Here is a 72,089-nt window from a genome sequence, read left to right on the forward strand (position 1 = left end):
TGTGCACGATGTTACTGATTTTACTGTAAGGATTACTCACTGGGCATCCCATTGTAAACAATGTTGTGAATAGATCTTATCATCCATCACAATCCAGGCAAAACATGTTTACAGTGTGGTTATCCAGTAAATGAAGTGTTTTGTGTTCAGTTTGCACCATACTAATGAACACTTAACATGGTGCAAATTAAAGGTATGAAACTCCTGCAGAACTAAAATCTCCGATGCAGCAGAACTGCTGTGCCAGACAGGATGGTGTCAGTGCTTAAAGGAAGGCAGCTATAGGGCAGTCTTTAAGACTTTATTATTCCCCAACATAATGATTGGAGCTTGTACTGAAGTTGTTCTATCCCCTCATATGTTGCTCTATCCCCAAAGTTGCTCTATCCCCAAATGTTGTCTTCCTTACCTTCCTGCAGGTTACTGGGGGGGCTTTTGCACAAACATGTCCATTGAGCAAACTGAAATGAAAATGTGCGTTTGCCACGAGTGCTCTGGCAGCTCACAGCTAAGTGGGAAGCAAGTTTTTCACTCCCAAATGCAAACTGGGTGCAGAACACTTTAGTATATTTGGAGACCTTAATGGTCTATACTTAAAACATAAATTTGCCATATTCTCCACTGGTGTAAATCAACATTCACCCATTAAGTGCAGCATAATTTTATGCCAACATGACGATCTACTTTGAAACTCATAAAAAAGCACATCCCATCAGCACATAAAAGAGGACTTGTTCTTCTGTGGGCACAACACAGGTTTCATAAATGGAGTGATTTCTGTGAGCCTAAATTTCCAAAATGTCCATCTGTAAGCAGAGACAGATGCAGCCCAGATGTGAGCTGGACATTTGAATATCGTTCCTGCCTTCCTTGCCCCAAGTCGCTGCGGCTCACGTGCCCGGGAGACAGATCCTCCTCGCCATCCTGACCTGGGCCAGCAAAGGGGCTGCACCTTACACGGACCCAGCTGTGGCTCAGCCCGCAGAGAGCCCTGTCGCACCACCACCACAGGATGGGTCTCCAGGCTTCCCTGGTAGCTCCCGCATCCCACTACTTTCCCAGAGACCTGGCCCTATTCACAGTCTTGCTCCCACTCCCAGGTCTGTGCTGGTGACTGAATTCTCCTCGAAATACAAAGTGTAATTGTCACTAGTGTGTTTTTTCTGCAAAAGGGCAGTTTCCAAGCTTTCAGCTTGTGATTCCTGTTCCTGGCTTGTGTGCCCGTTTCCTTTGGCGCTTCCAGGTCGTGAACTCAGCTGAGTCACAAGCTCATCTTTGGGAACTGACGATTTAACATATCATCGTATCATCGTAACTCCACTGCCAAGCTCCAGTGAAGTGCTGTGATTAGCAGGATTTATTTTTCTTTTCTAATAATACATTTGTTATGGAAAGAACTGAAGTTGATCTTCCATTCCTTAGGAAACAAAGATGCAGTGTTCCTTTTGTAATGAGATGGCCTCAAGGAACAAGTAATAGGGAAAAAAAAAGAAAAAAAAAAAGCAGACATGCACTTTTTAAGACATTAAACACTAAATTAGGCTGTACAGAAAATCTTTTAACAGCCCCTGCTATGCTTGTTCCATCTCCATGATGGGCCATATTGTTGCTCCAAGGAAATCTATAGAAAACTTCCATTAGAAAGTTGCTTTAGTGCTGCTGAAGGGCACATGCTGTACCTATATGTGTTATGTTTTGAACCATTCTTTCTCCGTGGCTTGAAAAAAAGCATCACTGCTTCCACATGTAAAATATGAACTCCCAGTGATACTCTTCCCAAATGCTAATGCACAGCTGTGGAGTTTGGATATTCCAGAGCTGACTCATTCTGCAACACAGCAGATTCACAGAGATGAAGTGGAGGAGGGGCCGTGCAAAATAGCTCTTTCAGGAATTAAAAGAACTCCTAAACCCCAAAGTATTACTATTCCATTACAGTATTTCTTTCATTGAAAAGTTTGGGTTTTAATGACCCCTAATTGATTTTTTTTTTTTTTGGCTTTGCTTTGTTTCAACATAAAATCTATGTCACTCCAGCTCAGCCTGCCAGTCTTTTGTCTGATGTTACAAACAAATCCAGCCAAACATTAAGATTCATAAGGGGGATGGGGGGGAAGCACAGCTTCTTAAAGCCACATCAAGTATGTTAGAGACAAAACATTTAATTTAAATGGTAGAAACTAACACAAAACAGCTTCAAACCTAGTAAGCAGAGTTAGCTAAGTAGAAACACATGTTCTTTTGACATTTGTTTTCATGACAATTAGAAGGAACTAGTTTTCAGCTAAGATTCTTGTTTGTCCCTTTGAGGCTTTGGCTAATACATTAATTCAGAATTACTGCAGAACAGGTGCCGATTGGAACAGTATAGGTAATTACATGCAACTTCGTAGTATGTAAGGCAAATAAGCCAAGTCTGGTTCAGGCACGTACATAACCATATATTCAATGAGTCAAGCAAATGAGGAACACAAAACGCTTTCATTTTTATGTTGCTTTGACCTCAGTGTATGTTTTGTTCTAATGTGTTTTGCATGCTCTGATCATCCTGATCACATGCATGTGTCTCATTCACTTGCAGAGCATATAGTTTCTTCCCCCCATTTGAAGACAAAGCCCTGTGACAGCTTGCAAAGACAAGAACAGGTTTTTAACTTGGTGCCATTAGTTGGTTGGGTTTGGTTGCAACAGTTTTAATGTCAGCCCAGAGCCACTGAGAGGATTAACTTGTCAATAGGCTCTTCCTACCTATTTTTTTTTTAATTTTCTCTTAGCCAAGAAGCGAATCCTCGCTTTATTGACATCAGTGGAAGATTCAAGACTGATTTCAACAGGGACAAGATTTCACATGCAGTTAGAGACACAGCTGAGGTTTTAAAAGGGCGGAGGGGTCTGACATACCCTGCTGACTGCATGGAGGTGATGGAGGGGACAGGGACTGTGCCCTCGCCTGTAAATCGGTAGGTAACTATCAGGCTTGTGTTCTGGGATAACTGTGAAAGTCCAAATGAGCCAAAATTACCTCAAAGCTGTTCAGCAACATAGGCTATCCTGAAATCTGTTGCTCCAGGAACACAGGAGCACAGTTTGGCCAAGGCCAGGCCACTTTTCTCACAAATAAGGGTGGAACTGGTTTGAGGAGACAAGGGGAGAGCCATGAATGATTTGGCTTGCTATTCCTGAGTGCCTAAAACAGGTAGCAATGACACTGCCAGCAGAAATGTCAACACATTCACACCCCAGTCCCTCCTGGGGTGGGGCAGTGCCTTCCCTTTGCTCTGACACAGGTGCAATCCTACAGACTATTTTCCCTGTTTTGCATCCCATTCCTTCCTATCGCCTTTGGCAACAGCATGCCTTACCAATGCCTGCTATCAGTCCTAAGCGAGTCACTTGGTAAGGGTCTAACAGAGAGAGAAGTAGCAGGTTATGTCCCAGAACACAAGGAACAGGGAGACATCACTGGGAACATTAATAGAAGTTGAATTAGCACCTCTGAATCCAATTTTCAGATGAGCTACAAGAACTAGAAGCACACACTGCTGTTGCTATCAAGGGATTTGTGCTAGCAAGTGAGACTTTCAAGAAATCCAAGTGACCTGCTATTGTTAGCCAATTAATAATTGTTTTCTTTTTGTTTGTTTAAAGAGGTTTACCATGCTACTGAAAGACAGGAGTAATCTTAAAACTCTTGCTAATGAGTTAGGAAATGCAGAAACACCACACCCTGCACTTGATTAATTTCAGTCGAACAATGGATTTGTATGTGATGAAGAATGCAGATGGTGTAATATGACAAACCCTGTATGGATCTAGCCTGCATTAAATGGATATATATGTGACCTTGGCCTTCATGAAAGACCAACAAAAAGCTTGGTTTATTATTCTGAAATGTTCAAAATACCATTTCAGCATCTACATATGCTCTTGGCTTACACGCATCTGTATATGCAGAGCTGGGTTTTCTCCCATATAGCACAAAAACATTACAGCAGGATGGCACAGTCTCCCCAGTACTGCTGTCGGTATGGCAGGGCTCCTGCTAGCGCAGCAGATGGGTGAGGAACGCATCCCTCCTCGATTCTCACTGATGCCATTGCAAACCCAGGCAAACCAGGTTGTGTCAGCCACTGCTGTGCCTCCACGTTAGAGGTGTGCATTTGCAGTGGTGTGCATAAATTTTAATACTCATGCAGATTTAATATAACTACCTTAAGGAATTTTACTTCATGTAATAAAATAGGTAAAACCTTACTAGAAGGATAGGATTGAACTACAGTGTCATAAATTGATTTAGTGCAAGCATGGTTTCACAGGCAGTGAAGGTTCTCCTCTTCAGTCAGTATTGGGACTTCAGCCATTGCTCACCTTCCAACCTGATCGACTCTCACCCATTGTTAAAATGTTTTTATTTTTCTTTCTTTGTTCTCATTTCTCCACAATAATGCATATACATATACATGATATATATTATATATTTAAATACAGCAGTACTTTTTCACTGCTAGGAGAAGAAAAGAGTGTGGTACCCCCCAGACAAGCCGTATCTATCTCAGGAGGGGTTTGCTGCTATAACTGGCACAGTATAGCGACATGGCAGGCTATTTCTCTGTACTACGGGCTTGGTCTGAGGTGTGGCAGGAAGCATAAGTAGTTCAGCGGGTGGCTCCTGCCCCAGCTGCATCGAGCAGCGTACAGCACGCTCTTGGGGACAAAATGCTGTCATTGCCATGAAACATAAAGCTGATCCTACCCCACTCTGCTCATCAGAGTCCCAGCAACAGTTCTTGCAACAGCAGGATGTTCATATCAAAATCAGATTATTTTACTTTGATGACCTTTACCTCCTATTGGGCCTGGCCTGGTATAATCTCACTAGGAGCATTGGTGAGACCAGCAGAGAAGCTGTCCCTTAATTCCAGTTTGCTAAACACTTCAGAATCAGCCAGGGTGAATGTTGGTATATATAAATGCTAGTATTATCATGCTGTTAAATCATGCTTTTTATCTGATGATCCCAAGCGGTTTATTAACAATGAATGATGTCCTCACAACATCACTGTGAATCTTGTAAATAACTGAGATAAGGTAATGCAAAAGAACAGAAGGAGCTTTATACCAACTCTGTGCTTTTTAACTAGCTGTAATAAATTGTGTATCACAGGGTGCAAAAACACTATACAAATGCCTCTTCTTTGCCAATGCTATATTTTGTGCATAGGATTTTGATTTAATCTCACTTATTTCCGAAGTCTATTGAACCAATTGTCTTAATCTCACTTATTCTGCAGCGTATTTGCTCTATGTAGCAACAGTATTAATAAAAATCCCTCCATAAACACACACCAGCTGGAGCAAGCACCACAAGAACTTAGAAGGGTGACCCACATATGCAGCATTACCTATATTCTTTTTATTAGAGATGATAAACATTTTGTCTGGTCCTTCTCAGGAATGCCTTCTCCTGGATGCCCAGCTCTCTCCTCCTGCCCCACAGAGAGCCAGCAGCTGCAGTAGATCAGGCAGTTTTCATCAGACTCCCCACCCCATGGGGAAGTGGAAATTTCTCTTCCCCTCCCCTTTTCTCTCTGTTCAGCCTGAGGTGATAATCCCCTCGGAATGCAGCATTTAGCACTTGTCAGGTATATGGTAATTGCTACATTCCCAGGGGATTAAATCCGTGGAATCTAATTACAGTGGACTGAAACCTCCCTATAAGAGAGGAGTTCTGCTGTATAAGAGGAGTGAAAGTCTATGTCAGAGTAGTAGGGGACTGAGGGAAGGTGAGGCCTTTGCCTCTTCCTTACCCAACACAAGCAATATGGTGGTCCTTCTGTCTGCTCTTTTTGGGGTGAGGATGGGCACTGCTATTGCCGACTGTGAGAGGGGACCAGCCTACGGGAAAGGCTGTGGGTAGTGCTAAGCTCTGGCTGCCATTCCTGTAAAGGTCTGGAAGTCCCTGGGCAGGGGAGACTCATATCAGAGTCTGAAAGACCCTATAAATCAGGGCTTCATCTTATGGCTGTAGCAATGCTTGAAGTATAGAGGAAAAGGTTCTTTCTGCCCTAGGTAGGAACACAGGGCCAGGCTGGTGCCAAGCAGCCAGGAGCGGGATGAGGTGCAGGGGCAGCATCAGCCCTTCAGCAGCAGGACACGCTTCAGGCAAGTTAAACAGCAGCAGAGTCTCACCCTGATATGGTCACTTCACCACTTCCCTTGGAAGGGTATTCCAGGTGGCCCTAGTGGCTACAAACTTTATTTCTCTTTAAATATATCTTTCACCATGATTTTTATCTCCACTTGTTCTCATAACAACTCTGGATTGTGCTTAAATAAGCTTGTGCTTAATTGTATGCCCTCTTGGATGTGTTTACTCTTGCATTTAAGGTGGGCAGTAGCTCTTAGGTTTGGCCTTGCTAGTGAGGTTTTTCTTTCCTTGAATGATGTGGATGTAATCCAAACCCCACTGAAGTAAATTGGAATTTTACAATCGATTCATAGGCCTCGATCAAACATGATTTTACTAAATCAGATTGCAGTGTATATCCACAAACATACTTGTATACACTCATCCATGTATGTCCATAAAAATTGTATTATGGCTAATCTAAAACAGCCTCAGTTGCTACTAATGTGTCACCTAGAAGCAATTTAGTCCATTTCAATTTGAAGCCAGCAGAGCACGTTGCAGAGAAGGAAAAGAAAATTCAAAAGTATGTAATACAAATATGCTGATTTATAGATGATACCAGAAGAAAATGTAGGAGACAGGAAGAGGTTTGTTTGTATATGCAGTGAGATCTTTCCTCTTATAAAGATGAAGTGTGTTATGTCAAGATACCAAGTAAGATTCTTGCTCTGTTCTATTTAGATCAAAAAAGAACAGATGTGCTGCAACCTCATCTATACAAGCTATTTTGTTGCATTCAGTTTTCCAGTAGATAATTATATTTGGAGAGTGAAAAAATATATATAACACCTCGAAACCCCAAATCAAAGCCCTTTGCAATTGTATGTCTGCCTGTGCTAAGGAATTGGCTCTGTCTTTGATTATCCAGCCTAACATTCTGAAAACATCAGTTTCAAGGAGGTGAGTTTCTCCTCTGTTAAAATCTACACCTGCTGACTCTGTAACTGACAAAACACAAGTGGGAAGATTTTAAAATGTTACTGCCTATCTGCATTATTTGTATAATACTACCAAGACTGTGTTGCCAAACAGCAGTACTAGAAATAAAGTCAGAGGACTGACTTTCCATGCCTTAAGTTTTAAAAATAGTCACCATTTTATTTGTTTGTGATTTTTGAGACTTTATGTATTCTCAGTTCATATTTTCAAGCTTCTGTTTTCATTCAGAAAGACTAAAAGAAATAAAGAAATTACTTTGAGAAAGTACTTACTGTTCTCATGGAAACACACGAGTACATTTCTGCCTCCCAGAACTGAATCTTAAAAAAACCCAATATTGTAAGGCTTAGTGACGTTGCTAGAGTTAACACACTATGCAAAACATCACCTCTGTTATCTCTGAATTATTATTTATAAAATAGAGATGTACAAACAGTTCTCCAATGAAAATATTAACAAAATTCTGTACAAAATGTTTAAAATTTTATACAGGAAAACTTTCACTGAGAATTAGGAGACCTGGCTCCATTACTAGCTCAGCCACTGGATTTCCATATGACTCAATTTCATCAGTTTTTTGCATCATCACTTTCTGCATATATGAAGTTGACTTGTAATCCTTAATAAATGAATCTTTAAGATGTGCTCTGAAATTCTTGAGTGGAGGTCCTACACATGTGTAGAGTATTCATCCGTATGACTAATGCTGTGCCTAAGAAGCAAGCACAATTAGAATTTGGAGACGTAACTGGGCGGTGTGTATACAGCCTATTATAGACACCTCCCCAGCAGGGAAATTATTTCTAACTCTGCCACTGATTTATTTTCTCATTCGGGGTGAATTACTCTGATGCTTGATAGTTTGCTCAAAAATAAATAGGGAGTACTAATTCCTCCTATGCTTTCTGCAAATGCTTTTCTTCTGATTTGGGAAATGTTGAGTGTTTGTAACCATAGTTAAACATTACTATCAATAAAATATTAATATGAGAAATGGACTCATAAAATAATTCTTTATTCACTTATTCATAAATCACAAAAAAAGATTGACCCTGGCATATCTATCAGCTAAATAGCACAAGTAATTTCATATCTATTTGCTCCATCCTGGTTTTGCAGTTTTGTTCTTTCTTCATTTTGCCTGTGTATATTTGCAACAACATTTTGATATGCAATAGAGTCCTTTTGTGGTTTCTTTTTTCATATTTTCCCTTTTGTACTTTCCTGTGGTCACCTTCTATTACTGTGTACAATAATTTTAGACAAGAGGATGCACGCAAAACAAAGGTGCTCATTCAAACACAGGTAGAAAAGCAAGAGCGTGTTACAACCCAACCTCCATTAGTCCACAAGTGACAAATTACATTGCAGTCACCTAAAATTTCCTCTGCTATTGCACTGAATTTTTGCATGTTATTTACGAGCTGTTGCATTCGACTCCAGAAGCGGCTGCACTTCCCTCAATGAAAAATTCACCGTACAGTTTTGAAAACTCATTAAGTTAGTTCATGTTTAATTTAATCTTTGCTCAGAGTTTGACTGGGTGTAAAAAACAAGTGAGGAGTTGAAGAGCTAGCTCAATATCTGCAGAGAGTAAAGTGTTGCTTTGTCAAGAAAAATGCCTGTGTAAACAGAGAAGAGGCTCTTTGTGGTGATGCCTGTCGGTTAATATAAAATCATGTGTCCTAGAGAGCTGGCTGGGGGGGGACTGTTAAACGTGGCTGGCACAGGGGGAACATGCGGCAGGTGAGCAGAACAATCTGATCGGCTGAATGAAGAGTCCAGAGGTGTTTCTGTTTGCTGATGGAGCACTGTGCTGGCAGGAGGCACATCAGCTGCTGCGGTACCCCTGTGCAAGGAGCCAGGAGGGCAGGAGATGGCCAGCATGGCCGGGAGGGAGCCAGGCGGTGGCTGGTGGCATCACTGGAGGTTTCTGAGGAAGGTGGCGATATGAAAAGACATATGCCACTTTCTTTCCATCAGCCTGTTTCTGTTCTGCAGGCCAAATCTTCCCCCTCACCTGGCTATAAAGTTGTAGTGCATCATCAATATGCCCCGTGCTTGCTTATAGGCCAAGCGCAGCTCCAGCCTGGGCCTCTCCGTGTTGCCCAGGTTCAGGCTGGGCGTGCTGCTCTCTGCCTTGCCAGCCACCCGTCCCCGTCCCGGAGGGTCACGGTGCTTATTGCTGCTGTTCTGCTCTATGGACCCGTTCCTCCCACAGTTACCGACATGACCCGCTCTGCTGCCCAGGGAAGAGATTTGGTGTTCTCAGTTCCATGCACAAAAAACCCTATTTCATATTGCTCTTCTGTCAGAAGCCACAGATTTTATATACTGATTTTGGGCCCTTCAAAATATAGTAAAACTCCCAGTGAAACAGGCACTGAAACCCACTCTTACTATTGACACCATGTTCAACCTGTATCCTTACCCGTGTTACCTCTGTAGGGGTTAAATCAGAGCACTGAGTAGCTTTTCTATATGTTTCTATGAACCTGCACAATTTTTTTTTTCTACTACTTGGAATTTATTGTAAGGAAGATTAATACCTAGTAACTATTTTTTTTCAGTAGTCACACAGCTATTAAAACCAGTTATTTTTTCAGCCAAATAATATGGGAAAATAATGTTCTGAGAAATTATCATACGACCTTTTCATAAAACTTTTTTCCAAGTATCCTTATATTCTTAGTTTTACTAACTACTAAGCTATTGAATGTCATATTTGATTTTTTTTCTTTAAATCTGAGTCATAACATTTATGCAATAACAACAACACACTGTACTAGTGAAAAACAACTGCATGTGAATCCAACTCAGATTAATTTTGATTGAAAATTGTCACCTATTGATGAAATTGGCCTATTAATTTAGTGGCTCCAGCTGCACAAGTCTCTACACCTGAAAGCCATCGGTGTGGCTGGCAGTATGAGCGCCTGGTGAGTGAATCTCAGGGAGGGGATCCAGGAGGATACGGTGATTCAATCTCTCTTACCTCCAGAGATGTTGTTTTCAGGTCAGAGCTGAGCTTCTCGTTGTGTTTGAGTGGTCAGGGCATCTTAGGAGACATTTCCTCCTTGTTCTATTTTTAGAGGAAGAACAACTTTTTTTCTTAGGGTTGTGATGTTTTAATAACTATTAGATTTTTTTGTTGTTGTTTTCTTCCCAGAGGATTGGAGTTAAGCAATAATTTAATACCTGATTACAGATAACTGGAAAGTGTCACTCAAAATCTTGAGCTTGATTGCCAGAGAAATTTGGAGAAGTCCAACCTTAGCTCCACGCTTTGTCTTTCTCAATGAACCACTGTGAACAAGAAGTGTATTTCTGATTAATATTGGATACACGTATAGATGAAATTACCAACTGTCTACACACATAAAATGAATTCGCTAAGGATGAAATTAGCAGTTTGCTACTGAGCTCAGGGTTGCTGCGAATTCATAAGGCAAAATGCACAGCAAGCCTTGGTTTAGTCCTCAAACTCTCATTTATACTAAAAATATGCATATGCACGCCTATGGGGAAACATCTTCAGAAATGGGCAGTTTAGGGCAGATTTGCCACGCAATATGTAATTTATCTTTAGTGAGGATGCGGGATGACTGGTCATCATATGTTTAAAACTTGCAGCTGTGCATTGACTCTCTCTGCGAGCCCTTCTTCCTTACTTTATAACGCAGAGATAAGAAAGGCATCTGGAAGACCTGAAGGGAAGGCCCTGCGGTTCTGCCTGTCCCAGCTGCACGTGGGCAAATGAGCACTTTTTTTGCAAATACTGCACAGATATAGGGGCTGTGGGGTCTATACACACGATCTCTTCATAGGGCAGCTTAAAAAAATATTTTGCCTAAATCTTCCCTCAGAGATGTACTAATGCAAGTGATTGGGGCTCTCTGTGTACACAGAATTAGCAGGCTTTTACAGGGAAAATCACATCTGATGAGCAAGAAATGTACCTGTTATTACAGGTGCTTAATGAACTTTGCTCATGGTGAGACCTGTGAATGTGAAGGAGATTTGTGCGTAGTTATTTTTAGGAGCACCAATTTGATGTCACCATGACACTGCGTTTATGAAGAGCTCACCAATTTCTTCATCGCATCAAGACAAACTACCAGAATCATTTAGAAAACGAGAACAAAGGATAAATCATTCTCCGCTATTGCCAAATCATTCTACACTCTTGCCATATTGTAGGACTTGTTTTTTGTTATTGATTGAAACAGTATTCAAAAATATTTTTTAATGTAAATTGAGTGGGGGAGACAGAAGAAGAGGGGAACAGGAAGAAATGTTTTATTTGTCAAAATAACTGACATTGTCCATGTAGTGAAAAAGAACAGCACATTTCTGGATACTGGTTATAAAACCAGTATTTTAGTAGATTAATTTGCAGCCATATAACTATTGTCAGGCTACAAAAATATTTAATAGAATTTTTTTTCCTAAATAAAAACCCTACAGCCAGCTATTCTTCCATTATTTCTAATCACTATGTACAAGTGCTTTGCTAGGAATACATTATCTCCGTTAGCAGACTGCAAACTTGTATTTCTGATGATAAATCTGCTGAGACATTGGCTTAGTTACGAGCACAATGCATGGGTAACTGGATGATATTTCATGTACCGTTTTAAATCTAAATTCAGACAATATGAACCTTATGTTCCAATTCTGAAAATGTTTCACAAATGTTAATATTATACCTGAAACGAAGCTCATGGAAAAAGCAGGAAAACCCGTAAGCTGAAAGCAGTCCTATCATGAGTCAAAAAAAATATGTGTATACTTCATTTAGGTATATATTGAGGTCCTGTTACACTTACTTTTTTTGAAACAATGTCTTAATGGAATAATAATTTAGTCTTATTATAATTATAAAAATATATATATTTTTAACTCCCCCACACATTTCTGAATGCAGTGTACCTTTTCACCAACAATAATCAGTCAGAGCAGTGGGTATTCACAGCTGGAATTATCCTAGATGAGGTGTCCTGTGCGTTACAGCAATCTCCGAGCAGGTACAGCAGTTAATTAGTCCCCCAGTGTGAAGTTTGCAATCAGGTGTGGAAGCAGTTTCAGTTACAGTGTTGTGGTGAATCATTTCCTTCTGATGCTTGTGGTGATCAATCATGTGGGGCCCTCTTCTAGATTTTCACACTAGCTTTAAGACAAAAGACATTCACAAAGAAAAACAAAATATTATCCATGTGGGTACCCAGCGTGTATCTTGCATCACTTTGATTATTTTCAAACTACAAGGTTATACAAACATTTTACTTTTTAAAATACACATATTAGTCTGAAACAGGCTTCATAAGGAAATGTTCTAGAAAAAATATCAGAGTCTAAAACACAAAAACTATACATATTTCTGAAATGCTGTTTATTTTTTTTTAAGTGCTGGCCTTCTTTCTGAGCATTATGTACCTAATCAATATAACACTCAGGAAAATATCCTGATTTTCCAGAAGCAGCTTTCAAACTGCATAGCACATAAAACTAAATACTTTATCTTTTTTTCTGAAATAAATGGCAATACAGGCCTGTACTCGTACCACCACGCATACTTCATTACGTACACAGAGAGCACGTATGAAGAGTTTTCACCTGCAGCTATTTTGATAGATTGATTTGGATTCAGGAATGCATCCCTATTTGAGCCCACACTTAAGCATGTGGTTAATAACACGCACAAGGTAATACTTAAAGTTGGTCACGCACTTAAATGTGATCTCGAGAAGGGCAGGATTTGAGCATGTGCGAAAGTGATTTCTTGACTTGTGGCCTTTGTCATTGCAACACAAATCCTGCGCGGGGAACGCCAGTCGCACACGGCAATTACGGCAGCCTAACCTCCTGTCCTCAGTCATGTTTTAATATATAAAATAATTGTGTGATGATGAAGACCTTGGGCTCTCAGAGGTTTCACTGGGAATTAAGGATCATTGGAGGTGGCGAAACTAAGAATATTTGCATAAAAATGCACATGGGAAAATCAGAACATCAACTGGATAATAATATTCCAGGCCTATTTTCAGTGTCTTCTGTATCTTTTTAGCTGAGTGCTACGTTCAGGATGGATTTTGCTAGAAATGTAAATGAACGTGCATTTCCAAAGATACACTTTTTTTCTTTACCTGATGGTAATAAATTATGGCAAACAATTTTTAACTTTTCCCTATTGTTTCCTCCATTTTCCAGATCTGTACCCTGGGGTCTGGGAAGATTATTAACTGTGAAGATTGCTTGCTTTCCATTGCTACTTATAATTATAAAACAGTTAAATGAATAAAGAATAAGGAACGTGACCTTGTCACCCTAACTCATGAGTGATTGTCAAGTGAGGTATCCCAATAGGTCAAATGCTGAAGTCTTCATTTTTTTTTTTCATTTTATCATGAACTAAAAATGGAAATCCTGATCTCCCAAAGACTTCTGTGCATTCATACTTTTAAGCATCAGAAAGAAAAGCCTATGCCTTAAATATGTAGGTTACAGAAGTGACACCTAAGGAAATCGGGAGTCAACCCCATTGACTTCAACAGAGGGTTTCCCATGAAGGACTGCAGGATGGGATTCCTGGGTGATACAAAGGGAGGTTTGCAGAAAGTGCTGGGGGTGGGGGAGCTGTTATTGGAGATATAATTAAAGTTGCAACAGTAGTTACTAACGATCACTTCCAATGAAAGAAGCAAACTATATGCCAAGTAAATTTGAAGGTCTCTGCTCTCTTTTCAGTTAAATTTCTAACAATAAGGATCCTTCCTGAAAGCAAGAGGAGGGCAGGTCTGGGGGATGGGTATATTTGCATTTCTGTAAGAGATGGGGGATATCACTCGGGTAGGGAGAGTACAGAATAGCGATTATGTGGAGACACTGGCACTTGAATGTTATTGCCCCTGCTACAGTATTTTGGATAGCTGGATCAATATAACATTGGCTGTCCTTGCAAAACACAACAGGTCAATAAATAAACTTGTCAGCATTTTTCTAGCTTGCCACGCTGGGCAATAATACAGGTTACTAAAGAATTGTCACCTTTGATTTATAAAGCTAATTAAATGTAGGTGGTTTGCTTTCTCTCAAATCATTTAGCAAATTAAAAGATACAGGGGAAGAAAATTCTACAAGTGAAACAGAGAAATACAGTACATCTGAATAATTCTCAGTTTATGGAGACATCTGACCTCGATTACTACGACTGCTTTTAACACAGCGCTTTAGTGTTGCTTACCCTTTGTCTATTGACAAAATAGGATGTTCAAAATAAATTTGCAATGAAACAGTTTTAAATTAGTGTTTAAGATTATAGGAATTCATTCCAATTTAAGTCTTGGGGCAACAGAAATTTTCCTTAGTGATTTACTGCTTTTGTAGCACTTACTATTTTTTATTGCTTTGTATTATATTATATTATATTAATAACACTTGAGTTTATTCATTTCATTGGGATTCATTTCATGTGCAAACTGGCTTTACTCTTGTATTAACAAATATTTCAGTTCAAGACACCATCCTTATCGCAGACTTTGGAAATATTACACACTTTCTTGTCCTGTTGTGTTATAAATCAGTGGCTCCTGCAAACTAAAGGAGCAGTTTCAGGGATTTTTTTATTAAATCATGGACTTTTCCTAATTACTTTTGGCTTGCAAACAATGAGAGAGTCCCAGATGACAGTCTCTGATATTCCATCTAATTAGGATTCCTTTGTTTCCTTTTTTAAAAAAACTTGGATTAAGGTCCTCTGCATCTGACTGCAATGGCCCAAACTGTGCTCTCAGTGACACTGTGCAGCCTTTCCCAAGGAAAACAGAGCCTGGCTGGTTCTTCCTGCATATTGCGGGATGGAAGGGTGTTTGGATAGATTCAACCCTAAGAAACCTATGCAATGAATGGGGGGGAAATGAAGCTGCCTCGTTAATGGAAATTTCCCATATTTCCCCTTGGGACTTTGCATTGGGGATGATAGGTATTGTCTCCGAAGCCATGAGTCAATATATTCCTCACAGCCAGCAGCTCCCTAATCCACTCAGCCCTTGGCTCTGAAGAGCTAATCTGGGGCTGATACATTTCTGTCTGGGATTTCCTGGACAGAAATACGTGCACACGAGCTGTGTACTGGCGTGTAGAATAAACCTGATGTAGCCAGGACGCATCAAACTTATTGCACGTGTGTGAATCGACCATACATTGCGTGCTCAATAAATCCAATATTTTGAGAAAAGCGGTACAAATTCTACACACCCACTATACAGATCCCGGGAATTTGGGATGTATGACAATTCACCTGGTGCTGCTGCACAGAAACTCAACTGCGCTGCCCCTTTACGCAGAACTCCCAGATGAAGGGCAAATCCAGCCCTTGAATTTTTCTTGAACAAAGAAGAAAAGGACAAAAAATTCTTTTCTCCATCTTGTTGGTGACAAAAAAGGATGTGCATGCAAATATCTAAGCACAGAGCAGCCCTAGCTAATCCCACTGTATTGCCTCTTCCCATTCTGTTCTTCTGTTCGCTAATTACTGACAGATCCATGGTTTTGGTTCGTTAGATGATGTCATATGGCTATTGTACGGTATTCTTTAAAGGTTTTATACACTTAGTGCAGCGGCTGTGTCTCATACTTGTAGTATCTTGGGGAAAATAATGTGCCTCTCCAAGCCTCAGTTTCTCCATCTATAAAGTGGGTATGGTGATGCCTTCCACTATTTGTAAAGTACTTGTATCAGCACGCATCAGTGGTTCTCTTGTTCTTACGGCCATCTATGACTTTTAATTAAATTGCGGACGGTTTTAAGTAAGACTTGCGCTACCTATGCAGATTGTGCCTCTGTAAGTCACTCACTCCTACACAATGCATTTTTTAAAAGCCCCACAAAAGTCACGTTACCTTTGACCTATTCCTGTTTCTAAGATGCAAGACATGAAAGTCTAGGACATTAACATAGTGCATGACCCTCTCTGAGCTAGCTTCAAAAATTTTATATGGTCATCGCTATCTTCAAAAAGTCTTTCTCCTCCCTTGAAAAATGATGAAGTAGAAACAAAGGCTGTTTAGATGACAAATATTTCTTACTGAGAATAATTTAAATCAATGAAAATATTTATAAAATTAAGTAGTAGGTGAGTAGAGTGAGCCTGTTGACTTTATGTAACTGGTTATTATTATATTAAATTCAAGGCATACTGTTACTACAAATCCATTATCATTCAGTGTGTGGCTTCTTGTTCAAAGCAGTTAATGCAGTTATGAACCTTTAAAAAGGATTAGTGACTTTCCTGCCTTAGAAAAGAACCCTTTTCCCTTTATTTACAAATTGTGATTTTATTTTCAAAGCTGAAACAAAGGAAAGGCTGTACTCTGGCAAGGAGACGCACTGCTTAAGGCTGACAGCTGGAGTACTGTATATAGGATGGCAGTTCTTGATTTGTCAGCATGTTGCTAGGGGTAGGGAAACCGAGAGTATAGTAAAATGCCTATTGAGATATTCCTGTATCTCATGGTACATACGCACACTCGCTCTTTCCCTCTTCTATCTATATTCACTGCAACTTCTAAAAAGAAAAAAAAAATCCTCTTGACAAACGCGAATCACATCCTGCATTTCCTTTCTTCTCTCTGCCTTTGTGCACAGGTTTAAAAAGTAAGAGAATGAGGGGCAGCACAGAAACTTGAGTCTACAAAAAGAGTCAGAAGGGAGTGTGGGCTGAAGCCTGCAGCGAAGCTGTGCTCCCGGGGGGCGGTCAGCAAGCTGACATGGCCGGGTGCTGAAAACTACACCGGCTCCTTGCTCCCAAGGCAGTTCTGCATGGGGATCCACAGCTGGGTACAGAACCTTCGATCTGTTCGGTGTTGGTGCAGGCAGAAAATGCAGAGGGCACGTATTCACAGGGAGCTCTTCTGATTTCTCCCGAGTGTCTGTACAGGTATAAGGAAATGAAAATTTGCCCAATTAGCTGTTTCCATGTACAATTATCTGGTTACATACCTGAATTAAAATAATTACATGCCTAAAGCAGCCATCCAGCCTCACGCACATTTGCAATACTCCATCAAGTTGCTATTTTCTCTTGAAAATCCACCTTTGATGACAAATGTCTAAACCAATTTTGGTGTCTAACCCAGCAGAATAGATTCTTGAGCTTTTCTTATAGTACATAAAATGATCACATTTACTATTGGCTTTCAACATTTGCTAAAGGTATTTATCTAAACCTACACATACAACACCAGAGCACTCAGCGTTACCAGTTTACACATTTTTCTAAACTTCGTGTGCTGCATTAAAGGCTTTAATTCACCACGCAGCCTGATAAAGATACGACCTCTGAAACAAACTGGTCTGTGCTGTTCCTGCAGCAGAAGCAGGAAGTCTGCAGCAGGAAGCATTTTTTCACTCTCATGGTTTATAGTGTCACCAGAAGTCCTTGATAAAGCTATGGTTGCATCTGTTGGGCAAGGATTTTGTCAGCCCCAAAAGCTGTTATTAGGAGACCTGGGGGAGAGGTCTGCTTCTCGACAATATTAATAGCTCGCTACTGCAGTGTAATTCAGACAAACATACTTCTTTTTTCCTGTAAGTATGCATGTACATGCACTTCCCAATTATTATATATAGTCTATACCAAATGCCCTGCTTTCTTAATCACAGAAACAAGCTTTCTTCTCCCAAACTGTGTTAATAGAAACTTCATTATTATAAAACTATAAAGTCCTATAACTTTGGAAGAACATTCTCATATTTAAAAAGTCCCATATAAAAATTTTCTCCTGTTTAATCTGTGGTAACACCATCTCAGATGAATAATCTCAAGGGGTTTACATTTCAATTCTACTCGTCCTTTCATTTCCGACGGTTTAGTTTTTGCATTTGCTTCTATAGAACAAGTCACCTTCCTCTTTGTCTAATGTCAGTAGTTTAAGCTTAAAATGTCCTCAGTTGCATGTGTTACTGTGAGGCTTCACGGTGTGTTGTTTGAAAACAAGCTTTTTAACTGTAGAAAAATTTCAATTATGTTAATTTCTTCTTAAAAGCCCTCTCAAAGACTTCCATGTGAAGTAATAGTGAATGTCGTTTGAGGAAAAAAAAAAGTCATACAGGAAATAATGTAACAATGGCAAAAATGAAGCAAAATCTGATGATTTACTTTGAATAATATCCTGACACAATCAGACCGCAGGGAAGGTATTACTCTGTCCCATATACAATACTTCCATTGTAGTGAAACACCAATGTCAAATTCTGAATTTCCACATGTGAGTGGAAATCCTGCTTGTTGACGGTCAGACTTCAGAGGGCTGCCGTGTCCATATGCCAGCCTGCCCATCACCGCAGGATTAGGCCTCACAGAACAGTAGGTTTTAAAATCAAAACTCCTCTTAAGCACACTAAAATGCTGCAGTGAAGTCACAGCTGCTGGAAATTACTGTAGTTCCATTAAAGGCAATAGTGTGATATTGATATGCACCAGCTGAAGCCCTGCTCGGAGCAGCCCCAGCCCCAGCCCTCTCATCCAACTGCAGTGAATGATGCAGTTGCATTCAACTTCTCATCCCAGCAGCAAATGAAGACTGGTAGGGAAGACACGCTGGGTAAGCAGGAACTCAGCATTTTCTTACGTATATTTGAATTTGGCAGGTTTTCTCACACTGGCTGGCTCTCGAGAGTTGTCTGTATCTGAGATGGGGTATTGGCATCATGTTGACAAACCTGCCCTTGTGGGATTGTTTGGGAAATTCTGGTGCAACTCAGCACAGCAGGAGTTGTGGAAGCTGTGCAAAGAGTCTGTGCTTTGGGCTTGGTTTTGAAAGTTACTTGAAAGCTTCTTAGATCTGGGAAGTGTGGGTTTTTCTGTTCCCCCTCCCCGTTTAACCCAGCACTCAAATGGCAAATGTTCATCACCTGTTTACCTGAGCACCGACTGCATCGTCTTGCACAGTTGCAAGAACGTTATTTTTGCAAGAAGAAGGAAGCAGAAAAAAAGTAAATCAAATAAACATAACAAATGTAAGGCCAGGGATCAGGTTACTAGTCAGTTGTGAAAGGGGGGGAAAGCTAATGTGTTTTGAAGTGAAACAATATCTTCTTATGGTGTCAGAACAATAATTCTCAAAATGGGGAAGCACATTCACTGCGTGTGTAAGAACATGTGAGGCAACTCTCTCTCTCTCTCTCAGATCAAGGAATACTTGTTCTCATTAACTAGCATTAGAAACCAGTGAGATCTGGCAACACACCACGCCTTTGCCAACTGTCATGCTAATACCGCATGTTAAACAATTGCTTGTCTTTTTCTATAACCTTTCAAATGCACATTTTTGTCATACCAGCTCTATGGCATTCACAATGTTCAGAAGCCTCAGATTCTTCTTCCTGCATTTCTGATACAAGGAGGAAGTGTTGATGAAGGTACAATAGGAAGAAACAAATAATGATAACAGAAATAATTCCTTGAGCTTGGCTCTTTGTTATCAGATTAGGAAGAAGAAAAAACTTGCAGCCCTCCAAGAATGGTAATACTACTTCAGGATTGATCAATATTGGCTTTCTATTTATAAAGCACCTTTCATTCTGAGGCTGTGCGGTGTTTATAAATTAATAAACACGTGCAAGAATCCCGTCATTCATTATTAATGTATCAGCACTTTCAGTTTATGAGAGACAATTATTATTTTTAACACCGTGAAAGTTTTGGAAAGAATCACAAAAGTACTTTTTGTATCCTATTCTCTCTGCCCTACAATTCAGGCATTTAAGTGCTGTAGTAGCACTATAACCAAGTGTGAGGACATACTCTAAGGTAAATACTTTTGCAAAAGTATGTCGCAAAAAGTTAACTGAACTCACCACGTTGTTCCTAGGGATTACACCTGACAGAGACTGGGGTAATCGTACATAAAAACCTTTACAAAATGAATACTTCCTTAATTCTAAATTAATACCCATAGATGCATTCAGTCTCTCTGCTATCTTAAGGCAGATAGTTTTGTTTCCTTGCCCATGGGTCAGTTCTTAGGGATCTGCCTCCACATCACATTTACAACCAGCAGTAATCGCCACCCTCTAAGGCAGTTTCGGTCTTTGAATGCACTTGGAATATGCTGTAGAAAGTAAAGGAATTAATCTACAGATGCCTTCTTCAGTCTGGGAATGTCTTGTGAAACTCTGAGAGGCTACTTCCATTATTTTGATGATAGACCCTGTTGCAAATATTATTGGTGTGCCTGAAATTTTGGTTCGATTTGTTTAAGATCAAAACAAAGAGGAGGTAAACTACTTTAATGGCAGGCAAAATGGCAAATGACTCCCAAAAGGAGAAGTGGAGAAAAAGGTGACATTTGAATTACACCTACAGCATAGCACAAGTGTCAGAATTGAAATGTGGCTGTAAAACTCTTGTTTTACAGACTTGTGAGCTCTGTAAGATCTTGGATTTTCGGTGTAGATCAACTTATTTTGTGACATGCGTGAACAGAGCTCACTAACGGAGCAAGGAAAGTTGTATTAACAAATACAGAATTTAAGCATGTCATCATATCAAAACAATGCATTTAGGCTTCAATTTTAGAACCAGTTCAGTGTACAACTACCTCTGTATGTGTGAGTTGTCAGCTCAGGGTTGGGCATTTCATGTTAGACTTTCTTTTTAATTGAAGAATGGTGTCAGGTGCTAATTAGCATGGGTGAATATGCTCTTTTTTTTGTCATATCCAAGCAATAGAAAGAAGTAGCTTGTAGACTGAGAAGGAGAAGACTGGAAGCTCAAACTAATCAAGGAAGGGAGAGGATTAACAGCCACTCTCTAGATACGACTCTTGATATTCAGAGTAAAGGCCATGTGATACCAGGAAGGACAATTTGGAAAGTTACAACAAAAGTTTAGGGCCTCTGGTGCTGATAACTGAGCCATTCTGGGCAGAGGGTATGACTTCATTATTTCAGTTTGTTTATCTTCTCAAGCAGCCTCCTTTACATCATTTATATTTCACCGATGTATTTGTCTTCATTCACTGCACAGCACAAATGTATGCACGCTTGAAGTTTGTTTCTGTTTTCAGTCCTGAGGAAGGGCTTGTGTGCCTGAAAACTCTTTCTCTTCCAGCTACATCTAATAAAAGATATTACTTCTCCATGCAAATCTTTATTCTCTATCACTACAGTAGCAACAAAGCTGCTGTTATTGCTATTGTCACCTACCCTATCAAACAACTAATGTGTGCTTGAATAAATAACAGTAAGATCCCACAGATCTTTCACCTCATGAGTTATAAGAAAAGAGAACATACACATGATGGTGTGCTGTCATTTCGAAAAGGGTCCATTTGCAGAACAAAGTACAGGAACAAAACTGTAGGTTGAGCAAAATGAGCTTCGAGAAAGTGATGTATTTTCTTTGAGAAACCTACATGCTATTGAACAAGCTGCTGTTTACATGTCTGTTCCTACCCTGTGTGTACTGTGATAAGTAAAAAGAAAAGACATGTCACGCTTCAAGTCTGTTAAAGTTCATATGCAGCGAAAACAAAACAAAATCAAGGTCAAATAGAAAATCTTTAATAGCTGTGCTGTCAGCGTGCCTCGCAGGATTTGAAATCTATGTGTTTATACAGGCAGGATGTATAAAACAGTGAAAGAAAACCTCTGCAATTTCTTTCTCATTATAAAAATAACACTGTTCTATGTTAAATGTGCTGCTTAGAAAGTAACTAAACCTTTAAATTTTATCTGAGCATAAAAATACCTACGAGTGCGTTTTTAAAGAATGCAGCACTTTCGTCTACAATGCAAAGAGAGGAGGGGAAAAAAAAAAGAGCTGCTGTTGATGCGAGGGAGCCTGGTAACTGAATATGGGCTGAGGAGATAGTTACTAATGCAAGAGCCAGGCACATTCTTGGGGGAGGGCGCGGGAGCCTTCTGCATGGCCACTGCACAAAGTCGCTTCATGGATTATCTGATGTTGCAAGAACCCGACTGCTCGCAGCTTTCTCATCACCGTCTCATCTGTGTCTTCATTTAGTAAATCTAATCATGTGAGCGCGTTAGTCAAATCTGCGACCGTGTCTAACTAGCAGAGTGCCTCTGCAGCAGGCGTTTCCTGTAAACACGCTGCTGCCGGTGCTTCTGCAGAGGCAAAAACAGGAGAATCATCTGACACGATGGGATTTTCTTTTACTCGTTGCTGAAATAACGCTGAAAGAAGTAATTTGTGCAAAGGGGAAATTCAAAAACAAGCCACAAAACACTGATAAAGCCTTCTTATAAGAGATGCTATTTTCTAGTCTCAGCCTCATCTGAACATCGCACAAACAATTTATGAACAATTTGGTAAGCAAAGAAGCAAAATGATCCTGACTTTACAAATAGAAATTGTTGTGCAGAAATGAAGACTGGAGAATTTCATATTCCAGCTCATGGCCCATACCCCCATTTTAGAAAAGACTTCTGAAATTTGTTCTCTAACTTTGAGCCATTAGGTTACATGCTGATCGTGGTTTCAAGCTTATCTCCTTAAAAGCTAAAACACTGCATATTTACTTTATTTATCTATTCATGCCAGCGAACGGAGAATTTCATGTAATGACTTGACTTCTAGAGCAGGGGCTTAAAAAAAAAAACCTGCCAAATTTTGTGAGCCCTGTGACAAGACTTGCCCAAGATCACGCAGGAAGTCTGTGGCAGAGCTGGGACCAAGCCCAGATCCCCTAAATCCCATTTGTGCCTTAACCACACGACGGGCCAGATTTAATAGCTGCCTAAATAGGAATCTAAAATGAGAAAGTCCCTGTGCAAAAGAATGAAACTTGGCTGATCTCCTGCTGCCAGGTATACACTGGGTATTTTACTGCTCAGGTCCGTTGTCTGAGACAAACATCCACACTAACCCTCGAAAGACTTTAATTTTAGGTAAAGGCTTCCTGTTGCCTGATCAGCTCTGTTTTTATTCTCTCTGACAGCGAGTTTTCTCATGTGCACTATGCAGAAGAGCAGGACTTGAACCAGTTCACTAGACTTTTAATATGGATTTTTCTATAATGTAAATGTACATAATTAATTTAAAAGAACTTACAAATTTAAGTACATTAGGAGTTTGGGGACTGAAACGAAACTTTTCAGCTTTCGGCAATGTTATCTTATTTTTTTTTTCTGTTGTTATGGAGGAGATTATCACAATTTTGGGCATGCTGCCTGGTTCCAAAGTCTAGTTTGGGGCTAGGTTTAATATTGCAAGACTGTGTAGTAATATATAGTGGAGAACAGTAAACATAGGTCTGTCAGTGCATTTGTAGAAGTTTTTACTTCATACGTAATACATGGATTGCTGAAGCTTCTCCAGAAAGGCAGCAAATGTCCTCAACACAAGGCAAAACAGAGGGAGAAGAAAATATAAGATTTATTTTTACAACTTGCCCCTTGCCTTATATCAAACATTTCCAGCGCCATGAGCATAAATCATGGAGGTCATTGTGGCTAATCTGTAAAAATAAATTGTACGTTTTCATTTCAGTCATGTAATGTGATATTATATGATGCATTTTGAGAAAAAAGGAAAAAAGAAGAAAAGTTTTAAGATATTCTGACCCTCTCATTTTTTCCTGAAACAGTCTTTTTATTTTCTTATGTTTTCCACAGAAGTACCATATCTCAGTGGACAAAATTCATACAGCTTCTATGTTCTCTGTTAAATCATGTTTACAGTCATCCAGAGTCCTGTCTCCAGTGAAATGCCCCTTGTGATCAAGAAGGTCAGTATATTTCACCTGAAAAAGTACAATCTTTAAAAAGGGGTAAAAAAATGAAAGGGGGAGAAAAAGTAATGGGTTTTGGTACGTCATGAGAACAAGAAATATTGCAAAACCTGACCCTGCGAGCCTTTTAGGAGACAGTTAAGAGCAAAACCACAAGTTTATTATTTTTAAAAGTTTGTGAGTCCTGAAGTTTTTTTTTAATTCTTCAATATAATGACTTTAAAAACACTAAAATCAGAAGACAATAAAAAGACTAATTTTTTAACAGTCATGATTTTTAAGAGAGTCATGTGTCTCAGGACATTGGGTGTAGCAAAACTGATAACTCCCACACCCATTTCCAGCAAAATTCTTCTTTGTTCTTCTTGCCATGCTGTGGTTTGTAGGTAATCGATACTTAAAATTTACGTAGCAAGTCCCACTGAAGTGTACTGGCCTACTCCTATGCTTAAACTTGGGAGTGTTTGTGGGATCAGGTTTGGTCACATAGTACAAATTAGTGTGCAGCAAGTTACAAAGAAATGTGAAGCTCTTGCAATACAGTGGAATATTTTGCATGCGTGTATAAACACCTCGCTCAGATACATCATACTGCAAAAAAAAAATCACACTTAAAAAAACAACTGAAATTGCTCATCGTGCAACAAACCCTGCATCAGTTTCCTCCTGTATCAATTCAAAACTCTCGGACCATGCAGAGCAGCGGGAGGACCAAGACCTAACGTCTGAAAACCTGTAAAGAAGCAGACTAAGGCAAAACCCCGCAGCCTTGGTTCACACAGCTGATTCACACAGAGGTTTTTTAACTTTCGGGAAACTAGTGAGGGTGCACCGTCTACCTGTATGACTAGTAGGGCCAGGTCTCAAACATATATATTTTTAAAGTTTGACTTTATCAGTTTTGACCTTCTTTTCATGCAAAGAATGCTGTTTCAAGTTAGTGAGAGGGAAGATTCGAATTTACCAATAAAGATACTTCATCTTCTAGAATTACCTGGTGAGTAAGTATATTACCACATTCTGTAATGTTTTTGTTTAATCTTTATTTGCCATATAAATGACCTAAATTTCAGCCTGAGTAGTGTTGCTCATTTTAGACTGGGAGAACATTTTGAGAAAAACTTTAAAAAACACATTGAAAAACTCCTACATAATTTTAGTTGCAATTATTTTAGAAATGTCCTCCATTCAGGCAGGATGATTTTTATATTGAAGCAAATAAGCCCCTGGGTGTGATCTAAACCTACTGATGTAAACTAAACTGACTTTAACAGGTCTCAGTGTGTCTTTGGGGGAAAAGCAAGAGGAGAGACCACATGGAAATTCACCTCTTTCTTATCCCATTTACTTGAAGAAGGTGCTAACCTGAGAGTCTAGCAGAGATTAAGCACTTTGCTAACAGTATTACAGATTGCATTTAACTCCTAAAAAGCTCCCCAGTTCCAAGTGGAATACTTGAAAATATATTTTAAGTCTTTGTCTGCTGCATTTAATGCCGCTTTAGCATCCATACATCTAGAGAAGAAGTAATGCTACGCCAGGCAGAACAGATGAGCGCTTACGACTGTCAGAAGAAAGGCAAAATATATGAATCCTTGGCCTCTTCTGGGTAATGCCTACAGCAAACTGCCACCTTTGGGTGCTTCCCCTCCTCGTGAGGCAGCACCTGGGCACAGGGCGCATTTGCTGACCTGCCCCGCCGCGCTCGGCGGCCATCGGGACTCCCAATAGCAGGGCACAAAGAGATGGTTCGGGCCATTTTGCCCCTCAACGATCCACCAAAGGAAAGCGATGGACAATGCTCACGAGGCGCATTGTTTTTATTTACATTTGCAAAGACGAGGCTGTAAGAGCTGCCCAGACCGATCCGGCCTGTAATGGCCCCTGCCGGGTGCCCGCTTTGTGTCAGGGGGATGCAAGGCTTTATAGAACTGTCCTTCGCTGCGTTTTGTTATTCAGGGAGATAACCATCGCCCCATCTCCCTGCATCACAAAACCCAGAAGCCGCCGGGCCCCGACCCGCCACCGGGGTCTCGCTCGCTTCCCCCTCGCACCGCGAACAGCACAAAGGAACGATCGTCGCGGCCCTCGCGTTACTGCACGGCAGGCCCCGGCCCGGCCGCCCCGAGGCGCTACCGGGCCACACGGAAGAGCTCCGGCCTGCCCCGGCTCCCCGCTCCGCGCCCCCCCGCCCGGCTCCGGGGCACGTTATTTAACGCTAGGCCCGGCCCGGGCCGCCCCTGCGGCCGCGCGCCTCACGGGCCGCCCGCCCCGCCGAGGGGGCGGGGCCTGCGCCAGCCGGGGGGCGGGGCCCGCGCGGAGGGGGCGGGGCCGAGGGCACGGGCAGCCCCAGCAACAGCTGCCGCGGGAGCGGTTTACAAACAGTGCCCCGAGCTCCAGCGCCGCCGAGTCGGGGTCCGGCGGCACCGCAGGCGGCCGCCCGCCCCGCTCCCCTCCTCCCTCTGCCCCCACCTCAGGATGCCGGCCGGGGAGGCGGCTCAGGCACAGGTGAGGGAGGGCTGGGGGTCAACTTCCCGGGGGCTCTGGCCCCCCCTCCCCTCCTCCTTCCCCTCACAGGGGGCACCTGAGGGAGGCGCAGCCCCCTTCCCCTCGGGGCGGTCTCTGCCGTGAGGGGCTGGTTGTGTGAGTGACCGGGGGGGGTGGGGGGCAGCTGCCTTCCGGAACGTTTTGAGCTGGGGGGCGTACCCTGAGGGCCCCCCCACCACAGAGCAGGGCCGCCCATCCCCGTGGTGTCCCGGTGCCTGGGAGGCAGGCGAGGCGCACTGACTGCCCCTAAGGGAGAGGAGGAGGAGGAGGAAGGGCAGGTGTGCGGGGGGGACGCGACTCCCGGGGAGGGGGGGGAAGGAGGGCCGGGGAGGGGGCCAGGTGTGTGGCAGCCGGCTCACCTCAGCCCGCGTCAGCCTCGCCCCCTCCCGCGGCGGAGCAGCAGCAGGTACCGAGCCCCCCCCGCCGCCCCCTCCCCGGGGGCCGGCCGGCCCGCAGCGCCCGCCGAGAGGCAGCGGCGGGCGCGGAGAAAGAGAGAGAAACCCTTCCCTCCCTCCCTCCCTCCTGTAAACTTCTCGCTGTCCCCGGTTTCCTTCTGCTGCCCGGGATCGCCTCCCCCCCCCGCCGCTTCCCCCCGCGCAAGTAGGTGTCTCCAGCCCCCATTGTATACCTGGGTGTTCGCTTTTACATCCCCGAGGCGTCGAGCCTGGGTTTTGGGGGTGCTTTTCCGCCGGGTTGGGGGGGTGGAGCGGGAAGAGGCTATTTCTTTGTGAGTCAAAGATGTTCCTGGAAGAAGGATTTGTAGTAAGTGGCTCATGGGGCGGATGGGGGGGGGGTGGGTGTTAATGAAAAGTTTATTGATCCGTTTTGCCAGTTCTTGTTTCGTTTACCTTTGTCTTCTAAAGACTAAACCCTTCCTAATAATTCCTTTGGCATCGTTTTTCTCCCCCCTTTTTATAAAGGGAAATAGGAAGTTTAGAAAATAAATAAATAAGCCTCAACTGACTTCTTAAGCAACAAAAGACGTTGCCAAGTGAGGACAGTAAAATTCTAGAATATCTAGAGATTGGATTTCATTCCTGTACCGTGAATACCCACTGGACTTTCTGTTTCTGGGTGGGGGTTTTTTTGTTTGTTTGCTTCCCACACAGAAAACCTGCAGCCAAAGTAAGGTCTGTACTCTAATGAGCCATCCCATAAAATGTGCTGTGTGACTCCCACTAAGTATATGAATTGAAGTGTAATAGTTTTGAAGTGGTGGTGAACAAAAATCTTTATGTTGGGTTATTGATCTGCTCATGAAAGGTGTTTGAATTTGAAAAGGGTTTAGTTTAGGGGTTTTGTGTGTTTAAAGTTTGGGTTTTTTTTAAGGCAACAACGTGGTGTTTTTTTTTTTCCATTTCTGAAATGACCTTGAGAGCTTTAAAACTAGATCAGTTTCTACCAGTGGGTTTGAGGGGGAGGCAGTAGCAGAAGGACCTAGTGAAAATCGAAAATAGAAATAGGAACTGAAGTAGATGCAGTGAAATATTGTCTTATAGAAGTATGTGAAAAGGGAAGTTTTTGTAAGAATGTGTGAAAAAGAAGAGAGGGAAATAACGCAGTTTCAGATGCAAGGAGAAAGAAGGAGCATATCATTCTTCACATTTTATGAGGCCCTGAAATGCAGGAGTGATATGATCTGGAAGACACAGAAATAAAACGCCTAACTACAAGTTGAATAGCAGGCATTGACTTGCTGACCAATGCTTACATGCTTGTTGGTTGGTGGGGGCTGGTTTTGTGTCTGCAAAGGTATCAGAGCACAGTGCTATGACAATGGCTTGCAAATGCTTTAACGCCATGTTTTATTGCTCTTAGGAGCTCTTATTAACTGTAGGTTTGGGAATACGACTAATACTTTAATTTGTGATGTCCACACTAAGGTTTAAGCGTTTCCTTAGATAATATAGAAGGACAGTTTCAAATAAGTAGGATAAACTGCATTCTTTGGCAGAGGGGGAGGGAAGAGGGAAAGGGTGGAGGAGGTATTTTTTTTTCTTCCCCTTTACTAGTTCTGTAACTGAGTCAATATTTTAAGATCTGTAGCAGGAATGTGGCTTTGTGATCACTAATCTTTCTGTAACATTTTTTTTAATGAGCAATATTGTAATTCTGTGCAAAATATTTGGATTTTATATCTCAGCTCGTTCTTGAAATCAGTATGAGTTTTCAAGTTTTAAGTTTTTAGGATGATGAATATGGAAAACAAATAACTTTAGAAACATGGTTATTACAGTGCTTATTGATTGGCTTGGCCTACAGCCAAGCAACTCTTCTGCATGCACCAGAGTTGCTGATTTAAATTCTATAGATTCTTTTTCATATGTTAGCCTTTTCGAATCGTTAAGCAGTATATATAGCTATTAAAGAACAGTAGATCAGTTTTTAGTTAAGGTTGTTCAATTATGTCTTCATCGCTTTGGAGTTGGTTGAATGACTTGACATGAGATTAAGCACAACAAAAGAAAAGGCAGGGGAACAACAGCTGCCTTCCAGTACCCGAGCACTAGTATTCTGAGCAGTTAAGCATTTTACCTTTTAGTATTACGTGGTGTCAGGTTTAAATGTTAATATTTATATTCGTGTTTACAAGAACCTTAGGCGTTCTGATAAAACATCAGACACTCAAATCCTGGATATTCGTGTTTTGGAGTGGTTTGTCTCTTGCATTTTTATGAAAATTATCTTAAGATCTGATACTGAGGAGTGAATTGATCTCATTAACTTTTAAGACAAAAGTAGCAAACAGTCACCACTAGTTTGTACTTGTTTAGTTACTGTGTGGTAAGAACTTAAGGTGTGTCCTTAATGGCAACTGACGATTCTTGCTGCGAAGCCTTGTTTATTTTAGGTAGATGTTTTATACAGAATTTCCAGTGGGACAAATTACTACACTGACTGCACTTATTCTTTCTGAAGACTGGCTGTAAGCATAAGAGAATAATTTTGCCATGCTGCAATCAGTAGATATTTTAAAATTGAAGCCATTAAGTTTTGCTGTGTATTTTGAGGCTTTTCCTACTTCCTTTGTTTAAACATTCTCAAACAGTGCATATCATATATGAATTTAAAACATTCGTGTGGCACTATTGGGGCCAAATTTAAATTTCAAATGAATACCTACGTCCTTGTTGATCAAAATAGAAAAAAATTTCTTTAAATAAGTGGATGTTTTCTGGTTTTGAATGTGGTAAGAAGGCTATATTTGTATCTTGTAAACAAAGTTTCATATTAAGTAGTCTTCAGAGAATGGCTTCCAGGCTTTGGATTAGAGGATTTTTTTTTCTTTTTGTTTTCTGCATTTCAAGTGAATAATGTTTTTTGGATTTGCTTTGTTTTGGTAGTGGTGGGGAGAGCAAGATTTAGGGTAGGGGCTAGAAAGCGGAAGATAATAAACTTTAGCACCTTTTATCAGACTGTCTTACACAAAAGGTTACTTCATTTTGGTTTCCCCTTTCATTAGATCACCCTCAAAAAATTCCTCTTTGAGCACTTATTTCTAATATTCAGAATCTATCTGCTTCTCCTTACTACTATGTTTTCATTCAGAACTATGTTGATAGATTAATATCATATTTTATATGAACAAAGTGCTAAGTTATTACTGTGATCAGGGGGAAATAACTTTAAAAGGGAACTGTGGGTTTCACTTAGACTTTCAAAACGATGATTACAATAAACTTTTAGTTACAAAAATCTGAGAGTTTGTAATTAAGAAGCTCTGGGGAAATGTTAAGTAAATTTTAACTTCCCTTTGTTCTTTGGGACTTTTTGTTGTCCCAACTCTTTCTAACCTGAATTTTGATTTGGAGTTCATTGTCCTAGTAAAAGATTCCATACACTGTATATGTAAATACACTCCCTCTTTCCTGTGTTATGAAATGCTGTAACTACCGCTGGCATATGGAAAGACCAGTCCCCCTCTTCCCTAAGGTGAAATGGACTAAGCTTTCTTTTCTTTGCAAGAAGCTGAAAGAAGAGTTTGACCTTTGAACTCACCCTCACACTTCCACACTGCTTTCAGGATGATTAAATAACCAAGGATATTTGCCCATGTCTTATGCTTATTTATCTCACTTAAAATGTTCCAATACTTAACTGTTGAGGTATTGTCTTTAAATATAGCAAGACAGTACATTTCAGTTACAGCAGGGCTGCCATTTGCCAGCTCACCCTTTTAGTTTTGAGGCTCTTGATTTAGAACATCAGCATTCCAATCAAATACTCTTTCCACATCTCATAACTACATTAATTTCAAACTGCTATTTACTTTTAATGGACTTTGGGTCATTTCTGATGACCCTTGACGCCCCCCCTTTTTTTTTTAAGGTGACTTTAGTAACAAAAAAGTTTTTCTTTCTGGTGCATTAATACAATCAGGGGATTCTGCTGACTACTGTATGCATGCTTTTAGAGAGATGTGACTCATACCACAAGAGATTTGCAACTGAATACAAAAGTAAGGAAAAGGATATGACCAAGCTATGTAAGATTCTCAATGCGTGTTGTATTTTAGGACTGAAAAAAACCAAACACACTTTTTCAGCCTAAAGTTACCTAGGTTTTTGTGCACCTCCAAACAGAAAGCTGCTCTCAAAACGACTTGCTTTTAGAAACAAACTTCTTTCAGTGAAATTCCCAAATGATCTTATTTTGTTGCTGATGAAAACTTGTTTATGCCAAACCTGGGTGTATGTCAGTGGGAAAAAAAAAATTTAAAACTTCTAGTGTTATAATCATATGACTTTGGTCAGAGCACAGTTTATAGCTTATCATAAACCTAGCTCTTTTGATTCTTCCTTTTTTTTTTTTAAGGGGGGCAGCAAGTTAAGTGGAATGGTAAGAACAGACTTTCGATTTCAAAGTAGAACAATGTAGGTGCTGGGAAAAAATGAGTTACAAATCAAAAATTAGGTGACATACTTGTTTCGAAATATAATGTCTTTGAGTTCATTGCAGAAGATGGAATTGGTTATCAGACTGCCCTGAGAATTTCAAAAGAAAGTACAAGAGGAAATGTGGTTAGGATATGCAGGAAAATCTATGTAGATCAGTGTGACTTAAAGATTTGAGCAGAAACCCATCCAAGTATAAGTGAATAATTGACTGGATAGTGATTTTCTATGTGCTAAAGATTTTATGTAACTAAAAGTATCAAAGTCTGAGTTTGTTTATGCGCAATGGGTACACTTGCATTTTTCAGTGTAATAAAGTGAGTGCAGTTTACCTCCGACATAAACTACATAAGGGAAATTAAAGGCCCTTGTATTGCACTTACACTTTATCATGATAGTTGAGAACTGGTTGGGTGAAATCCTTGGGGTTATGTCAACCTCTGTTTCTTTTGGTACACAGGTAGGAAGAAGAAAATTAGATGTACTCCAAAGACTATGATGTTTAGTACATTGTAAGGAAAACAGATGTAAAGGTGGTCCAGAGAAGCCACAATTTTCTGCTTATCTTCAATGTTTGTTTCAAATGGTTTTTTTTCTTATGCTAGTAAAATTTGTATATGAAACTGCTGCCTGTTTGAAAGGCCAGTTTCTTGTGGGTGCTAGTGCTCCTTTCTAGGACAGTTTGGCACTGTGAAGCCTAGTATGTTGACTACATCATCACATACCTCCTTTCAGTCCACTAGTGTGAGATTATGTAATGCTAGGCAATTAAAAAGGTTTAGTCTCCTGCAGTCTATGTGGGTCTCTGAAAGATCTCTCACCTGCAGGGAAGAAAGGAGGCAGCTATTTGAAGTGTCTATTTCTAGCACTTCTCTATTTTACTGTCTTCAGATGCTAGTCCAGGGGATGACTTAAGTAGAAGTAAATGTCTTTCCCTCAGACTGTGTACCTTTTTTCATCTTTCAAGACTGATTTTTGCAAATACATAATTGTGGATATGTTTGAAAGTGACATCTTTAAAGTCAGTGCTCTGCAGAGGGGAGGGATAAGTAGCTGCTTTTTCTTCCAAGGTATGGGGGTTTGAGCTGTGCTGGGTAAGAGATTCAGAGTTGAAATCAGGTGAGAGCACTAGGGAAGATTAATGACCTTAACAAAGTGAACTCTTTGCAAGTGACTGCTTCTCTCAAATTCAGTAAAATAATCTCTTTTCCTGTTATTTCACCTATGCAGCCCAAAGGGATGCAACTTGCCTATAATTGCTACGGAGGAACTCCTGGCTCTTGAGTAATAAGGAATTAAGTCTAATTTGGTAAACTCTGAATTTACCACTTCTTTGTAGTTGTGGCCACTGGAGAGACCTAACATCCTTCTGCCAAGAAGTAAGAAAGTCAAATTTGCTTTTAAGGTCTCTGAAAATATCTTCTTTCAAATGAAAAACTGCCTTGTATGTTGAGTCTTGGTTATGTAAGGTGAGACTGACTCAACAATAAAAGCGTATCGCTCACTCCACCAAGAGAGCCTTTACCTGCTGTGGAGAGAACAATAAACTGGTTTGTAAGGTAAGGGGTCATTGCCAGTTTAAGTGCATGTAACTTCTTGCTTTAATGAAGTTACATCATCTTATAGTAGTGGTGAAATGTGTCCCAGACTTATTTAAAATAGGATCACTCTTGTGTCTATCAGCCTTTCTACAACAGGTACTGGCCACTTCGTATTGTCTAAAGTATGCTTTGGTTTCATGGTTCCTGAGAAATTATCTCCTAATCAGAGGGGGAGAAAAGGAAAAAATCTGGCTTAGAGCAGTCCTTCTGAACTTTAAAAGTCAGTACTTACTTGTAGCACTTCCTCCTTTAATGCCAAGAATTAGTCTCTTTTATATTTGCTCTTGCTCAGTGGAGGAAAAACATGTGCAAAATGATGCAAGCTTATATGTTCTCTGCTTTAAAAGGAATAATTACATCTTTTAATAGAAGAGGCATTCAGTTCACTGAGGAGACACATTCAGCTCATCCATCCTCTGCCAAAGCACTGTTAGACATATAGCCTTGAAGAAAAAGGGACTCTACCGGAAAAGGTTTTTTAGCAAAAGGATATCCTTTGTTTCTATTAGTATAGATGTCTGAAATGGGGGGAGGGAGTTTTCCTAATATTGTTCATTATTAACTACTAGTTATTTTCCACTAGTGATTAAAATCCTGTTTGCTAGAGTTAAAGGGGAAAATGACTTGCATGTATGTCTGTCTTATCTGACTACAAAAGAGCTTTCAACACAAAATCTTTCTAAAGTGTTTGTGGAGAAATGCCTGGGCGATAACGTTCTTGCGTTCTGGTGTATATGTGTTTCTTTCCTGAGTTCTGTTTTTAGGAATTGTCTTAGTATCACAGCATTGGAAAGCTCTCTAGTGTTGTTAGAAGGGACTGTAACTGAGGAAAAGAGAGTAGTATCTCTCTTAGAAAGCCATGAAAACCCTTCTGAGTTTGTTTAGGATAACTTTGAAAACTTCAAGCCTGAAGGATGAAGACTAACACAGGGACTTAAGTTTGCAGATTTAGGGAGTAGAAATTCCAATTTGGGGTCATCTTTTATGTTCTCTTTTCAACCTGAACGTCTTCGTTTTGATCTTTCCTGCAACTGAAACAAACAACTCTCTTCCTTCCCTTCCTCTCCCCCTAAATCTCCATTTCCTTTTTACATTACTTTTGTAATCACATTAGTTCTTTATCAGACTGAACTGTTAAAAAACTTTATTTAAAAAACATTTTTGTACTTGAACATTTGGTATAAAAACATGTGTGGATGGGAAATGGTGTTAGATGCACTCACGTGCTCCTCCATTAACAAAGAAATACACTGGGAAGTTGTGTTAAAATGATTTACTGTTAAAAGATAGAAGGGAGTAGCTCTTCCCTTCCCTAGAAAGCAATAGAATGCACAGTAATGAAGAGTAAGTTATTGGCTTCATGTAGTGTTATGAAGTAAAGCTGACTCTTCTGCTGTTCTGCAAAATAATGTTTTATCTGTGCTGACTTTTACAGCTTTCCTGTGTTTTAACTTAGTCTTAGGCAGATGGGCAGGTGGACTCTTTCAGAAATAAGGACACAGTCTATGCAGCAAATAGTGTGTCATCTTCACTGGATTTAGGGGTTATCCTTTCCTCAAATTGGGGTAGGAAAGTAATTTCTGTCTAATACAGGAAAGCACCTTATTGCGTGAGGTGTGACATGTATGTGTTTCTTCTTAAATGGAGAAAGGAAGTTATGTGGTTGCATTAAAAACCCTAATACCTGTAGAGACAAACTTGAAATTTCACGCTGTGGATGTTTGGAAATCTGACTAATGTTTTGAGCAATTGGTGAATGAGAACCTCACAATGACACTTTGCTACACCTTCTGACTAAACACAGGAGCCTGTGAAGGCCAGGGCACACCAGTACTGCTCATACAATGGAGCCGTTGTCACTGAGGGGTTCTGCAAACACACACAACCGAGGACACTATAGGTACTATCTCGAGACTTTGGAGCTCTGGAATATTGTTAGCAACTACTTGGGGATGGTATTTCTGCTTAATATGCTGTGTATGTGCTACGTGTAGTGCAACTATCTTAACTTCATGCAGTTATATATAAAAATAAGTTAGGTTCAGTCTTGGCTCAGGCTTTTATTTGAGAATTTGAAGTAGCATTTTTTTATGCGTGAGCTACTCTGCCTATGATCAATATTATACCTGAATATAGATATGTCCAGATAAAACAGATAATATCCGTAAGGTAGTTTTTATTTGTGGTCTCAATGAGAAAAAAGTAATGTTAACTGGTTCAGTTTATTTATGTTCATTAGATAGAACTGGAACAGCTATTCTGAAAAAAACAAACCTTTTAGATTGAAATAAAAAAAAGGTGTTTAAATAACTTGTGGTTTCCAATAAGCAATCAGCACTATAAAATCTATTTCATTAGCAAAACCAAAGAGCAGCAACCTGTTCTGAGGCATAAACATATGAAGACAAAAGAATGTTTCATGTAAAATGACTCTTAATGTCCTGAAATGTCTTGAAACATGAAGAAAACTGAAGATTTTTTTTTTAAGAAGTGGAACTGAGAGTTACATGTAAATTTCTCAAGTCAAGTAGACACAGTAAAAGTTAAGGTAGTTAATCTGCAGCAGCTGGCGCTCTGGTGGGTTTTTGAGTGTGGGTTTCTCGTTCTTTGCTGGCACTGGATTATGAATGACTTGAAACCTTGTGGAACCTTAGTAGGATAGTGAAAGAAACTGGGCATCTGTTAAACAGGGATAGTTTTGCTACTGGCCTTGAATTTAAGGATGTGCTGAGGGATTGTTGAGGTAGTTATATCTGAGTACATATGGTCTAGTATACGGAAAAGTAACTAAGTATCATGTACTTAGTTGTAACTCTTCTAGTTCTCTCACTTCTGTTTTCAAGAAACTGTTGCAGCAACTAGGTTAACTTCTGTAATTGTTCCAGCTTGCTTTTTACAGTTTAACAATAGTTTTGCTGGCCCAGAATTAGCGAGGTAAAGCTGTTTTTCCCGATACTAGCTATGCAACTCTTGTTCCCAGTACTCTGTAGTGTTTAAATTGGGAAAGTCAATGGTTAGACTTTGCTATTCTCTGAAAGGTGTGTCTAGAGTTTTTATTACATATTCATGGAAATTTTGAAATGCAGGAAGTAGAAATGCAATAAAATTACTACTGATAGGTCATTTCCCAAAGAAATCTTTGAGACTGTAATATGTAGTCTCTGGTTGTGTAATTTAATAAAAATAAATTAAACTTCTCTACAGGCACTTAATTAAAATTTTCTTAGTTTTATTAATCATTCATATGCAGCAGCTTTTTGGTGTGGTTCTTAGGTTTTGTGGCAAGTGCAATGAAAACAAGATGTTCTCATTTGCCCAGTTCAATCTTTATTTATATATGTTTTGTGGTGTTTATAAATATGATGGGTATTGCTGCAAACCTGTTGAAATATTTGACTTAAAGACCATATAGCCAAATGTGGCTCAGGTGTGAACTGAAGTTTGCTAAATGCTCAGTCTCTGGACTGTTGGAAGAATAAAGTACAATAGATGGCATCCTGCAGTTGAGAAGAATTTGCCACTTCTGGACAATACCCCTCTAGGAAATGTCCAGGTGTGCTGAGCTGTTGTCTGTTGATACAGACCTTCAGCCACAAATAGTTGCAGCGCTCGTCAAAAACTGCACATTGTCCACTTTTCCCAAGGAAGCAATAGTACAGAATTAAGGCAACTCTTGACAGTTTTGCTGCTGCCTACAGGGTTTTGAATCACAGGAATGTAAATAATCAGCATTTTTGGTCTTCAAATCCAAGGCATAATATTATCTTCACTAGGAAGAAAGTTTTTGTTAATAATGGATAAAATCCTAGTGTAGATATTTGGTTTGTAGTTTTTGCATGTGTTAGCTTGTCTAAACAGTGAGAGCGTAAAATCATGCCTACTTGTAAAACCCATATACCTAATCAGAGTGAAGGGTGTAATCACCAGATACAAAAATAAGACTAGAGCTTTGTAGCTCACCTTCTGACTCTGGTTGTATTATCTCTTTTTCTTCTCAGTTTAAATATAATTCTGTCTAGTTACATCTGCAGTTGTCTTCAGAAATGCTGCCTGCAATTTGTTTTTAAATCTGTAGCTACTATCTCCTGTATATGATGGTATATCCAAGGACAATAGTTGCCTGATCTGCAAATAGGCATTTCAGATTCCTAAAACAGGAATATCTTGCTCTGCTTTGCAATGCTGCCTAGAGGATGAGCTGTGGCCAGTTCTTCAAAAGTGTTCACAGCCTCCTATTAAAGGCAGTGAAATCTTGAAAAGCATTCAGCTGCTGACATGGGTTGGTGAAGGTGTGTAAAATGCTTTGAAGAGCCATGGAAGAAGTCTCCAAAGCGCTTGTTCAAACCTATTGATACCTAATAAAAATTGGATCCAAACTCCTGTTAAACTCCTCTCATGATCCATGTGTTAAAGTTATATACTCTGTATTTATACGTGCAGTTGTGAGGACAGGTCTAGTTTTTTAGACAGCTGAATAATGTCTGCCTTGATACATTTAAATGAGAAGATTGAAACAGACCCGTTTTCAAAGGGCTCACCAGAGAAAATGTTATTGATTGATTGAGGGGTTTTTCACACATCAGTGACCAACCTAGGGCCTTCCCTAGATTTGATCTATGCCTGTCCTTTAAATGCTAATAAATCTTGAAACATGTGGTTTTTACAAAATGTTTGTATTATCCTAGGTTAGGTTTGAGTAGAACCGTGTGTGGTGGCCCCTGTTACAAGGATCTCTTCTATCCTCATCTCATCCCAGAATGCTGTGGACGATAGGGGATTGAGTGTGGATTTCTGCTGGTTTTCATCTGTTTTCTCTCTACAGTGACTTAATTCTTGTTGCTCTATTGTGTATATGTTGTAATGACATAAAGTGGGAAGCATAATAAAGCGTAATTGGCTTTTTCTGTATTTGTAGACACTAGCAAGGAAATAGTTGATGATAAATCTCAGTACGTGGGACTTCAGGCACTCTGGCATTTGGCTCTGACCCTAGAAATGCTTCTGGCCTTTTTGTAGGATGATTCTTATACCTATTACTGCAGAGTGCTTACCTGTGGCTCTGAATGTAAATGCATTAAACTCTTAAGTTTGTTCAATTTTTTTATCTCACCTGGATATTCATTATCAGTGTTCAGGAGTCTTTCAAAGTTGCTGTTCATTTTTGGTTTGCAAATAAAATATTTTCAGGCAGATAGTCACCATTGACTATCCGCATATGAGCTTTGTTGCAGCATATTATCCTGTTGTGTAAAAAATACCTTTTAAAACTACAGTAGAAATAGAACAAAACGACAAGTTGAAACATGAAGTAAAACATGCGAACCAGCACCCTTTGATATGTTTTTCCTTATGTTTTACAAAAGGGAAAGCTTTTGGAACACTTCAGCTTCAGACTTCTGTTACAGCTTCTCCACCTGCCTATAGGGGTGGGTGAAAGCCAGAAAGTCAGAACTGAACGGGGAAGGGAGAAAGGCAAAAGCAAAGGTTGCAATAGAAGCAATTCAGAAGTGTCTCACCATAGACTGAACCTGCCTATTACAAAAGATTTTTGAGTCATTATGCAGAGAGGAAGCGTTAATCATGGCAGTGATAAAACTGAACATGGGGATAAAGGGCATAGTTAGAAAAGAGACTTTGGCTGCAGAAAATCCACATTTTGTTGCTATCAACCCGTCAGCCAGTGGCTTGTTTCCTCATATGCTCTCTACCCTACCCCTCAAGATCCATCAATTTGTGTTTAACTTAGCATGTGATGAGTCTTTGGCCCAGGCCTAAAACAACTTGGGTTTAAAAAAAATTAGAAGCTTCTTGGTATTAGATTTGATCATTGTCCAGACCTGGATTAGAGAACTGGACAATGAAGACACTAAGCTCTGGAGACAGGGGAAAAAAATGGAAGAGAAGTAACTGGCAACAAGAATTTTATTCTGTATTGGCATTCTGGTGGCTTTGTTTATCCATCTTCATTAGACTCCAGGATCTTGTTGTCTGCATGATGGTGGAAAAGGAGCTGTTAACTTTTCAAGTTCAAAGTATTCTCAGGGCAAGGCTGTAGTGCAGCAAGTGGATAAAGTGTTTGAGATGTTGGATCTTGGATGTTGGCTGTTCTGTGGTAGGTAAAGTTGAAGGCATCGTATCAAACTTTGGGTCTATAGATAGCTGCCTTTTCACTTCGGCTGGTTAAAGGTCCTGTCCCTTTAAGCTCCTGTGGCCGTTAGTCATACTGGTTCTGCCAGCAAGTGACCTAACAGTGCCTCCCTGGCAGCCGTGTTTGGGCCACTGAACTGTATGTTCAGTTCTGGTGAAGTTCAGTTCAAGTTCTGGTGTCTGATTTCTACTGAAGTGGTTTAAGATTTAACAGCTTAAGACCACCTTTTTCTGTCTGACTAGCACTGCTGATCAGAAAAGGCTGGAGAAGGTAACCTCAGCTGCATAGGTAACCGCATCTTTATCTGCTACAACTACTTGTCATGGAAATCTCTATAGCCTGAACTATTACAGGGTTGTGTTTGAATTGTTACCCTTTCCTTGGCTGAAATGAAGCAAAATGTTTCCATTTTTTGTTTCCTTTTTTTTTTTCCAAATAAAAGCAGGGCAGAGGTGGAAGTTGAGATTAATTTTAAAATCCTACTTTGCCCATACTGTCTTCTGCTATAAGAGCTATAGAGCATATTGTGTTTTGAGGAATTAATATTCAAGTAACGTGAATCACTGGCCAGCTGTCTTCTATGAAATTATTTGTGAAAGTTTGTAGTTTGAGTCAAATTTTTAATGCATTCTTTGCATTAGATATTCATGTCTTTGGAAACGTGCCTCATCTCAGAATGATTACTTTTGAGTTTATATTGTCTTGCATTGGTTTGGTAGACTTTTCCTTTATCCAAAAATTTGATCAAGCAGAGTCCTGAACTCCACAATACTATAATTTGACAGCACAAAGAGTGGTGACCATTAATTGCTGCTAGCAGACATTATAACTCTTATAGACTTAGAGATTTAAATTGGAGTTGTGATTAACTATATCATAACCCTTTTTAATCTTATGGCATCTTAAACCTTCCCTTTTGAGTATAATTAATAAAGCATGTATTTTGTTGCATGCAATTTGAAATTAGAAGCATTTCCTTTTTAAGTGTAATAGTTGGCCTCTTAGATGATTTGAATACTAAACTACTGTTCAAGAAACAGTATCATTAGTTTATTTCCATCTTTGAGGTGATCTAATTGTACCAGCCCAAAATTGTCACAGAGATTGTAAATCTGTGGATGATAGTAAAAGCTTTGAATAGTGGTATTGGTGAGTAGTTCTTAATACATAAGATTTGTACTGGCGCTTACTGTGTACCAGAACTAGGAAAGCTAATTCCAAGCTGTCTAGTCTTGGCGGGGGGTGGGGGGGAACTCTCTTTCACTCAACAGCCTTTAAGAGACCAAACAAGAAAAGTCTTATTGTGCCTCTATAAACACTGGTTTCACAGGTTCGAGGAAAGGTTACTTTGGCTTCCGTTTACTTGTTATGAATTCAGCAATATGTGTATTGAAAGATGGTTCCAGCAGATTTATGTAACTGGATAAGAGTGGGTTTAGAATAGATAGACAAAGTATTGCTTTTATATAGCAATCTTAATACAGAAGCCCAGCTAATAGAATATAGGGACGTTCAAGACCGTACTATTTCAACTGTGGTGGGTAGAAAAGTGACCGGAGTGCCTTCTAGCTGTCCCTCATTGACTATTTATTATAAGTATGCCTTCTGTGTTCAGGAGCATTCGATAGTTCTCTAGCCCTAATGTTTTCACTATTTGGGAGACAATACCTTCCTTTTCTTTTGAAAAGTCTAACTATTTTCTCTCTTTTCCAGGTGCTGGAGTTCTTTGTGGCACTGAACTTGTCCTTGAGTATATTTTGCCCAATGCAACTATTTGAAACGTTTGTACAAAAAACCTAAGTGCAACTGACTGTTTCTACCAACTTGAAAAAACAAAAGAAATAGTTCCTAAAAACCTCATTCCGTCACTGAGAGAACCGATGGATGCACTTTCAGTGGTGTGTGAACACAGATAAAAAAAAAGAAAAATAATTTTTTGCTTGTGGAAAAAAATCTTTTTCCTGGCAGAGGTCTTTTAGCTTAGCAGACTTGTAAGCACATGTTGGAGATCTTTACAAGTGTCCTTACTATGATCAGTGAGCATCCCCAAAGAACTGAAACACGTAATACGGAACAGAACGTAGGAAACATGCCAACTCAACCTCTCTTGGCATACATGGATGGACCGGATGGAATAGCCAGTACCGTTGGTGCACAGATGGAGAATAATGATGCCTCAATGACAATAAAAGGAACAAACACAATTTCTTACAAAAGCTTGCAAGAAAAGTTTCTCATGCAAGCTGAAGGATGCATGCCTCTGGACTGCATGTTTTGTGATGAGACTTTTAAACATCCTGAAGAACTTGGTAAGCATGTTTTAACTCAGCATAGGCCTACTCTTTGTGAACCAGCTGTCCTGCGTGTTGAAGCCGAATATCTTAGTCCTCTAGATAAATGTCAAGTAAGAACAAACTTGTCTTCACCAAACAATGAAAAGAACAGTGAAGAACTTAGTTGTGAAGTTTGTGGACAAACATTTGATGAGGCTTTTGACGTTGAGGCACACATGAAAAAGCATAAAGATTCTTTCATGTATTGGTGTAATGTATGTGGAAGAAGATTTAAAGAGCCATGGTTCCTCAAAAATCACATGAGAACACATACTGGAAAGCCTGGTTCTAAAAACAAGCACCAACAATGTTCTGAAGGCCCCATAACAATAAATGAGGTGGTGCAGGAGCCTGTAACTGAAAATGTAACATCACCTTACAAAATTTGTATGGTTTGTGGTTTCCTATTTCTCAATAAAGAGACTTTAATTGAGCACAGTAAAGTGCACACCAAAGAATCAGTACCTAGTGGAGAAAGCCCCCAAGTGACTGGTGAACCTAGTGCAGAAGAAACGTCTCAAAGAGAGGAATTTTTTCGATTCTTGAACTTAAGACCAAACTTGGTTCCAGAAAATGACAAATCACAAAAACCTGTGAAATGCATAGCTGAACTAGATCCTTTCACCACATATCAAGCATGGCAGCTGGCTACCAAAGGTAAAGTTGCAGTTGGCCATGGCCAGATTAAAGAACCAGGGCAAGAAGTAAGTACGGACAATGATGAATCATTTTCTGATAAAGAAGAACTCTGTGGAATTTGGAATGCAAATAAACGTAGCCAGTCTGAAACTACAGGGAAGTCAAAAGTAAATAAAACCAGCAGTTATACAGGGAACAGTAACTTATTCCAAGACAAATTGAAACATCCCAGTGGTGACGTGCCTTCTATGGAGATGGATTCTAAATTGTCTCAGAACAAAGAGAAACCAACACACTGTTCAGAGTGTGGTAAAGCCTTCAGAACATACCACCAGCTAGTCCTTCATTCCAGAGTACATAAGAAAGACAGGCGGACTGATGGAGAGACTTCAGCTGCTTCGAGGACATGCTGTGCTGATATAATTGCAAGTCTGGATGAAAATGGAGCAGGAGATCGAATAGAAGGAGGCTCTGAAGATGGATCTGAAGATGGGCTTCCAGAAACACTTAATTTAGGTGAGCAGCATTTTGAGCACATAAGTTTGAGATGGGTGCTACTTTATTGTTTAGGAACTCTTTAGAGCCAAAGAATGCATCTTGCCTTTCTCTATTATCTTTTCAAAACTTGGCCAGAGATATGATGGGGTAAGGGGAAAAGAGAAAAATGAGAGGGAAAGAAAGGTCTGACACTGCCATTTTGAGGTCTTTGAAGTTCTGTTGGGCCTTCTTGCAGTTATGGTTTGGGTTAGTGGAATCATTGAAATACTGTTAATAACAATCAGTCTAGGAAAAGTCACTGTTTACTTACCTCTTCTCTCTATCTCTCCCCCCTTCCCGCCTTCCATCTCTGTCTCTCTCTCCCTCGTTCTTAGTTTTACTGGATGCTTTTGGGTGTTGCATATCCCTTCTTGTCCAGCACGTGTTTTTGCAAATAGTATTTCTGAAGAAATCATTGCAGTTTCACTTTTTTTTCCCCTGTATCTTGTAAGAAAGGGCAGAAAGTGTCCAGTGCTCAATACCAGCAGTTCTTAAGGTCCTGAGAAGTAAAGAATAATTCCAAACTTTTTCTATCAGACTGCAGGTTGTATGGTTTTTTTTGAATTGTATGTAATGTCAGAACCAGCAATTTTAAATTAGTTAAAAGGAGTAGCAAAAAGTCTTCTAGCTAATCTAGCACTCTTGTGTGTGACATGCTTTGAGTCTGCATTTGAAGAACAGACACTTGCATAATCTCAAGAAAAGACACAACGTACAGAATGTCCTGGCACACACGCCTGACTTCCATTTCTGGTAATGTGCAGCCCTTTATTTTGCCTCCAGTAACAAAGGAATGGAATTATTACCTAATGTTAACTTGCTTGTTTTGTTTCTCAGTGTCTTATCCTAAAGTACAACAGCTTTCATTGTGAGATGCTGAGTCATGCTTATTGAGACATTATCTGTTTGTTTAAAACAGCTATGGCTTGGCTTAGCCGTAGTTTAGCCATACTTAGCATTTCCAGTATAGAAGCTTTCCAACACGTAGGAACTTCAGAGAACCTTTTAAGCGATCTATTACGTATCTAACATCTTAGTCGAGCAAAACATCTCCTTCCTTCTCTTCCCACTGTAGCTTTCTAGTCAGCTTTGATTCGGATATTTTACTGAAGTTGTCTTGATGTTTTTTCAATTCAACTTGCCAAAGAAATCACGTTGATTTGAATGGTGGGTTGTGTGTAAGCTTTCTCCCCTTTCTTGGTAGACATTATGCTGTACTTGCCGCCCTCCAGTGGTAACTACTGCTGCTTACACTTGAGTGCAACCGGTTTTTAATCTGTGAATTTGTTCCTTGAATACATTTCGCAGAATACCAACTCCTGTCACTTTCCTACTCCCATATTTGTCAAAGCTTAAGCATTAATGCTTCTAGTGAAATATTACTCATTAAATCTAAGGATGTTCTTATATGAGTACAACACTCCATTGATTAGCACAGAAATAATAATAATATCATCACAATTAACAAGAAAATCTATCTTCCTCCCCACCTTCCTTCCCCAAAACACCTTCCTGTGTTTTGCCATGTTGCGCAGAGCAGGTTTACAGTCTGAATCATCACACTCTCACTTACTAATTGAAGCACTCCCTTTAATAAAAGAATACAGTTTATAACCTGTATGTATTTTTGAGACGGGCCATTCTCCATCGAGTTCCTGTAGGTCTGTAAAGATAACTTTTTCTTCTTCTTTGAGACCTAGTTTTGCATCTGGTTCGTTCTCTGGGGCTTCTTCATTACAGTCACTAACAGCAATGTTACTTGACACAGACAGAAACCTTTTAAACTCTTTTGCTCTTTGATTGCTAAGTGTGCAGCAGTACAGAACAAAAGATGGTTGTGGACTGTAGGAGTTGACAACAGTTCATCATTCTGTGTTTTTTCTTAAAGATAGTTACTTTGAGACTCCAAATTTGCATTTGCTTTTCATAATGTAGCTATATTTTCTCCCAAAGCTAAAAATGAAGATGGTTTAGAAAGAGCAAAAGTTAAAAACCTTGGAGCCTCCAGAGAATGCAGCTACTGTGGAAAGTATTTTCGCTCAAATTATTACCTCAATATTCATCTCAGAACTCATACAGGTAAATGGGCTTCAGCTTTGTGGGAGGGGAAGGAAGTCTGCTGGATCCAGTTGAATGGAATGTTTGGTTTTGCTTAAGAAAAACAGAAGTTGCCTTCGAAGTTATTGATATTAAGAACAAAGTTTTCTCTAGTGCTAAAAAAAAAATCCAGTTGAAATTTCTTGGAAGGAATGAATTATTTACATAAATGTAAATCTTTTTGAATATAGGGCTAATTACATTAAGTACTGTTAAGAGTACAATGTATTTTAAAACTTTTAATTCTTTCTGCTTTTAACAGTCTAGCAAAAAGTTGGTGATGTGGTGGTGTGTTTTTGGTTTTTTGGTTTTTGTTTGTTTTTTTAAGCAGCCTGTTTCCCAAGTACTAAGTTGATTGTCTGCCAGTTGCTGCTACCTGGGAAAAAGCTGTGTCTGTTTTTCAGTTCAACGTTTTGTTTTCCATAGCCAGGCAAACTCTTTCTACTTCTGTTAATGTATGTCCCTGTTTCTTTTGAAACAACTCTATTTATAGATGAACCGTAACATTTGTGTTGTTGAATAGCATACTTGTGGTATGATCAAGGGCTACAAATTGTTGGAGGTGACCCACAGCTATACTTCTTGCTTATCTCTGCCAAACATAGTCAGCTACCATCTTCATACATGGCCAGTGTGTGGAAAGTATCTTCATCGTAGCCAGAAGATGTCACTGTAGTTAGAGAAAGCAGTAAGGTGTAGTTGCTTAAATGATTTAGAAGAGTTTGAGAATTATGAGTATGTGGAAGGGGAAAGAAAAACCTATTTTACTGTTTTGTGATCTACATTTTTCCCCTTTCTTTAATTATATTCAAGACTTCAAATCAAATTGTATCAAACTTATTTACTGATAAAACTGTGTTTCAGGTGAAAAACCGTACAAATGTGAATTCTGTGAGTATGCAGCAGCACAGAAAACTTCACTGAGGTATCATTTAGAGAGGCATCACAAGGACAAGCAAGCCGATAGTGCAGCAGATGTGAAAAGTGACAGCAAAGTTTCATTACAGAGTCAGGAGACAGAGCTCTTGCTGGCTGCTGATGGTGCTCAAGAAACCAAAAATTTGAAGGGGCTTTTTGATTGTGCCAAAGATGCAGAGAGCTGCCTACCTGCCAAGCAGCAAAAGGAAGTTCTGTCCTTGAACAATGCGATACGCAGCACAGTCCTTTTAAAACTGAAAAATAATTCTAGGGAATTGAACAAAAGTTCCGTTTCTAACAATTCAAATCAAATACACCAGAATGTGTCCACTTCTTACCTGGAAAAACTAAAAGCTGAGAAGGAAGCAAAGGAAGCTCAGGCCAATATTCCACGTAAAAGACAGAGGCGGGATTCTGTGGCATCGGAGGAAGATGACGTCCAGTATGTTTGTGCTTTAAAGGATGGAAAAAATGTGGATGATGTGCGAGAGTGCACTAAAAACTACAAATGCAAACCTGTGGTGGACTCTCAAGAAAAGCCCTTGGATTTATCTGTTGGGACTTCACAGAAACGTTCAGTGGTTTCAGCTAGAGACCTACGAGTATCCAGCACCTGTCCGTATTGTACTTACAGAACACTTTACCCAGAAGTCCTAATGACGCACCAGAGGCTGATGCACAAATACAATCCTGACACCGTTAACAAAAATGGCTGTAGAAGCAAGGCTCTAGCTAAAGCCAGACGCACTGGATGCCCTCCAGCTCTGCTTGGTAAAGATGTGCTTCCTCTGTCTTTTAATTCTAATAAAAGTAAGGCTTCCTCATCTACACAGCAAAAACAGTTGCAAACGGGGAAAGCTAAGCAATGTCAGCCTGCACAGAACAAAGTCCCTCTCTTTTCAGTGACTGACTCAAGCAGCACAGCTCCAAGTAACCTCAAGTTTCATAAACAGCAAAGTAATATTGGCGCTCAGGCAAATAACTATAGACAACCTCAGCAAGAAATGCACTCCAATTCCAGTATCTCTCCAGTATTGGACAGAGTAAAAAGATCTGACTCTAAAGTAAAAGCTCTGAGTGTCCCAGTGTCTCAATCTGGTCTAGTAAGCAGCAGCATGAGTGGGGCTCTTGACTCTCACCTAAATGAATCTGCCTGGTCTTGTCATCGAGGAAAAGACTATCTTTGTGGTAAATCTGTGAGCAATGTAAATCTAGACTATGGTGAAATGCCTTCTAATCGAATGAAACCTAATCTGTTAGCTGTTGAACATACAGACTCTCCAATGGCTAATTACAGAAGATACGAAATGAGCAGATTTCGTGTTGCAAAGAGATATGCAAATCTGCTACCTCAGGAATGTTCTCACACCAAACCTGCATCCACTGTTTTGCCAACCAAACAAGGGCTTCTGAATTCAGATGATGTTGATCCTCCTAATGTATTGACTGTTCTCAAACCTTATGAGCCATATAGCTCTGGATCACTTTACAGTTCTTCTGGATCTAGCAATGGCCAAGTAACCAGCTCTACAGTAGAAGGTACTGTATCTCCTTCCTTGTTAAATGTCTTATACCATTACATAGGAAGGTGAACTAAATATAAATATGTGTGTACCCACCTTGAAATAGAGAAACTCAAGCTGTTCTTAGCATTTCATCAAGTCCAGTCAATGTGTGGATTTTAAATTTAAAATCCAGGTTCAGCAAACTCCTGGCTTGGGGAATTAAGCATGGAAGGTCTGAATTTTAAAGAAGGATTTAAAGTTCAAGTTCCCTTCTCCCCTCTGCCATGGGTCTCTGATAGCAAACATGTATTGTTTGCTCATCAGAGCACTCCAGACATGCTAACTAATCCAGGATATGGAATGAGCCTTTCTGCCTAATATACAAGAAGTCTTGGACCATCTGGAATATTAATAAAACCTCTTACAAAAAAAAACCAAACAAATAAATTGTCATGTACAATTGTTCCCTTCAATTGCAGAAAAGGATGTATTACAAATCATAAAACTATGATTTTAAATTTTATACCTCTGTTCTTCAGTGGGTTTTTATAATGTTTAGCTTTTACACACAGAATCACAGAATCTGTGATTTTAGTAGGAACAGAATATTTTGTTACATTAGGACAACATATTTCTGCTATTCTAATTATGGTATCTCATTGCACTAAATAGTAATGCTTTGTGGAAAATTCTGGGCCTAGCAGAGATAAATGTTTTGTGATGTATTTGGAAGGTTTTGGTACTTTTATGAAATACATGCTTTTTATGTTTTGTTCTTGGTCAACGTTTTCAAAACTTAGCAGGAGACCAAGATAAAAAGGTGCTAGGTGATATTTAAGCAGTTGTCTGACTATTTGTAGAAGATGGTATTTATGACTTTGAGCTGAGGTCAGTATGGACTTAGCTATAAATGTAGGACTTTGAATTTTGAAACGAAGATCCTATTATAAAAATGAATGGTGTGTCTGTGCTGTGTCGGTTTAAAGTCTCTGCTAAGTTCTTAAACTCTGAATACTCCCATTCTCTGAAAGCAGTAAAGTTATTCTTCTGAAGTAGTCTGTGTTCATAACAAGCAGGGGTGTGTTACCTTAGGCCAGAGTGAACTGCAAAATAGTAAATCTGCATTTAGTTATGTGGCAAAAAAAATGTATTTGCTAACTCTGTTCTGGTTTTTGTTTGCTTGTTTTAAGGTTGTGGGCTTCATAAATATTCAGGATTGCTAGTGGGTTGTGGAAGGATGAAGGAAAGTGTTACAGTTCTGTTTCCAGTCTGGGTAGGGAGTGGATAAAGGAAAAGCCAGCATCACATTTGAGTCACTGAAGTGGTTGTGAAATTGAGTTAATTCCTAGTTTCATGAAGAGTGTTGTCTGTGTACCATGAACTGCACCATGAGTTGCCATGAGGAATGTAAAATGGGCCCTAGGTTATGCATAGAATGCAGAGGGGTGGGTAGAAGGACAAATGTTGTTGCTGTCTTTTGATTCCTAGTGATCTGAGAGAATGAAATACAGGGGTTTTTCTGAGCACAGAAGTCATTTATGCAGTTATGGAATTTACAGTGCTTTGCAAGACCTCTTCTTTTTTCTTTTTTTTTTTTTTTTAAAAAAAATTAATGGTTGCTAGCAGCTAAGAGCTTAATGTGTGATCTCAACATTTGGTGGAGGACATGACTGTCTTTAAGGACTAAACTATGTTAATTTGCACTGACCGAGAACTTATGATTCATGATGCTGCTATCTGTTGAGCAGATAGAACATGCAGGATTTTGAGGGAATGCTCTTGATGTTGTATAAAACCCTATTAATTTTAATGAAAACACGAAGGGGAAAGTTAAAAGGTCTTGCAGCTTCAACCAGCTAGACAAGAGTAGTCTGTACCCCTGGTACAGGTACCCTGCCTGGTGGGCAGCGTCTTGCTCCTTTCCAGCATTAGTGTATGCTGGGGATAAGGAAATGGTCTTGTTTTGCCAGTAATCTCAGTGAGGTTAGCCTACTGAAGTAGCAGTTGATGCAATGCTATTTTTAAACAGTGACTTCATTGGAATTCACCTTGTTCTTCTTTTGAAAGCACCACCTGTCTGCCAGAAAAATCTTCTGTGGTAGGCTTTTCTTCCTCTTCTTTGGTGCAAGCCTGGAGACAATAGCCTGTAGTCAATAACTTTCTACAGTTTCTTGTTATTTAGAGCTCTTGAAACTATGGCTGCAACTAATTTGACAGTATTGTTGTCATGGAAATAAAGATTCCATTGTTCGTTACACAGTACTGTCTCAGGGCAAGAAAAGCAACTTTTTATGGCTTTTACCTACATTAGAAAGACTTGTGAAACAAGACCCCCTCTGTGGGTTTTCTTAGCAACTTCAATAAAAGCCCTGTGCAATAAAATGTAAGTTTTCAAGGCTAATTTCCTAGTTTCCCAACCTTTCTACCTAGAAGTACCCAACCCAAACCTTGATAGTTATTGGAGAGTGGCAGATGGGCAAACTTCTTAGTATGAGTTTTAATGTGGGTGGAGACGGTGAAGATGAAAGCTTCTGCAAATTCTTTTTTTGTTGAAAAGCTGAAGTACAGCTGTTTGTCTAAGGCTTGCAACTCCTCAAAGATGTATTTTGTAAGATATCATATGCAAAGTACTGCAGGTGTAGACCTGCAGCTCTCTGTAGTCTTTTTATTGAACTCTGGTGATATTCTAAAACATGATGTCTGGTGATATTCTAAAACATGATGTCAAAACCTTTTCTAAGGGCCTTGTGTGCCTTGTGGCAACATTATTTAGGTCCTATGAACATGTTATGTCTCATGTTAAATGCTGGATCGAGTTGTCATGCGAATATGTTCCACTTGGCAAACTTGATTAAAGCATGATGCCTTCCATTATTGCTTGTAAGCTCTGCCATTCTGCGTTGCCCTGAAGAGACAGAAACCTTCTGAAACCGCTCAGTTTGTGTTATTTTCAAATTAGTTGCCTTTGCAATGGCAACATGCTATCAAGGATAACCTGTTGGCTGATTGATCTGGCAGAGGCTGCAAATTAAAGACAATTGCTCATGACACACTCGAATGGCTTTGTAGATTCTGTTGAAATATTAATTTAGCTTTGCCATTTTAATTTAATTAAAGCTTGCTAGGTTTTTTCAATGCTGCATTTAAAGCTTTCACGGAATATGGATGGCAGTTGGGCTTTTTATATCCTGTGGGAGTAATGATTCTTGACTTTTTTTCCTTAATTTTATGACGTGTTTTTGACTGCTCGCTTAAGCTAATAAGACTTAATATGGAACAGGCATTGATTTCACATATATAAATCTGAATTAATGGTCTCAGATAAACATGAAATTACCTGTATACTAGACTGAAAATTGCTTAACAAAGGTCTTCAAGTAAATGTATATTAACACTCTTTAAAGTGCCACAATTGACATATGATCTGTGATGGCAATAATGTAGTATACCTGTTTTTCCTCTCAAATACTCATATTCAAAAATTCAAATTTTCAAACATACAGGAACTGGATATGTAGGCATCATGCTATAGAATGTACTGTAGCACTTAAACTTTCTTAAAGTGAAGCCTGTTCTATGATGAGTTAAAGATATTTCTTTCTTGCAAATAACACAAGCAAAATCTGGAGAGATGGACATCACATGCATACAGCTGAGAACAAAATTATTAAATTAATATTTGGCATTCCTCTTGTGGTTGTTCTGGATACTGAATTTCATATAATCTTTTAATAGGACTAGGGATATCTTGTCTCAGGCCCTGCTCATGAGATGCTTTGTTGTAGCATCTGTGGTATTCTGGGGTTCTGGATGCTAATGTAGGCCTGCTCACAGCTGAATGTCTGACCAATTAGATTAGCAGGAAATAATTCTAACTCCTTAAATTTTATTTTTGTCAGGAAAGAGATCTGTGTCATACCAACACTTACCTAGCAGCGTGCCACAAAAGCGAAATTATGAAACTTTCATTGGTAATACGCACTTTCAACCAAGTGACGAGAAGAATTGATCATTTACTTCAAGAAACGGTAAACAAATATTTTGAACTAATTGTCACTGAAATGTTGTATTATGTACTCACGACATCAAAGGTTGCTGCATAGCATGATGAGAGTCGGAACCAGAAGAGCTGAAAATATGAACTCCCCCTCTCTTACAAAGTCAACCCAATACTGGTGTAGCAGCATTAGTTATTTTGAATAGTGGTAATGGCTTGCATAAAAAATACGTAGATATTCCTTTTCTAAAAAAATTGGAAGAGCTAACAATAGATAAATATATTAATTGGTTACAATACCAGTGGGAAGTGTTCAACGAAAGGGCCTTCCCCCTAAGTCAGTACATGGGGGTGGGGGAACATCGCGTAGAGAACTAGAAATGAGAAGAAGTGCCTGTTATCACAGTTCACGAATCCTATGAGAGGTTACGTTGGTTAGACCTTCCTGAAAATGTAGACATTACTCATTTTACAACTTCTGAAGATTTGTGAGGATGGCCTCAAACAACAAGACTCCTTTTGGTGGGTTATTTCATAGGAAAGTAAGGGTTTCATGATAGCTCCTTGACAGTTTATCTTTGTGTACTGGAGAGGTTGTTCCAAATAGTTTTTCCTTTGTTTGACTGAGGGGTGGGTGTAGCCTCTTAGGGAAACAGGTCAAGTGAAAAGAATTAGCCTGGTGTTCTGAATTCCTGTGCTTCATCTCTTCAGTTCTGTAGCTGTATCTCAGAACTTAACAACCCCATTGTGTTTGCAACATTCTTAGCTGCTAAGGAGATAAGTACTCTGTAAGACTATAAATAAATATATCTGCATGCTTTTTTCAAACCCAGAGCTACAGATAATTTTCCTCATTCAAATTTAAGGAGATATGTCTTGAATGCTATATAGCACCTGGACCAGCATGCACTATTTTATGGAAAGATTTTACATATCTGGGGAGCAGAGCTATCTGACATCTAGTTGACAGCTTTTAAAATACTTTGCTTTATTTCCTGATATTCTTCTAATCTTACTGCTTTTATCGTTCCCCTACTAAGCATATTTTTGTCTAGTTCTGCTTTTTTTAAGCTAACTCAATTTCCTGCCTGTATTTCTATTTGGAGCTTGAGTATCTTCAGAAGTAGACTTGATTGCCAGCTTTTATTTGGCAAATAGAAGACACAGACCTTATGTGGCAATACTAATTTCTAAATACACATGCAAGAGTGCAGAAGAAATTCCCTTTATGTTTTAAAGATACTCCGCACAACAAAAAAATGTGTTGTACTATTTTATAGTTGTATACCTCAAAACTAATTTTTTTGTTGTTTTTCCCCTAGGTCTAAGGACACAAGTGCATGTTCTATGGAGTTTTACCTGCAGTTAATCCCTTGAGGAAAAATAGTGAAAGCTACTGAATTAAGCTGTGATTGTACTGTATACAAAAACACTACAGTTTTATAATACTGGTTCTGTTAACATATTGTACCAAATAGCCATAAAAAGTAGTCTAAACAATTGGGTTATGAAGGTGTTTGGAGAATGTATATCTTGACATTGACTTTTGAGTATTTTTCATTAGAATTAATTGACCAAATATTAGGTAGGAATTATATTTTTACATACTTGAGCGCTGCTGAAGAGTTGCTGGGATGGGAGTTGGACTCGATGATCCTTGTGGGTCCCTTCCAACTCAGGACATTCTATTCTATGGTTCTTTGAAAGAATATATAGTCATTACACCTCAGGTAAACTATAGATGCTGAAGTTGAAATCCTGTTGGCTTATGCTCCTCTGTCATAAAGGTGAAAGTTTCTCATTTGTTTTTTTTCTGTTGAACTATGTTAGTTTTTTTAAAACAACTTCCAAATAAACTGTCTGAAACTGTCCAGTTTATAAATGTTGTGAACATCAATGCAATGGTGCTGACATTATGCTCATCTGCCTTGTGTATGTTAGGACCATAATGTGTTGGAGGGATCTGTTTCCCTGGGGTTGTTTCCATCATATTTTTAAATGCAAGGATGAGGCAATACTTGATATTTGGATTTCAGTATGGTGTTCCTGAAATACAGTTGGATTCTTCTCTTGGTGTTGGTTGCTGTTCTTCAGAGAAGCCTCTTAAACATATCTACCAACATAGAAACTTTTACAGCAGAAAATACCCAGGACTTGCATGAGAAACGATACTAATCTAAATGTTTCAAATGTTTAGTTTTGTACTAAACTCAATACAGTTACATTTAGAGGAAAACTACTTTGCACCTTTGTCCAAACTGTAAAGTCTCAAACAGACTTGTAATATGAATATGGGATCTACAGACTTCAAAAGGGATGTGGCTATGGTGTAGCCTGCTTGACTGTGCTTGGAAGCTTCTTGATGTCGAGTTTTAGCATCTACTGGGTGTTTAAGTGAGAAATAACCTGTTAATGGGAGAATATCTCCTTTTTATTTTTTTGTGAAGACAACAAGAGTTTTTTCTAATGCACATGCAGTTTAATTTTTATAAAGGGAAGATGGCCAGTTACCAGCCAGTAAAGCAGAATTGTTGCATATTTTGACTTGCGTTCCTAGATGCTTCTCAAAAAGCCTGTCGTTAAGAGTTAATGTCTCCTGTACCTGGCTTTGACTTCCATATATTTTACTAAAACAAAAAATGAAAAATTTTGCACTGTTTGTTTTGCTCTCTTCCCTCATACAGCAAATGAGGGAAGAGAGCAAAACCTAGAAACTCTTGTTTTTTCATTATGCAACTTGAGATGTTCCAGTTGTATGTCTTAGTTCCTGTATATGGGACCTATTTTTAATGTCTCTGTAAACTGGCAATGTAATGAAGTGCTGTGTATCAGGAAATTGTACACTATTTACTTTTTTTCCTGTTCATAAGCTGAGCCATATGTACATAATCTAGATTTTTGTTTTCCTAGTTTTGCACTTTTATAGCCTATTTTTTGAAGATGAATTCACTTGGAAAATGGTTAATCTATTTTTTTGCGTGATCTTTCAATGAGTCTTATAGAATGCATGCTGTAACTATCATCTGTGTACCTTACGGGGTTCTGTGATTAAAATGTGCAGGGCTGGTTTTTAAGATGTTTCAGCAAACAGACCTAAGACTTGTTTGTTTTTAATTTCCCTTCATGCTGGTACAGTTTCCCTCAAGGCTTTTTTTGGTAGGTATCTTGGGGTTGGAATGGAAAAATGGACATGAAGACTCTTTCATGGCAGCACAGCCCTGTACTTCAGAATACACTTTGCCCATCAGTATTAACTATTGGGATACTACTGGTTTTGTATGTTTCTTTGGAAATAACAGTGCATATATAGAGGTACAAATTGTTGATTTTTTTTTTTTTTTTGTTTATGTATTTATTGCATTCCATTTGGTTTTATTTTAATTGTTGAAACCGGAAGTCGTCAAGGGGTAGGCACACATTACTCATTTAATTTATGATGTATTTCACTTTAGTTGAGTATATTATTACATGTGGATGTAAATATAGACTTCGGTGTTTTGCAAAATCAGTTTGTGTGTCTTGCTTTTACAGCTTAAAATGAGTTGCCTGGAATTTCATTTTCACTTGACGTTTCATCATACTCGCACCACTGAGTGAGGGGGAGAAGGAGAACCTGGCGATAACCAAAACCAAATTAATGCCCTCTTCAGTTGCTTATATGAAAATAGTCACTTCCCAGAAAATCCACCTGTGAGGCTTAAGAGGAGAACCCTTAAAATAATGGAGGAAACCCTTTTGTTTCTTCTTTCAGTTACTTTCCTTCAAGAAAGGAAATGGAGTTATTGTATGCATTCTTTGTGGTAATAAAATTGAGGGAAGCATGGGGTGGGGTTTTGTGTGTGTGAGGCTTCAGAATTTGTATGGGCTTAAACTATCTTTGAAACCAAATACGTTCTGAAATATGTCTAGATCTGATGTGTTCTTGGAACTCAACTGTGGTGTCAAACCTCACCAGCACCTCCGACCATCTCTCAAAACTAGATTATGAGCCTGGAAGACAGCTCGAAAAGACTTGTCAAAGGCAACTCATCCACAGCAGAAAGGGAGCTCATCAGCTCCCCAATATAAATCAACTGCATTTAAGGGCACTTATGTGAGTGACCACAGCCTCACTAACATCACAGGTTAAGGTTTTGATTTCTGTGCTAGGCTGTCACTTGTTGGCATGGTAAGGTTTGCAGAAGTAGATTAAACTAGTTTCTTGACTAAGTAAAAGCAGTGCTGTTGGGGAGGAAAAGATCAAAGTGAGAGCTTAAGAACAAACTTATGAGATGTCTGAATCTATCACTTGCTCTGACAAGAGCAAGTTCTTACAGTGCTTATGGTGCACGAATGAGGGGTCTTGGAGCCTTGCTACTGAAGAGCCCTGAAGGAATTTCTGTGCAGTGCTGAATGATGATGTGGTTAGGATGCAAGAAATAAGCGTGAGTTTTGCAAGTCATCTTTGTTCTTAAGCATGGCTTTCCTTTGGTGCCTCGTAGGAGTGCTAAGGGTCCTTCTGTTTACCTTTAGTAGTTACAAGTAAGCTAGACTGGCTTAAAGACAGTAGATGTGTATTCCAATGACTTTAGTATCAGATGACTGCATTGCCATACAGATTTGAGAGCTATGCTAGATGTCTGAGTGAGAGGGAGATGTTAGATATAGATACAGAACCTGTACAAGGATATTCAACTGAAGGCTGAAAAGTCTTTTTGGCTTCAAGTCTCTTGCATCTTCAAATAGTGTGGGATTTTGGAGGTGTTTTTTTCAGTGCCACCGTGTCTGTTTTGTCATATAATTGGTTTCTCAGTTGTGAGCTACGTTAATATTGTTAAACTGCACACACACCACCTCCCCTATTCCTTTGAGAGAAAGGTTATTCCAGCCTAAGTTGGGTTACTTGAAAGGTTGAGATCCTCTTTGGGGGAAGAAGGCCAAAACCAAAAAGAAATGGAGCCAGTGAACAAACCTAGGGTGGCTTTTCACTGTTGGTGTTGATAAAGCTGCTCTAGTTGAGGGGTTGGGGAGGTGTGCTCCCGACTCCGTGGTCTGCTCTGCTTTCTGCCACCCTCGTGTCAATGAAGCCCTGGGATAACTGGTTTGTGTAATAACCTGTGGAGTGCAGGGTTCTGTTTGTTGCCTCCAAGCAGGGTATCAGAGGACTTTGAGAACTGTCTAAAACACCAGAAGGCATAACTGAAATACAGTGTTTCTCTACAGTGACTGTAACTGTTCAGATCAGCATTATAAACACTTGTTTGAGGGATCTTCCTCCTATGCTTTTAGTGAATTACCAGTTAAGATACATAGTCAGACTATGGTGTGTCTTGAAATTATGAAGAAGCAACACTCATTTTCTCTTATGAGGAAGATCTAATATTAAATCACAAACCAGTTTCTTCTTCCCCTTTGTGAAAGAGGAAAATATGTAAGTGCGTTACTGAGCAGATTTCTCTGTTCATTTGCACACACTTAAGAAAAGTGCATTTAATTAGGATTAGCAAGTCTCTAAATTGCAGATGGTTCTCAGGGGAAAAAATAGTTATGAGTGCATTCATGACATTAAAATCAGTACATTTAATTCAATTTCATCTTAATATTAATTTGTAACATCTGAAGTAGTAGTTCCTACAGAAGATATTCATATGACTTAGGATTACTGGGGAAAATGAGATCTAGCATTTCCAAACATGCTACAGCATGATTACCGTGTGTAATTATGCAGATTAAATACATGCTAATTACAAAAGTGCCCATTTTGACATGTATTGTTATCTGTAACAAGGGTCGGTTAAATGATACGCGGTTTTATTTAGTTTGAAGTTCATTATTGATAGATACTGAGCCCAGTATTGGGTCATGTGTAAAACATTGCAAAAATCAGTAGCTGCTGGTGTACATGTGACCCAGAGACAGCAGGCTGCTGGCCTGAGTGTGGTGTTACAAAACAAGGAACTCTGTCTTGTTTAACACTTTTCAGACTGCCACGTTGGCCTCTGGTCTGACCGCGGATCTGTAAGTACGCCATCGCTTTCTTTGAGTTGAATGTAAAGGCGTGGTATCTTCCCAGATCATCTGTTCTTGATTTTATTATTGGCTTAGTTGAACTGAGCCTGATCTGCTTAGGGCAGATATGGCAGCTTCATATTCCTTCTGTATATATTCGTTTGAAAGCAACGGAGCATACTTCGCTCTGGGTCCTTCTGCAGGACAACGAAGCTTGGAACTGGGGAGCTCTGGATTTCGGTAATATCGCTCCCTCTAGCAGTTTCCTCCCCTTGTTTCCCCTGAGGTTATCCCTAGCTCCCTACATGCCAAATACCATCGCTGTCGGCTTCCAGGCTGAGCCGGGCTCTGCAGCCTCCAGGACTTCATCACTTCTCCCGTTTAATGCTTCACAAATGCCTCCCAGCTTCTGTAAGATGGGGAAAGGCCGTTCCCCTCAGCCTGTGCGTGAAGCACTCCTAAAACAGTCATTGTTGCTCCGGTTGCTTGCTCTTATGAATGGTGGAAGCTCTAGGGTGGACAAAGGGTGGCTCTCAACAGCGTTGTGCTCAAGAGATGATGCGGAAAAGGCAATCGCAGCAGCGTGTTTCCTCCTCCCGGTGAGAGCTTGGCGTGTGCGTGGGCATTAGATGGCAGTGTTAGCAAGGGAGAGCCTCCCACTCCCAGCTGCGGCGAGAGCTGGGCTGAGGGTGCTGTGGATCTTACGGCCAAGTTTACTTTAGAGTCGTAAATTAATTAGCAATTGCATAAAAGTAGATAACGATAAAACAAACACAGAGCTGCCCCAGAATAGACCACACACGCAGCAAGATGTTGACCTGTTTAAATAATCTGCGTAGCAGAAATCACAGTTTTCTGTGACTTCTGGTTACAGAAAACTTCACCGACAAGTGGGATGGACCAAAGGAAATCTGCAGATGCAGAAACGTTATCTCCGATTTTCTCTTTTTGCCCTATCAATATTTACTGAAATGTGTTGCTACAGAGCAGATTTAGTGTGCAGTTTAGCTGCTGGCTACCATTATTTTTGACTGCTCAAGATTTTTTGATTAATTAAATGATGCATTTAATAATGTGGTACACCACTATGAGACAGACATTTCTCTGAGTGAATCTTAGGTACAAAACTATTTGCATGAGCAAATCTGGTCTAATAAATAATTATGGAACACTTTGGCATTTAAAAGTCATTTTACACAGATAAAATGTTTTCATTAATCCTCTATGAAAGTCATGACCTAATTACTGATTTTTTTGTCTTGTTGAATAATTACTTGCAAAGAACCTGTCTGTGATTTCATCCCTCCATCTTTGGTGTGATTTATTGGAGCAAGTGGTAAGTAGCGAACAGGAGGAGCTGGTGTTACCTGCGTCAGCTGGGGAAACAACAGACTTCTTGGTTTTCTGACAAAAAAAAATGGAAAATCAGGAAATAGTTTTCACTTAAAGCAAAAAGTGCCCCCTCTTATCAAGTTTTTTTAAAAAGTTTACATTTTGTCATGAAATATGTCATTTCAGCTCAAGGTACTTCTGAATTTTTATGTTCTCAAAAATCTACTTAAACATTGCTAAATAATTCTGAGCAAAACAAATAACGTTTTAATGTCAAAGTTACACATAAATAGTTCAGGAAAAAGAGAAGGTCAGAGCAGCTGAGTGAAATTAGAATGAATTCAGAAATACATTTTCACCAAACATGCATTTTTTTTCCTCTTCCAGCTACCTGCCACCAAAACCTCCAGAACCTCCCCAGCTTTTCAGCCAGCAGACCAAGGTATTTCATACATCTGCTCACAGATTTCCATTCTCAGTTAAACGAGGAGAAATGGCTCAGTACCTCAGTTATCTTTATTGTCTTGCTAACGTATTTTCCAGGCTCAATGTTTTGGTAAATTTTAGTGCAAATAACACCTTAACTGCATCACCTTCCCACTGCACTTCTCAACGTCAGCGTCGTGCGATCGCTCTGTGTGTTCCACAAAGTCGGATCAGGGTGAGTTTTGGCACTTCTGAATTTCGGTTTCTTTTCGATTTGCCTTCAGTGTTGCGTTTGGGTTTGTGCTGCTTATCTCCCTCCCTCTGCTTGAGGATAACAGGTAATTGAACTCAACGTTTCTATTCAAATCGGGTCTTGTAAAAGTCTCTTTTAGCAGAACCTAAATCTGGGCCTTTGATATTTTGACAGAATCTGTTTTCAGGTTGAAAAATTTCTTTCCCGATAAGAATTTTAGTTGTTTTCCTGTTTGACTCCAAAAGCCTGAGCTGATCATCTTTAAAGCATTAGCACAATTGCTTGCAGATGGACTTTTTATATAAAAAAAGTTATTTCCCCCTTCTCTAACCTAGCATTATTGCTGTTTCCTAAGCTCGGGGGCTTCTCATCTTGTTAATTTAACCTGAGCGTATTTGGGGATGAGTTTGTCCAGAGCTATTGATATTTCATTAGTTACTTCAGAAAAACAAGCAAATGAAATGCTCAAACACTTGTAATGCTGTTCAGTTCTTGCCAGCCAAACAGGAATACTTGAAAGTCCTGGTACAGTAACTGTTTTGGATTTGGTTTTGGCTCTGGCTTTTTGTTTTGTTTTCACTTGTCAGTGATTTTTGGTGCTGGAATTATAACACCAGGTCTTGGGACACCTTAATCACACCTGAACTGTGCCACGCCACTGGCCTGCACACTCAAAAAGCCAGATCCAGTGAATTTAGTTGTGAAGGCTTTAAAAAGAAAGATCAGTGATAGTCTACCAAAAACAAAGGACTTTTTGATGGAGAGCCAGCTCTGGTAACTGAGGAAGTGTAGGAACAACCTGTAGGCCAGAGTCTCTAGCATTTCAAAGGCGGCGATCGTCGCCACATCTATACAAAGTCCCTAAATACGTTACAGCCATGAAAGCACCATTTCACCAGCAAAAGTTTGTCTTTTCTGTATTAAAAATGTTGTAAATACCTTCCAAGTGACAGTACCATTACAATGAATATCTCCAGTATGTAGGCAGCCTTCGTTTCCCAAATGCTCGTTAGCATTGGGGTTTATCTGATCGTCTCTGCAAGAAGCCTCCTCCTCCCTCACTCGGACCCTTTAGCCATGCGATGCACTTAATATTTTAGGGACTCAGGTGTCTTTTGGAGGATAACCTGAGGAGGTATCCAAGGGCTTAGCCCAGATTGCTGTTTGGGCTGCAGAAAACTCTGCCAAAGTCCTAAATTTTACAAAATAGAGTAGTCTGGGCCTTGGTCCACAAGATTGCAGTGGTCTGAGGGGCTGAGAAACATCAGCAGACATCATTTGAGGAGGACCCTGTTCAATCCTCGTGTACACGGAGCCTAAATCTTGCTGCATATTAGGTGTGGTTGGTAATTTCTACCTGCCATGATAAAAGCCTGGCCCTGTGCATGGCTGCCAACACCAGCACGCTCCTGCTCCCTGTGGGATCTGGTGGATGGATGAGGAGAGGGTCTCCCAGCTCATTGCCCTGGGTGGGGTAAGTGCCAGGAGCTGGGGTGTCTGTGTGTGCTGCATCCCGGGAGGATCCCCATCATCCTCAGGACCTCGACTCCTTCCCATGAACAAAGAAAGATCTTCCCAGCAGTAGGGAGTGGCTTGATACAGCCTGAACTTTTATACTCTGTTTTGGATTGTTGTTTTTCTTGTGATATTTTTTACTTCTCTTTCCATGAGGACAGCCTGAAGTCTGGAGCGCAGTTAAAAGCTCAGTTTGCTCCAGAATTGCCTCTGAGCTGGGGCTGAGGAGTCAGTGTGAGCTGGGCACAGATGCTGAGGGTATGTAGGGTTGCCTTTTGTTCTCTAAACTTTTGTTTTCCCGACTATAAATCTTCCTAATAAACTGCCCTGAGTGACACAAACCTCTCAAGCCGCTGTGCCGGGTGTGGTGTGCTCAGCAGCCGTGCCCCAGACTGACTCCGAAACGTGGGGCATCAGCTGTGTGCGACCTCCCGGGAAAGCTCAGTCCGTGCCCTGGGCCTAAGCCCAGGCCCAGGCCCTGCACGGAGGTGTCTCAGCCCGGGTGCCCCCTTACCCATGGCGGGGGGATCGGGGTGATGAGCGGGGCTGTCTGTGAAGGGTGGCCAGCTCAAGCAGCACTTCTGTGCTTTTAAATTTCAGAGCAAAGCGTGGGTCCTTCCCGTTTCGTGGTCTCAGGAAGGTGAGTCAGATAATCCCACTTCTGACATGGCAAACCCCAGCCCCTGGTCCTGGGCTCTCCTCTCCTGCCTCTCACAGACTCGGTGATGTCCCACCTAAATCCTTTGTACCATGACCTTGGTGCTCTCCTGGAGCTAATCCATCTCTCCTTAGTACCCAGACTTAACTGCCAGACCAGCTACTTAAATTGTGAACCATTCAGCAAAGGTAGACAGAATTAAATTTATTCCTGAATTGTTGAATAATGTAATATTCGTGTTGTACATAAAAGAGTCACAAACCACCCAGCCTGATTTTCCTATGAAAACATTTAACTTTTATTAAATCAAGACAGTTTTAAAGAGCAGCAAAAAATGAAAGCAAAAACAACAACTGAACCAGCTTTCAAAGCTGCCCTGTAGCCAAAACATCCATCTGAGAAGCTGAAGGGTTGATTTTATTTGTTTGTTTGTTCTTCTGCTGGAGTGTATCACCAATAATTAAAAAAAAAAAAAAAAAGAGATACAAGTTCAAACCCTTGGAATAAATTACAGCAGTCTCTTAAGCCTGCTGAGAGCTGCCTACAGCTGCTTTGGCAGCCTCCGTCAATATGGGAACGCAGCAGCATGGGTAGGAGCTAGATCCTGCCCAGCCGGCTGGACACGGGGGACAGAGGGGACATGGCTCCTTGTGGGCCACAGTCCCGACCCACAGCCTCATGGCGTGGCGTGGGCTGCCAGTCGTGTGCCAGGGCACAAGGTGTATTGCTGCTTCGTGGAGTCGCTGAACTATTCGGGGTCAACGCCTGTGCGCCTTGCAGGTGGGACTCCCTTCAGGCCAGGATTTGGCCCTGGCCCTATAAAACATGCCTAAACCATTAACTATTCTTCCCAGGAAAGTGGCAGAGGACCCTGCGTGCTGGAGTTAAGTCAGAAAGGCTAGACAAAGCCCTGGGGAGCGGTCTGCGGGGAACAAACCTGTATTGGCAGACAGCAAGATAAATTGGATGATCTAATAGTCCTTTTCCATCTCTAAGTTTTATGATTCATTTGTTATTTTAGCCATCTATATATATTTTTTATTTTACCCTAGAGGGGTTCCTTGAAATGTGTGCAATATATTCCTTAAAAAAAAAAAATCACTTAAAAAAAAAAAAGGTCAGTGTTGCAGGATCCAAGGCACTGTCTCGTAAGTGTACTCGCTAACGAACTACCAGGCGTGGAGGAGTTGAAGGGTGGCTCCTTGGGTCAGCCGTGGGTGTGGGACAGTCACACCAAGGAGCGGGTGGTGGGGCAAGACGGGTGTGGAGCCTTTCGCCAGCTTTGGATCTGTGCGCTGGGGGTGGGAGGCTGCAGAAGGGGTGGTGCAGCCTTGGTGGCCCCTGTCCTCCATGGCAGGCTGGGCAGACCCCGAGGGGGGCTTGGGAAAGGCAGGAGATTTGGAGGAAATCCGAGGAGAAGGGAAATGGCAGGGTGGGGGGACAAGAAGTGCTCTTCCCTCCCCTCTGAGTGGGGCCAACTGCCCGTCCCTTCAGTGACTGGAGCGCGTGTGGACGGGACAGAAAGCCCGGCAGCGGCGTGGGGAGGATGCTGTGACCACGGGACCACGGCTGCCCAGATGGGCTCTGCCGCTCGTTGTACGTGAGGAGGAGCAGCGGCAATTAAATATGGCTAACAGGTGATGCTGTACCCATGGACATTTAATGAGTACAAGTCTCAGGGATCTCTGCCACGGAGAGCTTTGGCTCACGGGCAGTAAATAACCAACGGCGGCCGGGGCGGCAGCGGCGTGTGCTGCGGCACTGGGGCGTGCGACACGTCACCCCGCTCCGGGGACGATACGGGGACGAGGGGGTGCTTAGGAAATCTCAGCGCTACCCAGAGCCATCTGTCTGAGGTGCAGGGCTGGAGGGAAGGGTGTTTGGTGTCTCAATCACGGCTGGTTTATGGCTAGCGAGCCTTGAATTTGTGTGACAGCAGCCCAGTGCCTGGCTGTAGATTACACCATAAATAACCCAGGCGTGGAGTGGTCAGAGGAGCCAGATGAGGGGAAGAAAAAGATACGTAGAAACAAACGCAGGGTGGTGTAGCTGGATATTTTTTTTTTTCTTATTTTAAGTGATTATTGTTTAAGGGAAGGGAGGCTGCTAGAAACCGTCCACGATTTTTACTGAAACAGGCACATTCCTGTGGTTTTTTACTCCCACAGCCTCTCCAGGTCAGTCTCTTTCTCTGCAGAGAAAGAAAGGGGAAAAAAAAGAAAGAATGAAAAGAAAAACCCACACAAAAATCAATCCATCAAATGTCATTACAGATTTATTAAGCCTGATGTAGAAAGACTTTTAACAGTAACATCTTCAGAAAGCATAAAAAGAGCACTTCTGTTCAGTCTTGTGCTTTGAAAATCTAAATATATTTTTATCATATAAATAATTCTTTTCATGTTTTAAGTGCATCTGTTTTTTTTTTTTCCTTTTCAAATTTCCATTTTACAATTGGCCAAAACTGAAGTCTGCATTGACTGAAATGAAGCCATTTGCAAAGCTAATGATGTTGTGAAGCATGTCTATGGTGAACCATATCAGCTAGATTTCAGAAAGGTAGTTCAATGAGTGCAGCATTAAAATGAGGGACAGCCTCCAGCAAAATCATAATTGAACACACCCAAGTCCTTAATGTCTGCAGTTGGGTTTCCTGATGCAAATTACGATAACATTTCAGATGTGAGCAGTCGCTTTCCAATAGCTGCAGTGGAAAAGAGACATTTTATGCCACAAAGGAAAGAATTACCATGTTTAAAAATGTAAATAATATATGTATAGAAACCTTTTTTATGGAAATGAGGCATTCAGGATTATGTGAACAGTTTGGGCTATTTTTTTTCCTTTTAAACACAACGGATAAAGATGTGTGATCTTTTATTCAGGGCTTTAATTGCAGTTCTAAAACTGCAGTGATTTTATTAAAAAAAAATAATCCCTGGGCAAAAAAGTAATGTTTTCTGTGGTAAAGTTGAGGGATCTTTTTTTTTTTTTTTTTAATACAATGTATTTACCGTGGTAAAAATACAGAACCAAAAATCATCGTTAATAGATTTCAATGCTGCAAAGTCATACACAGAAATACATCTTAAATGCACTGGAATACAGTCATCTTCCTCTAAATCAGAAAAGGCCTTAGATAAATAGGTTTGACCTGATTTAAATTTAATGAGATACATAGTCCTGATTGTTAATAATTGGTTTGGGGGAACCCTAAACAATAAAAGCAGTAATCTCCTCTAGTATAAATTATACGAATTTATTTAGCAATCAACCAAAAGGAAAAAAAATGTGCCATTAACATTATCAATTTGTTTAGTTTAAGTTACTTATAATAAGCAAATAATTTGAAGCAAAATTGCCAGCAAGGCTTTAAGAAAGACAGGAACTATTGGGAAGATGCAGATCTGTGCTGAAGCCACTAGGTGGTACGGTCCTCCCAGCAGAAAGGGGTTTTTCCCTTGTAAGGACCATTCATAATCATCAAAACGAAGTGAAACATGGTTTTGATTAAAACAGCCTGTTGGCTCAATAATCTTAGTAATTTTAAAAACATCCTTAATGTGGACGAAGAACACTGCAATGTCAGAAATGGCCTTGGGGCCCATTATAAACAGCAACAAAATAAATAAGGAGGAGAAATGAGAGGTCATGAAAACAAAATTAAGCTAATGTTTCAAATTTTGACAATTATGAATTGTTCCTCCAAGAAGACATTAAAAAAAAAATCAGGCACTATTAGATAAAAATACAAAGAGAATAATTGTACATGTATGAGTTTTCCCATGGGACTAAGCATGCTTTAAAAGCAAAACTTGATTTAGATTTCCCCTCTTCCCCCCGCCCCCCTTTATAGCCAGCAATTGGGCAGGTCTCATGCAAACACAGACTTGCTTCTCAGAGTTCCTCCAAAAACTCATCTCCAATTCCTTTAGGAACCATTAAAAGATGATGACCAAGAAAAAAAAAAAAACAAACAAACAAAAATTACAAGCATATTTTCTATACAAAAAAAAAATAATCCCCCATTATGGAGCAATTTTTTGTAGGAAACAGAAACAAGCAAATATAACAAAATCTGTGTTCATAACATGGCAATATAGTTAATATATACAAATATGTACAGTATAAAAATGCATCAAAGGCATAACTTTTCATCCAAACAAGCTGCAGTGCACAATGGAAAGCAGCTTGGCCCCCCCTCCACTCTAAGTATACAGGCAATATATTCTATACAGCATGCACTTGTTACAAAATTAGTGCATAAGCACTGAAACATTCTACAGATAAAGTCACCGTGAGTCCTCTCGGAAAGGAGTCCCGTTTGCGTTGTTAATATAAGAAAATGTGTTTAATCTTTCCTTTTTGCAATTTGTAGTATATACATTTTTTTTTAAAGAGAAATGAGCTTGTGATTCTTTTTTTTAATTATTATTTTTAAACAAAATTCTAGACCTAACACCATGGGTCACTGATGTAACTTGAAGATGCTGCCAATAACAAACTTACTACATACCACAAGCGCTGGGGCAGAGCAAAACTGTCAAATTTACTATTGTGGCTGACTATTATTTAAAATGGGGGTGGATCTCATGATTCGTGCTGACACATTCAAGATGATAAAAACCAAAACAAATGTACAGAAGAAAAAAAACAACGAAGGATTAATAAGTGGTGCCTGAGCACTAGACGAAAGGGCATATTGTACCAGAGACATACACCAGTGAAGTACCCTGAGCCAAATAAGAGCTGTTTCGCTTGTCAGCTTTTGCAACCTGTATTGCACGTTCCAGCGTTTGCTGCGTTATAAAGCCAAAATACTGCATTGTACATCCTGAAGGTACCTGCTGTTTCGCTCGATGCCAACAGTGCCCAGCTGTTACTTCAGCCACGGAACCAGTGCCTGTTCATGAACAGATGCACACACACACACACACAGTGTGCCAGTGTATGCCCAAATATATGACTGTATATAGGGGGGAATAGCTGTATATAGCTGCATAGCTACCTAGATACAGACAGATATGTATTTTTTTAATGTTACATGGACCAGCTAGTAAGTAAAAAAAATTGCCCATATAAATCTTCCACATTTGAGACAATTGCATGGATATTTAAGTACTGAAAATACATCCCTCACCTGGGGATGTGGCTTTCAAGGGAAAGCATTCCTCGCATTTAATGTAGCTGCATTTTTGCAGGATGCTATTTTCATTTTCTTTTTAAAATATTGATCTTTTTTCCCCTGCTCTCTCACCTAAGTCTAATGAAAGAATTTGTTGCATTTACTTAAAAAAAGGAAAAAAATAAAAGTTTGCTCAGCTAGACGGTACGAATTCAAGTGGAGATGTCCGATCTGCCAGGATTAGTGTTTAATCTGTTGTCTCAAACAGGGCTTTTTACAAAGGCCTGAAGACATTTCACGAGCTGAGAATGATGATGAACTGGAAGTTTGCTACTCTGCAGTTAAGTCCAGTGGTACAGCTATTTCACTTTTAAAAATACTCTCAAAGAAAATATTGTACAGACACTTTGGTACAAGAAACAACAGTGTCATCTTAAACTTTATCTGCCCTTCACATTTTTGGCAGCGTAGTTAAAACAAAAAATGACCACTAGTGTAGACTGAAGTATACCGGGATAAAAGTGCTTGCACTGGTATAAAAGTGGTCCAGCAAAGCAAAATAAGCTGTACCAGTATAAAGTGCTTTATAGCGATACAACTGTTTTTACATTAGGACTTTCACCAGCATAGTCACATCAATAACAAAGTTTTGCAATCACTTCCCTGACATAACTATAAAACTTCTGAAGTGCAGACTGTGCCTTAGATTTAATCTGCACGGAGCTAGAGACTGTTTGCTGAAGTTGTTTTCAAAACCATCTAACCGTGTGAGGAATCCAAGGTTAGGACCGTGAGGACAGTGTTGGGAGCTGTGTAGACAGAGGGTAAATACACTGAATTCGAAGGAGTAGCTCTGGATTTACACCAGAATAAATTAATTCAGAATCTGGCTTCTGTTTTGTAGAAGTTGGTATAAATAAAGCTGAAGACTGAGATGAAATTGGAGGGAGGTGGTTGCGGGGGAGATTAGGACCGTGCCGGCGGGATGCGGCACAGCGCATGCGGGATGCACACCCTCTCCCTGGGCTTTTACGTTTGTTATGTGTTCATTCACAAAGGTATGTATGTTGGCTTCTGTTATCATTGTAAACCCACTGTTTTTATTTTTTGTATTCTTTCACTTTCCTTCAGGAGACGACTGGAGAACAAAATCCTAAATTCTGCGTGCTTGTATGAAGTCAACCTCTGCAGGAAATAATTAAGAAAAGAAGAAAAAAGACAATCCAGGAAGCATTTCTTTCTGGAATCACTACCTCGTGGCTCATCCAGGGCCATCAACAGAAAGACTTATCTTGACTTCAGGTGCTGACAAATTTGGACCTCAGTTTGGTGAAAAGTGAATTGAAATCTGCCTTTAGATGCACATCATTTATTCTTTAGTTACAAGTTTCAAAACGTTACATTCGCTGTGGTCCCATCTGTCACATATAAAAAAGGCTCAGTTACACCTACCAATGTCCAGCTCAAACTCTTCAGCACCATGCCTGAAAAGTGCTTAGTTTTAGTGAAATTCAGTAACCTCTTGCTGTTCATTTTCAACTGAGGGCAGAGGTTTGGCAAATAGGAAAGTTGCAATCTGCGGGATAAATTGTGAGGGGGGGAGCAGGAAAACCAGGCCAGCAAGACCACGGTGGTGTTGACCCTGTTGTGACATTGAAACCCAAAGAGAAGCTGGTCTGTGGTCTCCTCATGGGTGGCCAGTAACCAGGAATTACAACTCTATGTAGATCCCAAACACAGCTTCCTAGGAACAAAAATAACGCGTCAGGTTGTACTGTAAGAAGATGGGCACATACCACTGGCACTTTTTAAAAATATATTGAGGTGGTTATATCAGTGCTCTTGCTTGGGGACAGATGGCCTTTAAAGCCTGCTGTAATTGCAACGTATTGATCTGGAATCTGTGATCAATACTGTCTTTATAGAGAGAATTTTAAATATAAATTGCATCGTATATCTGTTTGCGAAGACAAAAGCCCTGTGTGACGGAGATCCACCTCCACTTAGCTGAGGCGCTTTCTCCAGCCTGAGAGTTACGATGGCAAGCGCAGAGGGGACGGGGGCGGTGGCCTCGGCCCAGCCTGGCCTCAGGCGCTGAACAGAGTCATTTCTTCGCTGTGAGGAAACCTCTGCCAAAAATGAGGTTGCCATCTTTCATTCCCTTGTGTTTTCTCAACAGGTTTGATATTGCAAGATAATATTCACAGCAAGACCAAGCCGAGGGTTGGCCTGAGCTGCTGTGCTTGAACCAGAGCAGCACCTTCGTGGCCGGATCAGGCCACGAGCACTTAGCAGGGAGCAATGCTGTCGAAAGCAAATCCCCCCTCGGTAGCTCTCACCCAGAGGCTGCCCCGGGCCCAAACTCTGTTACGTTTGTATTTTCCCAATCACTGAGGGCAGATTGCTTTCCCTGCAAAGCCTGCACGGACGCTGCCTGGGGGAATATCCCCTTCTATTTTAGGAACTGAACTGTGGGTATAAATTAGCCAATAAACAGAGCACTTTATCAAAACATCATTAAGGAAGAAAAAAAGACCAAAAACTAGGGAAACAATCCTTGCCATTTGAATGTGTGAGAGTTGACTCAACAGCCTGTAAAACTGGCTTGGAAGGCTTCAATGACTATTGTGTTAATATATAATTATTGATTTTGAAAATGACTTCTTATATCCTCCATGATCTCTAAGAAAGCCAGGGAGGTCAGTCTTGTAAATACTTTTACAAGTAGGTAATAAAACCCATAATGAAGTTGCATTGACAAGTAATTACTGGGCAGGTTTGTTAGCGGATTCTCAAAGATTTTTTTTTTTTTTAAACCAACAATTATTATTGTATTAATGACAGCCATTTTTAAAGTTAAGTGTCCTTCTCCCTCTCAGCTTAAATAATAAGAGCCTGGAAAAAACACCTGAGACTGACCCACTGAAATTCTTACATATTAGGCTCCAAAGAGATGCTAATTACATCTCCCTCTTTTAAAACAGAAGTTTTTTTTTTAAGGTGATATGGCTTATTTTGACATGGATGGTGGCAGGAAGGGAGCTAGGGTTTCTGAATAAATCTCTCAAAGCAGTGTATAAGGGTAACAATTCTTACTGCTTTATTGCAGTACAAAAGCACAAACAGCTTGGATACGTGGTGTATCAATATGCCACTTGTTAATAAGCAAGGACGTGAATCATAAATATTTGGCTGTTTGATCACCAGGCTTTTAATTAATGTTTTGATGATCTCCAATAAGAATAAAAGTCAGAACGATAGATATTGAGTAGATACGACAGAGAAAAGATGCAATGATTTTCTGTGTTACCTGATTTATATGACAGATAAACTATCAACTCATCCCGTTTCGTACAGAGAAGGAGAGAGGAAAGATGTACATTTTCTTTTTTTATATCATATTGTAAAAAAAAAGAAAAATCACTTAATTCAAATGTGTACCTAAAATGCTCCCAGAGGACAGCGATGCAGGCAAAATAATCAAGGTTTAGCACTGTGTAATAAAGGTTTGTGGCCAGATTTTAAATGAAGTAGCTGTTTCCACACTTGCCTGTGTTGGAGTGAAGCTTCCTGAGCAAAACACGCTGCTGGGCCAGCCAGACCTCCCCTGGGGGGACCGACCTCCCAAAAACCTTGAGGGAGAGTTTCAGCTCTGGGGTCCCAGGTGCTGGCACAGCTGGGGCTGGGGTGGCTGATGGTGGGACCGTGTTTCCTACCACCACCACGAGCCCAGTCAGTGGGAATTTCACCGGTTGGATGCTGCAATAAGCCAAATATTTTTCTAGAGCATCCAAAAGCTTGGGGAAAGGAGCAGGGCTGGGGGTACACGCATAGGTTTTCCCAAGAGGCATTTTACCGCAGCGCTTGCTACTTTTGGGTCCATGCCACAGGACCCACCTTGTGCAACTTCACTTAATAACTCTGAACTGGGCTGTGCAATTTAACAGCTTCTGAGGAGCTCGATGCTAATGCATTGATTTTACTTTAATAGAATTTTGTTGTCAATGGCCGGTGCTCAGCACGGTGCAGGCTTCAATCTTAATCCATCTGAAGGCTCTGCTCTTTTCCAGTTGAGCTCCGTTCATTTCCAGTTGAATAGGTTAAGCAAAGACAGACCTCACTGTTCTCAATTCACTTTATGATCCTCCCATCATAAAAAATAATATCAGCACCTTGCTTTTCATGTCAGAACTACATTTGAGCTGCTATTCCCTATGCCCATGAGTAAATCCCATAAAAGCCGCCCCGTTGTACTGTCGCTATTTTTCCTTGTGGATGATTGATTGATGGATGAGTGCTGACACTTCAATGAAGCTATTTCGACTGCCATCTCAATCCGATGATGTGAGGGGTATATTTTCTGTCCATGCCTCATTACTTCAGAATGACATTCCTGGAACTTCATTTACTTTTTCCCTCCTTCCCTCAAGCGCCATATTTTTTCCCATCTAGGTTATGCATGCCATAAAAAAAGCAATTTGCTATTATATGTGGCATAAGGGCAACACTTTCCCTAGGAGGTAAATAAGAAGGGCCTTTTTTTCTCCTCCGTGTTGAGTTTAGGGATCATGTCGAAATTTCCCAAACAACGCCAAAACAGGCCCTTCTGCACAAGCCACAGGGACTGCACTAAACGTATTTAGTCTGATTTTGTGAATGCTGCACTTCAATTATAGCCTTGAACGTCTAAAACAAAACTACAGTAAAAGACACCCCAAAGCCCTCTCTTATTTGAGAAAGATCTTCTTCTCAACTTGTGCCTAGAACACTTTGAATATTTCATTTGCAATGGAGCAGCAATTTACAACTTGATCCAGACTTATTTTTCCTTTGAGGATAAGGGGAGTTCATCGTTAAATGCAGAGATGGATTTGTCTACTGGAGGTTGCTTTTGCTGCGAGGAAATGCTCAGCGAGAGTAAACAGGGCTGTGCCTGATTCTCCAAGCAGTGCACTAGGTAACGTGAGGCTCGTGACATTAACGTATCCTGGAAGATTTTGTGAGTTGACTCGGGACCCGATTTTAATCTGTGTAATACAGTAGTCCCGTTAATAATAATGTATAATTAAGACATCCGTTAAAAATCCATAACGTTAATTTAATGGAGAAAATCTAATACAGTTCTATTGGAATTTTTACGTTAAATTAACTTTAACGGGCTTTTAATGGATGTCTTAATTAGATCTCATTATTAACGTGAATATTCCACAAATTAAAATTGGGACCTCAAAGTTTTAATGAAAAAAGTTACAAGCACAAATTTGAAATTGCCATCTTTTAGCCCCCTTCTCCCTAGGTCTCGGTTGACTTGAGGACAGCTGTGCTTTCCAGCCTGTCCGTGCCAGCGGTACTGGCCAGGCCGGACAGAGAGCGCGAAGACCAGATTCTGATCTCATTTATGGTGGCATAAATCCAGTGTAACTCCATTGACTACAACGGAGAGATTTAGATTTACGCTCACCTAACTGAGAAAGGAATTCTACTTTTATTCTTTTATATCTATATATAGATATTTATATAGTGATATTTATATATAGATATACCTATATTTATATAACGTTCAATAATCTAACAATAGTACTTTTGTTTAAAAATCACTTCATCGCATATGTCTCGTCATAAACCGTAATGGAGATTTAAATATATATATATATCTGAGGAATAAAACAAACTGAAAATAATCCATTT

At 40.1% G+C, this 72,089-nt stretch overlaps 1 protein-coding gene across 2 annotated transcripts; it reads left to right on the plus strand.

Annotated features, from left to right (window-relative positions):
* The first annotated feature begins 26,282 nt into the window (after window positions 1-26,282).
* ZNF217 (zinc finger protein 217) lies at window positions 26,283-53,612 on the plus strand. 2 transcript variants are annotated; one of them, XM_068416201.1, is made up of 6 exons: window positions 26,283-26,395; window positions 40,792-42,566; window positions 44,541-44,666; window positions 45,549-47,141; window positions 51,007-51,135; window positions 52,427-53,612. In XM_068416201.1, exons 2-5 carry the CDS (start codon window positions 41,078-41,080, stop codon window positions 51,114-51,116), a joined length of 3,318 nt encoding a protein of 1,105 aa, XP_068272302.1. In that variant the 5' UTR covers window positions 26,283-26,395; window positions 40,792-41,077; the 3' UTR covers window positions 51,117-51,135; window positions 52,427-53,612. The 2 variants fall into 2 exon arrangements, with proteins under 2 accessions (XP_068272302.1, XP_068272303.1); XM_068416202.1 differs by lacking the exon at window positions 26,283-26,395 and adding an exon at window positions 27,514-27,564.
* The last annotated feature ends 18,477 nt before the right edge of the window (window positions 53,613-72,089 follow it).

This window comes from Nyctibius grandis, chromosome 19 (assembly GCF_013368605.1).
Source record: "Nyctibius grandis isolate bNycGra1 chromosome 19, bNycGra1.pri, whole genome shotgun sequence".
Lineage (NCBI taxonomy): Eukaryota > Metazoa > Chordata > Aves > Nyctibiiformes > Nyctibiidae > Nyctibius > Nyctibius grandis.

What these genes read in the sequence shown, in the direction of transcription:
- ZNF217 (XM_068416201.1), top strand. Translation starts at nt 41,078, where the DNA reads ATGTTGGAGATCTTTACAAGTGTCCTTACTATGATCAGTGAGCATCCC. An exon ending in TCCAGAAACACTTAATTTAG is followed by an intron (nt 42,567 to 44,540) that starts GTGAGCAGCATT and finishes TTTCTCCCAAAG; the next exon opens with CTAAAAATGAAGATGGTTTA. An exon ending in TCATCTCAGAACTCATACAG is followed by an intron (nt 44,667 to 45,548) that starts GTAAATGGGCTT and finishes ACTGTGTTTCAG; the next exon opens with GTGAAAAACCGTACAAATGT.